At 48.0% G+C, this 68,483-nt stretch overlaps 5 protein-coding genes across 11 annotated transcripts; 2 read left to right on the forward strand and 3 right to left on the reverse strand.

The window, feature by feature from the left end:
• The first annotated feature begins 5,698 nt into the window (after nt 1-5,698).
• On the forward strand, nt 5,699-12,951 carry CCDC120 (coiled-coil domain containing 120). Its single transcript, XM_055563600.1, has 10 exons — nt 5,699-5,731; nt 5,897-5,987; nt 6,126-6,259; nt 6,937-7,077; nt 7,661-7,958; nt 8,439-8,501; nt 8,794-8,968; nt 9,105-9,203; nt 10,365-11,279; nt 11,771-12,951. Exons 2-10 carry the CDS (start codon nt 5,939-5,941, stop codon nt 11,883-11,885), a joined length of 1,989 nt encoding a protein of 662 aa, XP_055419575.1. The 5' UTR covers nt 5,699-5,731; nt 5,897-5,938; the 3' UTR covers nt 11,886-12,951.
• On the reverse strand, nt 12,927-16,463 carry PRAF2 (PRA1 domain family member 2). Its single transcript, XM_055563599.1, has 3 exons — nt 15,962-16,463; nt 14,762-14,979; nt 12,927-14,294 (listed from the first exon to the last, which is right to left on the reverse strand). Exons 1-3 carry the CDS (start codon nt 16,138-16,140, stop codon nt 14,155-14,157), a joined length of 537 nt encoding a protein of 178 aa, XP_055419574.1. The 5' UTR covers nt 16,141-16,463; the 3' UTR covers nt 12,927-14,154.
• A 143-nt stretch (nt 16,464-16,606) lies between these two features.
• WDR45 (WD repeat domain 45) lies at nt 16,607-22,190 on the reverse strand. 3 transcript variants are annotated; one of them, XM_055563595.1, is made up of 11 exons: nt 21,781-22,175; nt 20,312-20,383; nt 20,108-20,182; nt 19,914-20,018; nt 18,957-19,062; nt 18,740-18,834; nt 18,193-18,272; nt 17,872-18,080; nt 17,689-17,790; nt 17,457-17,602; nt 16,607-17,067 (listed from the first exon to the last, which is right to left on the reverse strand). In XM_055563595.1, exons 2-11 carry the CDS (start codon nt 20,364-20,366, stop codon nt 16,958-16,960), a joined length of 1,083 nt encoding a protein of 360 aa, XP_055419570.1. In that variant the 5' UTR covers nt 20,367-20,383; nt 21,781-22,175; the 3' UTR covers nt 16,607-16,957. The 3 variants fall into 3 exon arrangements, with proteins under 3 accessions (XP_055419570.1, XP_055419572.1, XP_055419573.1); XM_055563597.1 differs by lacking the exon at nt 19,914-20,018 and having other exon boundaries at nt 21,781-22,190; XM_055563598.1 differs by lacking the exon at nt 17,457-17,602 and having other exon boundaries at nt 21,781-22,185.
• On the forward strand, nt 21,076-37,318 carry LOC129640118 (60S ribosomal protein L36-like). Its single transcript, XM_055565353.1, has 3 exons — nt 21,076-21,106; nt 21,731-21,872; nt 36,991-37,318. The coding sequence occupies exons 1-3, from the start codon at nt 21,076-21,078 to the stop codon at nt 37,316-37,318; spliced, it is 501 nt and encodes a 166-aa protein (XP_055421328.1).
• Nucleotides 37,319-38,217: 899 nt separating this feature from the next.
• On the reverse strand, nt 38,218-48,544 carry GPKOW (G-patch domain and KOW motifs). Of its 5 annotated transcripts, none has more exons than XR_008708200.1 (12): nt 48,249-48,544; nt 47,185-47,339; nt 46,961-47,085; nt 44,960-45,069; nt 43,938-44,151; nt 43,412-43,541; nt 42,720-42,846; nt 42,394-42,517; nt 42,223-42,292; nt 41,601-41,686; nt 40,465-41,514; nt 38,218-38,738 (listed from the first exon to the last, which is right to left on the reverse strand). XR_008708200.1 is itself a non-coding variant. In XM_055564047.1 (12 exons), exons 3-12 carry the CDS (start codon nt 47,225-47,227, stop codon nt 41,380-41,382), a joined length of 1,164 nt encoding a protein of 387 aa, XP_055420022.1. In that variant the 5' UTR covers nt 47,228-47,339; nt 47,656-47,745; nt 48,249-48,303; the 3' UTR covers nt 38,218-41,379. The 5 variants fall into 5 exon arrangements, 3 of the variants coding, with proteins under 3 accessions (XP_055420022.1, XP_055420021.1, XP_055420020.1); XM_055564047.1 differs by adding an exon at nt 47,656-47,745 and having other exon boundaries at nt 38,218-41,514; nt 48,249-48,303; XM_055564046.1 differs by having other exon boundaries at nt 38,218-41,514; nt 41,634-41,686.
• Between the last annotated feature and the right edge of the window lie 19,939 nt (nt 48,545-68,483).

Consider the following 68,483-nt stretch of genomic DNA (forward strand, 5'->3'; position numbering starts at 1 on the left):
CCATACATGACTACTGGAAAAACCAAACCTTTGACTAGACGGACCTTTGTTGGCAAAGTAAGGTCTCTGCTTTTTAATATGCTGTCTAGGTTGGTCATAACTTTTCTTCCAAGAAGCAAGCGTCTTTTAATTTCATGGCTGCAGTCACCATCTGCAGTGATTTTGGAGCCCCCTAAAATAAAGTCTGTCATTGTTTCCATTGTTTCCCCATCTATTTGCCATGAAGTGATGGGACCAGATGCCATGATCTTAGTTTTCTGAATGTTGAGTTTTAAGCCAACTTTTTCACTCTTCTCTTTCACTTTCATCAAGAGGCTCTTTAGTTCTTCCTCGCTTTTGCCATAATTGTGGTGTCATCTGCATATCAGAGGTTATTGATATTTCTCCCGGCAATCTCAATTCCAGCTTGTACTTCATCCAGTCCAGCATTTTTCATGATGTACTCTGCATATAAGTTAAATAAGCAGGGTGACAATGTACAGCCTTGACAGATTTCTTTCCTGATTTGGAACCAGTCTGTTGTTCCATGTCCAATTCTAACTGTTGCTTCTTGACCTGCATACAGGTTTCTCAGGAGGCAGGTCAGGTGGTCTGGTATTCCCATCTCTTTCAGAATTTTCCACAGTTTGTTGTGATCCACACAGCCAAAGGCTCTGGCATAGTCAATAAAGCAGAAGTAGATGTTTTTCTGGAACTCTCTTGCTTTTTCTTGATCTAACGGATGTTGGCAATTTGATCTCTGGTTCCTCTGCCTTTTCTAAATCCAGCTTGAACACCTGGAAGTTCACGGTTCACGTACTGTTGAAGCCCAGCTTGGAGAATTTTGAGCATTACTTTGCTAGCATGTGAGATAGGTAGTGTGGTAGTTTGTGTGGTAGTTTGAGCATTCTTTGGCATTGCCTTTCTTTGGGATTGGAATGAAAACTGACCTTTTCTAGTCCTGTGACCACAGCTGAATCTTGCAAATTTGCTGGCATGTTGAGTGCAGCACTTTTCACAGCATCATCTTGTAGGATTTGGAATAGCTCCACTGGAATTCCATCACCTCCACTAGCTTTTTTCATAGTGTTGCTTCCTAAGGCCCACTTGACTTGACAGTCCAGGATGTCTGGCTCTAGGTGAGTGATCACACCATGGTGGTTATCTGGGTCATGAGGATCTTTTTTGTATAGTTCTTCTGTGTATTCTTGCCACCTCTTCTTAATATCTTCTGCTTCTGTTAGGTTCATGCCATTTCTGTCCTTTATTATGCCTATCTTTGTCTTGTGGGGGCTGTTAAAAGTCGTGGACAAGGCCAATGATGTGTGTGGGTGACTCCGCCCTGCCTCTCCCAAGAGCCCCAGTTACCTGCTCTTCCCTCCTTACTCTTGCTCCAACCCACCTCTGCCTGAGTTTATTACGCAGTTATTAGCAATTGTGAATGACATGGTGTGAGTTTCCTTGCATTTTGAAATGTCTTCCAAAGCTACTTTGGCCCCCGTTGGTTGGCTGTGTTTGTGCCATTTACCTGTTTTCCAGATGTGGAAACCTTGAGACTCAGTCTGCATCGCCAGCCAGATACCCTGTCACTCTCAGCCCTGATTTTATAAACATCCCCCTTCTGAGCATCCTTGGTGTGCCACAGGACAGGGGGTTGGGGGCCATGGCTGAGAGGACACTCCCCACCAACACCCAGCTGTCCAGCTTGTGGCTTCTGCCTCCATCAGCCCCAGGCAGTGAAGGGAGGGAGAAAGGGGGTGATGAACTCCCACGAAGGTGGCCTTTGTGTCCCATGCCGGAAATCTCACAGCCAGGAAGAAAGGTGGGCAGGGTAGCAGGAGGCCTGTAGCATGCACATGGGGCGTTGCTGATACAGAGTAAGTTCCTTTCCAGCCTTGGCCCACCTGTCAAGTGGGGAGGGAGCTTTCCTCACTCTGCTCTTTCACATCATGGCATGGGCTGCTTTCGAGCCTGGGCTGGGCTTGGGCCCTGAGGGCACAGAGCGGATAGTCCCTAATGGAGCTCAGGATGTGTGTGGGGTGTGCCGTGGCAGGCCCAAAGCCCAGGTGGTGGTGTAGGGGAAACAGTTGGTCCATCGGTCTGGTCCATCGCAGAGACGGATAGCCTCCCATTTCCTTGACTCCTGGCCAGAAATGCCCCAGGGGGTGGGGGAGACCCAGCCTGGATATGAAGCGTGAACCGCCCCCACTCCTCCTCCCCTGCAGGAGTTGCCTCTGTCAACCTGCAGTCCAGCACCCCGCCCCCGCAGTTCTGATTGTAGCTGCTCTCGCACCTCTGTGATCAGAGTTGGGCCTCTTCACCTGCGCGGGGGGGCCCCCGCTTTCATCTCTCCAAGCTGGCTCTGTGGAGCTGGGTCTGTGCCATCCTCTCAGGTGTGTAGGGGTCAGTGAGGGGGGGGTGGTTAAACCACTGGTGTGTTTCTGCCCTTTGCTGGGATGATTTCTTGTGACGCTGCAGAAGGTTGTAGGGTCCTGAGACATGGTCTCTCTTAGAAAAGTGGACCTCATTTGTCCCACTTTGGCAAACTGTTACCTCAACGAGGGTGGGAATTGCCTTCCGACCTTTTCCCACATCTGCCTCCCCTTGGGAGGAAAGGGTAAAGGATCTCCAGAAAGTGATGGGTGCTGCCACAAGAGACACACACCCAGTGCACACCCGAGTCCTTCCGTGTGCTTAGCCTCTCCCCAGACCTCCAGCCTTTGGCTCCTAGGGTGGGCAGGATTGAATCTGGGCACTTGGGCAGCACCAGAGGCAGCTACCACTCCCACGACCATTAGCCCTTCCTCCTCGGTCCTCTGCTAGGTATTTGGGGTAAAGGGGGAGGTCCAGGCTCTCTTCTTGGCCATGCTGGACTCCCGGGGGAGACATGACTCCAAGACAGCTCCTAAGGGTGACCCAAGCCCTGGTGTCAGTCAGGCAAGGGTTAAAAGGTATGGGCTGGCCCAGTCCCTGGCCAGGTAGGCTGGGCCATTACCTAGTGGGAGGTGGCCTCGGCATCCGCCACTGGGCTCACCACTTATTGCCACTACCAGCGGGAGCAGGGCCTGGTCGAAGCAACTTTTTTTTTTTTTTGAGGTACCTGAGGCCACCCCACAGCACCTCTCTGACGGGTGAGCACCCGGGAGCAGTGGGGCCAGGGGCGAGGGGTGAGGGGAAAAGGGCATGGGTATGCTGAAGTTCCCTGCCAGAGAGAGCGAGGTTTGTGTGAGAGGCACAACCAGGAAGCAAGGCCTGGCTAAAGGGGCAAAGCCTAAAATGTCCAATTTCCTTTCCTGGCATGAAGCCGGTTCTTTGCTGGAAGTGGATGAGGGGAAGGGACGAGGGAGAAGAGAAGCTGGCACCCTATTAGCAGAAGAGTGCCCCTTCTCCACTCCCTCCTATTTCCTGTCCCCTTTCCTCCACTGCTGAGGTAGCCCTTGCTCCCCTTCAAGGGCTCATCCCCCTAGGAAAGCGTAGATTGGGGTATTGAGAAACTGCCTCCCACACCTGTCTGCCCACCACCCCTATCTGTCCCCCTAGAGGGGGCCCTGGGGGAACCTCTCGGGCAGTGTGGGGAACAGTGCAGTACATCAGGAGTTGTTATTTGCTCCAGAGATGGCAGGATGTAGAAATGGGGGTCCCACTGAGGTGTTGGGGTGCCACCTAGGTGAGGTGTCTTGGTTGTAAACAGTCATTACAGCCAGGAATTTCTTTCTCGGCTGTGGTGTCAGAAGGGCAGACCTGAAAAACCTGCTGGGCCCGGCCGCCTCTGGGTGTGTGTGGGGGCCCTTTGCAGCTCTCTCACTGCAGCCCATCCTCAGATAGGACAGGGACACAGGGTTACCAGTGGGGAGCCCCCGGGGCTGGTTGGGAGTGTGTTGGGGAGGGAACTGCTGGGATCCCCTCTTTCTCACCATCCTTGGGTGGGAACCAGGCTGCCCCAGGCCCCCAGGCCAGCATGGAGAGGGTAGGCGAGTGGAGGCAGAGGCTTGGGAGCGGGTGTGAGAGTGTGGGGGTGTGGGGCGTTGACCTGTGTCTAACCTGCCTGATGACCCCATGACTCAGGCCCTAGCTATGTCCCTGAAGTCAGGCTGACAGGGTGTGGAGTCGGGGTTCCTGTCTGGACCCCGTGTGGACTTCCAGGATGCCACAAGCTCTACAAGCTCCCAGGGAAGGAAGGCTGAGGGAGATGGAAGGAAGATGAAGCAGCCCAGTGTGGGATGGAGGAGTGATCCTGGTGAATGGGCCCATTGGGGAGGAGTTGAGGCTCCTGTTGGGGTTAAGGAAGGTTTAGGGGAGCCCTCCTCAAACCCAAATGGGAGCTGGGGAAGAAGGAACCCCTGGAGCCAAGGAGCAGAGGAATCTAAGCTGGGACCTCAAGGAAAGCCTACCATGCCAGGCAATGTCAGACCTTGGAAGGTAGCTGCTGCCTGGAGGTGCAAAATAGCTTTAGGGACTGACCCCACCCTGATTTTGAGGATTAGGAACCCCTGCTTTGTTGGAGGGGCATAGACCCCAAGAGGTGGGTGAGAGGCCTGCTGAGAAACTGCTGGCACCCTATTAGTACCTTGGCCATGTACTCCAAGATACACATAGGGAAGGGGCTTGAACCCACCCCACCAAGGCTGCCTGGGTCCTCACACCTGGCCACCACGTAACGACAAGCTGGGGATTGCGGAGGCAGGTAGAGATGGAACCTCGGTAGCTTCAGGAGGTCCCCCCAGTCGCCTGCTGCCGAGGTCAGACCAGGTGGTGGGAGGTGATGTCACCTAGCTGCCCAGCTGGGGACTGAGCAGGCTGTGGGAGGGAGGGAGCAAACTCCAAAGGAAGGGATGAGGACAGGGCTGGCAACCAGCCAAGGCTAGCTCCATGGTCAGCCAGGGTGTCTGGGGCAGAGAAGGAGGCAGTCGCTTGTTATCTGCAGCTGTGGACTTTGCCACTCCCAGTCCTGGCAGGGTGACTTCCCTATGCCTGTGTGGGACAGGCTGGCATGCTGGGTGGGGCTGGATGGGTCCTGAGGCCAAGTGCACGCTTTTGCTGCTGCACCAGGGCCACAGGATGGAGTTGGGACAAGGAGCAACTCACACACCTTGCAGTCATTCTTTTATTCACCCAGCAGACACTCCCTGAGCACTTGCTGTGTGCCCAGAAGTATTCTGAATGCCAGAGATACTGATAACATTTTCTGTTCTCATAAAGGTACAAGGGAGGCATAGTCTTGACATAGTGTGGGGGCCCACCTCTGGAAGTCACACTGAAGCCTCAGAATATAAGAGAGAACCAGGGGCTGGAGTGGCCGGAGGGGAAAGTGCACTCCAGACAGCAGCCGCAGCCTGCGCAAAGGCTTGGACCCCTGATGGGCTGAGAGGTTATGAGGGATTCCTGAGGTTCAGCACCTCTGGGGAGGGAGAGTGTTGGACCAGAGGGTGGGCCTGGCTACATCCTTAGCCGTAGGCAGATTATTTCATCTCTTTGTGTCTTACTCTTATCTCTAAAATGGAGGTAACGATGGTCACAGAAATTGCCATCGCAGGGTGGTTGTGAGGATTAAATGTGACATATAAGGTGACTGTTCCAGGCACCCAGGTGGTTAATAAAGGCCCACTGTTGTTCTAGTTGGTTGTATCTGTACTGTTAATTCTCCTTTCCCAGGCAAGACTCCTGACGGTGGCCCATGGGCCTCTGACGAGGTGTTGTAAGTCCGCCCAGCTCCCCACTTGCTGTGCTCCCACTCAATGGGAAGGGAACTAAGGTACCCGGGCCTTGACATTGGCACAGATTCTGAGAGGGCAGGCCAAGCAGGTGGGTGGGGTCAGGGTCCTCCTTATTCGCAGCTGGGGCACGGGAACCCGGGTAGGGGTGGAGGGTGGGGGCGCATGCCGGATGATCCCCAGTGGCTCCCCTGCATCACTGCTAGGCCTTGTGCAGCCATCAGTCACGGCATCCTGACAGCTTCAGGATGGAAGTCAAAGGTCAGCTGATCAGCTCTCCCACCTTCAACGCCTCAGGTCAGTGTCTGGTTCCCCCTCCTGCTGCCTCCTCCCCTGCTGAGTTACCACTCGCCTGTGTGGGAAAGAGTGGGCCCTGGCCCCACAGCTGCTCCAGAATGCCCCTCACCCCCTGATCTTCACTCCCTCTGTGTCCAGCTGCCCTGTTTGGAGAGGCTGCACCCCAGATGAAGTCAGAGCGTCTACGGAGTCTGCTCGACCGGCAGCGGGCCCTGCAGGAGGCCCTGAGCCTGAAACTTCAGGAGCTTCGGAAAGTGTGTCTCCAGGAGGCGGTGAGGGCCTGAACCTAAGGGCGTCTGTGGTGGGGGGAGGTGGGGAGGGGGTGGGGGGAGAGGGGTGAGGAGTAGGGACGAGGTAGGCAGACTGAGCCACTTGTCTGAGCTGGAGATTCTCCAAAGCTCAGCTTGGATGTCTTCAAATACAGTAATATTTTACCACAATCCCCTATCAACAATTTGAAATCCAAAGAAGAAGAAGAAAAGCCTCAAAGACAAAAGAAGTTATTTCCCAAATGTGGCAGTAAAACCTGACCAGAAGTGACATGGGCTGATTTATAGTTTCGATTTACCTCTCTTGCTGCGAATGTCCACACAGTTTGCCAGAAACGGTAATGCGGTTCAGAGCATGCAGCCCAGGCCCTGAAGGGAGTGTCATATAATATGTAGTATACAGATGGTGTCACCTTTATAAAAACTGTGAGATTCTGGATTCCAAAGCAGGCTTCCCTGCCTCCCATGCCCACCGGCCCTGGGCTTTGGGCCATGGAGGGGCTGAGAGTGTGCCACACACCCACCTGGTGGAGAATTAGGAAGAGGAAGAGAAATAACAGGTGTGGGTGCTGAGCAGGGCTGGGCTCCTAGTCAGACTTTTGTACCTTCGTGTGTCATGACTGCTTTGCCCCATCCCCCCAACTAACCCTTGGTAGTTTCCAACCCCTGACCCCACCCAGGAGCTGACTGGCCAGTTGCCTCCCGAGTGCCCACTGGAGCCTGGTGAACGACCCCAGTTGGTCCGCCGGCGCCCCCCTGCAGCCCGCGCCTACCCTCCACCTCACCCTAACCCAGCACACCACTCCCTGTGCCCCACCGAGGTGAGCTGATGGGCATGCCGAGCAAGGTGGGGGTGGGACAGGATCCTGGAGGAAGCTGAGAGGGGCTTATGGCCAGGGAAAGGAGAGACTAAGGTGGGGAGGCTTCCCTGGTGGCTCAGAATCCACCTGCAATGTGGGAGACCTGGTTTCCATCCCTGGGTGGGGAAGATCTCCTGGAGAAGGGACGGCTACCCACTCCAGTATTCTTGCCTGGAGAATCTCATGGACAGAGTAGCCTGGTGGACTACAGTCCATAGGGTCACAAAGAGTGGGACACAACTGAGCACCTTTCACTTTCACTTTCAAGGTGGGGAGGGAAGGAGCTTAAGGGAGGTGGCTTCCAGGTCTGAGAGAAGATGCTGGTCCCTAACTGTCAGGATAAGCATTTCCCCCTGCCCCAGGAAGATGAGCAGGTGCAGCTCTAATGCACACAAACCCTGCCCCCAGAGGAACAGTAGGCGCCCCCAGAAGGGGCAGGCCCTGCCCCCAGCCTATCCAGGCTCTGACACCGCCTGGTCCTGGTGCCTGGCATTTCCATTTCCGACATCTGGTCCTGTTGCACCGTCTCGGGTGGGCCCCACAGGAGCTGGCGCTTGAGGCCCTGGAGCGAGAGGTGTCTGTGCAACAGCAGATCGCCGCAGCTGCCCGCCGCCTGGCCTTGGCCCCCGAGCTCAGTGCCGAGCAGCGCCGGCGCCGGCGCCAAGTCCAGGCAGATGCCCTTCGGAGGTTGCACGAGCTGGAGGAGCAGCTTGGGGAGGTCCGGGCCCGCCTTGGCCTCTCGGGGCTCCCGCCATCCCAGCCCCTGCCCCTGTCCACCGGAGGAGCCGTTATCACCGCCCAGGGAGTCTGCCTGGGCACGCGTCTCGCTCAGCTCAGCCATGGTGAGCCAGGCCCTGTTATCCCACCGACGAGAGCGGGAAGGTGGGCACTGGCTAAGGGGCTGGCAGGGGTGGAGTGGATGAGCAGCCAGTGAAGATTGGGGGAGGTAGGCAGGACTTAGGGGACCCTAGCTGTGAGAGGAATTGTAGACTGCTCCCAGGCAAGGGTGGGGACATTGGGAACAGGCCTCAGGAAAGTGAGGGACAGGGGCTTCCCTGGCTGTCCAGTGGTTAAAGCTCTGCACTTCCACTGCGGGGGGCACAGGTTTGATCTCTGGTACTAGAACTAAGATCCCTCGTGCTACTCAGTGCAGCCCCCCACTGCCAAAAAAAGTGAGGGAATAAGCCCCTGGTGGTCTTGGATTTAGGTAAAGGTGGATTCTTGGAAAGGGTGCCAGGTGGGGAGGAGACGGTCCAGTGGTGTAAGGGGGTGGCACCCAGGCCTTGCATTGATAAACCTGGGTCTCCGCTTCTCACCTGTAGAGGATGTAGTTCTGCACTCGGAGAGCAGCTCCCTCTCAGAGTCTGGGGCCAGCCATGATAATGGTGAGAACCCTTGTCCCCTAAATTCTCCTGTTCTTTGATGCATTGCCCCTGCCCTCCCTCTTCAACTCCTCTTTAGCCACACCCCATCCTCTGGTGGAGCCCCCATCTTCTTCACTTCACCGCCCTCCCCCCTGTCCCTCCCATCAGCCCCAGTTCCTGCCCTCCTCCCTTGGTTCCTCCTCTACCTGTCCTACCCTGCTTAGCCCTCTGCACCTCCCTAGCCCCTGCCCTTGGCTTTGTCTACAACCCTCCCATTGAATCCCCCCTCCACCATTTTCTCCCTTCTGCTCAGAGGAGCCCCGTGGCTGCTTCCCTCTGGCTGAGCGCCCCTCACCGCCCAAGGCCTGGGACCAGCTGCGGGCAGTCTCTGGGGGCAGCCCTGAGCGGCGAACCCCATGGAAACCACCCCCATCGGATCTTTATGGGGATCTGAAGGGCCGGCGAAACTCTGTGGCCAGCCCCACCAGGTGAGGGTGAGCCCCTCCACTCCTTCCGCACAGCCAGGAGTGGGGGCTGAGCCTGGGTGGGCAGGAGGACCTGCTGGGAGGTAGGGTTTCTAACCTGGCCCCCACCCCCACCCTGGGCCCACATGTCTCTGTCTAGCCCTACACGCTCACTGCCCAGGAGTGCCTCCAGTTTTGAGGGGCGAAGTGTGCCTGCTACTCCCGTCCTCACCCGGGGCGCTGGCCCCCAGCTCTGCAAGTAAGTGGACTCTAAGGGTGAGTTTGAGGACCAGAGGAGGGAACTGGTAGTTCTAACAGGGGGTACTGGGGAGAGTATTTGGATTCCAAGAGTGTAGGACATGAAAGACTGGGCTTTGAATCCATCAGTTTTATTCTGATTTTCTGTGTAGGTTGTATGAAAAAGCAAGAATTTTATTTATGCTTCAGAACTTTTGTCCATAATGCATCCTATTACATGATAAAGAAATATAGGTAAAATATCTTTTGGAATATGGCATACATAATGTATGTGTAACATCACATTATAAATAAATTTTTTAATTGACCAAAAAAAGAAAAGAAAAGCTGAGCTTTGAAAGGTGAATAGGAGTTGTCTTGGTGGAGAAAGAGGGTGGGGATTTGGGGCAGAAGCATTGAAGTTTTGAGTATGGGGTTTTTTGTGCATTTTGGGCAAGTCATTTCCCTTCTCTGAATCTTGGTCTCCTCATTTGTAAAACAGGCATATCAATATGTGTCTCTGGAAGAGGCTGTAGGCATAAATGAGTTCTGGTTAACATGTGCTGCATACCTGCCATCTGCTAGGAGTCAGTCCTTTACTTGGTATCAAACTCATTTAGTTATCACAACATCCCTATGAGGTAGATGCCATTATTCTCATTTTAGAGATAAGAAACCCGAGACACAGAGAGGTTAACTAACTTGTTGGTAAACCAAAGACTTGGTATTTGAACCCAGACAAATTTGACTCAAGAGTCTGTGCTTTTAACCATGGTAGTCTCCTAGTCCTTAAACAAATACGTACTTACCAAGGGCCTACTTTTTCCAGGCTGTGAACAAAAGTCCCCATTCTTGTGATGCTTGCATTCTATGAATAGTGTCCTCCCCTGCTAGCATTTCCTCTGGAGTCCCTTGCTTCCATCTCCCTCGGAGCTAACAGCCCCAGGCACCCCATACATTTTCAACCCCTCTGCTCCCCAGTCCTGGCTAGGACCTCTGCTGCTCTTAATGTGCCACTCCCTAACGCCTTTATACCCCATTTCTAGTCCGGGGCCCATTGTGGAGTATGAAAATGAAGGCCCAGAGAGAGCCGTGTGTTGGGGGAGGGGTTGCGGAGCGTACTCATCCCATCTGCCTGATATTTCTGACCCTTCTCCCATCACCCCCACCTCTGTGCCCCTAGACCCGAAGGCCTCCATTCTCGCCAGTGGTCCAGCAGCCAGGACTCCCAGATGGGCTTCCCACGGGTGGACCCTGTCTCCGACCGCACCTCCCTCTTCGCAGCTCGCACCCGCCGCAGCAATAGCTCCGAGGCCCTGCTGGTGGACAGGGCAGCGGGTGGGGGAGCTGGGTCCCCGCCCGCACCTATGGTTACCCCTGCCACTGGTCCTCCAGTCTGCAAGAGCAGTGAGGTGCTATATGAGCGCCCCCAGCCAACCCCCGCCTTCTCCTCCCGCACGGCTGGCCTCCCAGACCCTCCCCGGGCTGCCCGGCCCAGCTCAGCCGCGCCGGCCTCCCGCGGGGCCCCCCGGCTCCCACCCGTGTGTGGGGACTTCCTCTTGGACTATTCCCTGGACCGGGGCCTGCCCCGTGGGGGTGGCGGGACAGGCTGGGGGGAGCTGCTGCCCGCAGCTGAGGTTCCAGGACCCCTCTCCCGCCGGGATGGGCTCGTCGCCATGCTCCCAGGCCCACCGCCTGTGTATGCAGCTGACGGCAGCAGCCCCCTCCTCCGCAGCAAGGACCCCCATAGCCGTGCCCCCCGCACCAAGCCCTGTGGTCTGCCCCTGGAGGCCGCCGAGGGCCTGGAGGCACATCCCAACCCTGTGCTGTGGATGCCCCCACCCGCCCGTATCCCCCCGGCCGGTGAGCGCAGCGGCCACAAGAACCTTGCCCTGGAGGGGCTGCGGGACTGGTACATCCGGAACTCGGGACTGGCCTCGGGGCCCCAGCGTCGGCCTGGGCTCCCCCACATGGGCCCGCAGCACCCGCCCTTCCTCCATGCCCGCTGCTATGAGGTGGGCCAGGCACTGTACGGGGCCCCCAGCCAGGCGCCGCTCCCGCACTCGAGGAGTTTCACGGCGCCCCCTGTCTCCGGCAGGTATGGGGGGTGTTTTTACTGATGGGAAGGGGTCTCTTGAGGCAGATGGCAAAGGTGTCCAGGCCAGGGAGCAGCTAGTCATGGTAGCTAATGACACGGACCACGAAAGAAGTAGCTGCAGCCTTGGCCTATGGTCCCTGGGCCTGCCTGACCCGCATTAATCCGTGGGGACTCGGCGGAGGGGTATCTTGGGCCCCGGTAGCAGCAGTTCTTCACCGAACTATTCGAGAGTTGTAATAGTTGAACAGCCAGTGCATGTCAGCTAAAAATGAGCCTTGAAACTAGGGTGCTGGGAGGAAGGGCTGTCCTGTGCCCCTTGCCTTTCTCTTCCTCTTTTCACCGCGCCCCGCACCTGCGAGCCTAAAGGTACTCTCCTGTGCCTGTTTCCACCTCTTTAACAAGCCTCTTTTCCTCTTTCTGTGTCTTGTCCGTGTTTTCCTCTGTCCGGTCTTCCCACCCTGTCTTCTGGATTCCTGCTACCCCTTCTAAAGATACTACGCGGACTTCCTGTACCCCCCGGAGCTGAGCGCTCGTTTAAGTGACCTGACGCTAGAGGGGGAGCAGTCTTCCGGTTCTGACCCCCAGACCCCGGGAACACTGGTCTGACCCCTTCTGACATGCCCCTTATTGGCCTGGACAAGACTCCAGTTTGGGGAGCGCACAGCTGACCTCGCTGAGCCCTGGGATAGGGTTGCTGTCACTCCTGGTGGTGGGCACCAACCTGATCATCCAAGGCCCCTAGCTCCCTGTGGGCCCATAAAGGTGTCTGACACCCTGCATCTCCTTTCATGCTGTGCTGGAGACTGGGGGCCCTCCGCCAGCTTAAAAGAGAGGAGGTGATGTAATGGAGACTCCAAGCCCCTTCCTCCATTTCTGTTTACAGTTGTGATTTAGGTATTCACTGTCCTCCCCCAACACTAGACATTTTATAAAAAGGGAAACTGTGATCTCATCCTGGTTGGGTTCATTCCTGTCCCTGTGCCCAGCCTGCTCCATTCAGGAACCCCCTCCACAAAATGGACCAGATAGGGTCTTGGGGCCCAATTTAGGGCGGTCAGGAGACTGATGTGAACAGAACTCCCTGCCACCCATCCGCTGGGACAATTTTTTCTTGGCAGAGGTGCCCACATTTGGAAAGAATGAAGTCTCTGCCCACATGTGGAAGGACTGAAGTCTGGGTGGGAGGCTTGGGTTCATTTTCCCTTACCCAGGGGTGCCTGAAGGTGCCCCAGATCCTGTCTGTCTGTGCCCGCTGCCTCTGCCCACAGAATCAGATGGCTCAGCCTTTGGTGGCAGCCTCTGCCCTCTTCCCAATCAGGAAGCCCCACAGGAGGACCAAAGGGCAGAGCCATTGGGTGTTTTGTGTCCTGGAATGCTGCGGTGGTGGAACCTAGCATCTGGTAGATGCCAGTGAAATCCTCAAGTGACGTCTTGCCACTGGCTCCATCACATCTTCCTTGGCTTTCCTTCCATCCACCACTTTTAAAAAAAAATCCACACAAGCTGTGTTTTCTATGATACCTTTCTGTGACTTTCTGAAGCTGGGGGTTCCTCTACCCCCTTTACCTGGTGTGAAAACTTTTCTTTTTGTACCAACGGTTCTGGACCCAAAACACTACCCACATTGGAAGGGGATTTCTATAATAAATGTGTAAACTGAACCCATGTATTGCTTCCCTATCTGCCTTGCCTTGGGGGCCCACATCTTTACCTAAGATGACATTTTAACAAGAAAAAAATATAGCACTGTGGAAACAGCCTTTGATAACGTAATCTGCTTTGGTTTTACTTGCTTTGTGATGTGGGGCAACTTCACCTGTCCATGCCCAGATTCCTAGGCAAGAGCCCTTAGAGATACAAATGATGGCAGCAAACACTCCTTGCCCTTCACTCCCTTGTGTGTTAATGCCACTCGAGGGATTCCCTGGTGGAACAGTGGTTAGGACCCTGCACTTTCACTGTTGGAGGGCCAAGTTCAACCCCTGGTCAGGGAATTAACATCCAACAAGCTGCTCAGCACTGAAAAAAAAACAAAAAAAACCCCGCCACTCCAGAGGTAATAGATTTGAGAAAGGAACTGAAAGCTCGTCTTTTCAGCTCACATATGTGACAGACTCAGTCAGAAAAGTCTCCAGCAGAATTGAAAAGCAGGTTACTTCTGGCCATTGAAACACACAGACTACCCAAGAGGCCCAAATTGACTTGAGCAATGCAACAGCCTTTATTGTTGCAGCAATACTGCTATATATGCCCCATTCCTGGTCAGGGCTACCCCCACACCCCACCCCACGGTCCTTGTCACTGTGGAATTTTTCGGAGAAGTGGCAGAACTCCTAAGCAGAGCTGGAGGGAGGCAAGTGGGACTGGTGAGTGTTGGGGTCACCTGGGACCAAGGGTTCAATGGGGTCAGGATACCTGAATCCTCTACCCTGATGGGGGCTGAGAACACTTGGATCCTGGGTTCCAAGCTGGGGTGGCGTCTGGAAAAGCCTTGGTTCAGGGTTCAGGATTTGAGAATGCCTCGGTCCCAGACCCCAGCTTTGGGACTGAGCATGGAGGATAGATGGGTCCCAGATTGGGGTTGGGGGTGTGGACCTAGAGTTTGAGGTTGGCTATGGTGCTCTGGTCTCCAACGCTCAGTTTTGGGCTGGATGTGTCTCTGGGTCCAAGTTCAGGGCTGGGAAGACTCTGGTTTCCTAAAATGGGGGTGGGGGTGGGTATGAGGGAATATCCCAGTTTGGGACCTGGGGAAAGGGTTGCAGTTGTCTTTTGAACTGGGTGGGAGGCTCCTATTTTAAAGGTTGGGCAAGGGCTCTGGGTTCGGGCCGGGGTGGGGATGGCATTCTCCATGCCTTTGGGTACAGATCCCAGGCCCCTAGGATCCAGCCTCCTGTTCTTGTCCCAGCGCCTCCAGTAGCAGCCCCATTGGTGTCCGCTTGAGACCAATGCTCTCGATCTTGTTCTCAATCTTGTTCTTGAGGTTGCGCAGGCGCAGTGACGCATGCACCAGGATCACTGTGGGCAATACCGAGAGGAGTGGGGTCAGTGGGATGCGACATCTGCCTTTAGCTAATGGGGGGCTGGAGAAAGGAACTGGAACACTGGCAGACCAACGGAATGGTCGGTAGCCAGGTCGCCTCCGAACCCTGCTAATATGGCGGAATAATATGTTTCACAACAGGGGCGTGGCCAGAAGGGTGCGCAGCAATGTGGACGTGGCCGGCGGAAGGCACTTCATACCAGCAGTGACGCCCAGAAAGGCGGGTAGTAAGAGGGGCGTTCCCAGAGAGGGGCGTTCCCAGAGAGGGGCGTTCCCAGAGAGGGGCTCAAAGCCAGGGAAGGCGCTTTGTAAGGGAGGGGTGTGGCCTTGCCCGCCGAGTATCCCAGCCCCCTCTCAGCCCAGGAACCGGGGTAGGGCGGGCCTGGCGCCGTTCACGAGCGCTGGCTGTCTTCCCGGTTATCTCAGGGTAGTGAAGACTCACGAAGCACTGGCCCGGCGATGCTGAGCAGGAAGGTGCCAGCGCCGCCCGCGGCCCAGAGAACGAGGAAGCCGACGGCAAGCACTGCGGCCAGGCAGGCGGCTGGGTGGCTGCGACGGCAGCGGCGCACGGCGGCTCGATTCTCAGCCGCGCACACCAGCATGCCAAGGGCCACCGCCACTACCAGCGCGCTTAGGAGGGTGTGCAGCGGGCGCACGTACCTGTGGGGACAATGGAACTAAGCTAGCCCCCGGGCAGGCGGGGAGAGGGCCTCCCAGACCACCGTCCACCAAAGCCTGGATGGGCCCCAAGAGCTCTGGTTTGTTCCCACCTCTACCCCTGCTCTGGATCCTCCCGCTCGGTAAATACTCCCACCAGCCCTGTTCCCAAGAGGTCCACCCTCCAGGTCTTCTAACTTCTGGGAGCCCTGGGCTCCCCGCAGAACCCACTCCAGCTGCACCTCCCCATTCCAAGCCTGACCCCAAACCCGCTCTTTGCAAAGGCCCAGCCCTTGCAAATTCCTCTTCCAGTCCTATTTCCCATACATTTCCCACTCTCCAAGCCCAGAGTCCTTTCCAGACTTCCTTTCCTTGAAATTCCCCCTCCAGGCTCCCATTTCCTACAGATTCCTCCCTCCATCATTGCTAGAACCCCTTCCAGGCTTTCAGTACCACTCTTAACTTCCAATTCTGACCAAGACCTTCCTCCAGGTTCTCCAACTGTCCCTCGTCTCAGGCCTTCCATCTTGGGTCCTTCCTCATAACTCAAGTTTCCCAACTAGTACCTGCTCCTGGAGCATTCCAATTATAGCCAGGTTCCAAGTCCAGATCCTCCACAAGTCCACTCTTCAACTTGACCAAGTCCAGCCCCTGTCTCTGCAGTGAATTGTTCAAGGCCACCTAAAGCTGGTCCCATCACCCCTCAGGCAGTCATGTCCCAATTTCAGGCCCTCCTTATCTTCAGATCCACACTTAACCCTACCCCCGCAGGACCTATTCCAGCCGCCCCTCCCATCCCAACCTGTCCCTAAACCTTTGCAAAGGCCCAGCCCTCTTCGAGGGCTTCTGTCACCCAGTTTCCCCCTCAGTTCCTCATACTACTGAATTCGCCCTTCAAGGTCTTCATCCCTCTAAAAATCCCGCGGGCCCACCCTCCATGCCAGTGGGCATCCCCGGCCAACCGGCGCCTCCCTCCCTCCCTCACCCGGCCAAAGCGAGACCAAGGCCGAAGCAGATAAGGTAGTTGGTTTGGTAGTAGAGGAGGTTGTTGATGACGCGGTGGCACCATCGCTGTGGGTCGCAAGGATCCGGGGCCACCAGACGCGCGGACCCCAAAACGAAGTCGTCCAGGGCGCGTAGCGGTGGCAGCCGCACCTCCGACATCCTGCCTGTCGATGTAGCTGGACCAGAGAAGCGGTCGGACTACAACACCCGTACCACCCCGCGCCAACACGGGGCACACCGGGAAATGAAGTCTGGACCCTTCAGCCGCTACCCGGACGACCCAGTGGCTGCGCATGTGCACCGATGCACGTGACCGGAAGTGAAGGCAACAAACCGGAACTGTAGACTGGCAGGGGCTGCCGGGAAATTAAGTCTGCGCCATGGGGCGAGACATTCCCATCCACCCCCACGCGGGGGCGCCACAGGGCCGGTTGAGGGACATGCTGGCTGTTCTGGCACCCAGTAGCCAGACCTTAAAGAACACGCAGAGACTGTCAGAAGGACCTGAGCAAGATGCCACTTCCTTCCCGTCAAGGTCCAGGAGGGTCACACCTTTCAGGAAACTCCTGCAGGGCCTTTTCAGCCTCATCTTCTCTAGGCCCCACTCCCAAGGTCCAGTCATAAATACTATTAAGGGCCTTTTATTATTTATATTCATCACATCAGAGTCTTTTTCTGGGAAGTTTTTTAAAAATCCCCACAGGTTGGATTAGGGCACCCACTCTGGGTCCTTAGCAGTTTTCTTCAGGCTGGGAGCTCCAGGGGGTCCACTGTCTGGGTCCCTGAGTCCCTGGCCTGGCCCTGCAGGCACACAGTCATCATGAAGTGCTTGGGGCAAAGTGGGCACCCGCTTAAGAATGCAAAGTGGGTGCCCGCTCCATTAATGCTTCCTGGGTGGCAGCTTCCACAGCACTCCCACCCCCACACGGGCTTTGCAATCTGCCACTGAAGGTCCCTAGCACAACCCACAGGGTGCTTAAAAGTCATCATCATCACAGATGTCAAGGTACACATCAAAAGCCTCTCGGTTGCAGTTTCCATCAGGAGTGAAGACATATTTGTGGAAGGTCCCATCTACACAGATGGCTGGAAGAGAGGGGAGGATTGGAAAAGGTTAGAGGCTGCCAAAGCCACACTCTAATCCTCTCAGGTGTCCCATAGCCTAGGGTCTACCTCCAGGCCTTTGCCCATATCTCTTCTGGGTTGGGAAGATCCCTTGGAGAAGGAAATGGCAACCCACTCCAGTATTCTTGCCTGGAAAATCCATGGACAGAGGAGCCTGGCAGGCTACAGTCCATGGCGTCGCAAAGAGTCGGACACGACTGAGCGACTTCACTTCACTTCACTTCACTGATGATGGAAGTGACCCATCCATTTTTGCTCCCTCAGGCCTCCCATGACCTAAAATTCTTTCAGGTCCAATTTTCAGGCCTCCACCCATGCAGTATCCCCAGTCAAGGGCTATTCCTACTCACCAATGACAGAGTTGACATTCTTGGAAGTATTTCGACCAAAAGCACAGATGCAGGCTGACTCAGCAGGCACGGTGAAGCTTGCCAGGCTCCACTGAGAGTCCACATACTGCCCAATCATAGGTCCCACCTTGCCCACGCGAGCCAGCCTACAGGCAATACTGGCTAAGCTCAGGTGTGGTATATGTGCAGGGGGATGATGGGGGTAAGGCAGGGTAGGGCAGGAGGTACTCACGCAGAACGGCGGTTGAGGCGGGTATCCTTGAGAGCAAAGATATGGACTGTGCCCTTATCACTGGATGCACACAGGAAGGAGGAATCATGGCTAAAGTTGATGCTGAAAGACAGACCAGCAGTGATGCCCACATGTCATGCTGGGCATGGGGTCAAGAGCCCACCACCCATGCCCTGTGCTTACCAGTAGAGGGTGGCAGGGTCGGTGCCTCGACGCAGTTCCACCAGTTTCTCCTTGGACTGTGTGTCAAAAAGGCGAATAAGTGTGCCCTTCTGAGAGGCCGAGGCCACTACTGTGCCTGGCTGGTTCAGAGACACACAGGCCACGTCGCTCTGATGTGCATTGATGGTAAACGGAGCAGAGGAAGTGCCAGGCTTTGTGCTTGCCAGGTCCTATGGTAGAAGGAGCAGTTCAGGCTTAGAGCAGGTAGTAAGGAGGTCAGTGGCCAAGAGTCCACAGGGAGAGCCAGTCCACCTACCCATCCCTGCCCACTGGACAGCTCACCACAAGTTGGAGGCTCCCGCACTTGTGTCCTGGGAACACTAGCAGCTGTTTCTCCAGGCTGGGGCAGAGGTCACAGAGCCCTAAGGTGTGAGGGGGGTGGGCTGGTAAAGAGGACGATGGGGCCAGGCAGGGTCTCAGATGGACAGAGCTGGATAAAGGCTGGACTTCAACCTTCTACGATACATGTTACCCACAGAACCCACAGGGGGCTTGTCCTCAACTGTGCTCCCCACCATCAAGGCAGATTCTCCACCTCCCAATGCATTTGTGGCAGTTCCAGGAGGCCCAGGAGGCCCTGGCATACCTGCAAATGTCCTTACTGAACCTTTTTGCTCTGTGATCTCAGATAGCCAGGGGTGGGACAGGGCCAAGAGTGGAGAGAGAGAACTGGCTAAGGGATGGGAAAATGGATACACTGGGAGTCTCAGCCCATCAGAGCATCTCTATGCAGACTCCCTCCCTGCCTCTTTCCCAGTTCCTTTCTGCATGTCCCTCTTCCCCATCCTCTACCTCCTGCCATTACATCTGCATCTCAGGGTCCTCTCACCCTTGGGGTTGTCCCGGGTGTCAAATTCAAACAGCTTTCGGGGATTGTCAGGGAAGGAGTACACATAGATGCGGTTCTTCAGCACGATCACGATTCTGTGGGCATCACACAACACAGGATGGTCATGAGAGAGGGCAGGGTACCCATGCAGGATGAACCCTCTCTCCTGCTGGGGGGACTTCCTACCTCCCCCACCCCCAGTCCACCTCAGGCTCACTTGTCATGGCGCATGCGCACAGCCAGCACTGGCTTGGTGAAGGTGAACTCCAGCACCAGCTTGTCCTTGGAGTCCTTGCCCTCCCGGGCATCGTCCCAGATCAGCACTGCTTGGCAGGTGGGTGTGTTGTTGGGGCCAAAGTGTAGGGTGAGGGGCAGCCCTGGTGACACAAGACCTACCCCTACTCCCCATGGGACCTCAACCACTTGCTTAACCTTTTGCTAGCACCCCATGTGATCCTCACACAGCATGACCACTTGTGATTCCTCAGGAGACAGGTTCTAGAACTGTTATACTCATTTACAGATGAAGAAGCTGAGGCTCGAAGGGGCTGGCTATCTGGCCAAGGACCTCACAACCCATCAGCAACCAAGCAGGGACTCATATCCAGGCCTGGAACTTCCCATCAGTAACCATATCTGCCTCCAGGGTCCCAGTCTATACACCCCCAGAAGATTTCTGTGAGGAATCCTAGGGCTTCTCTTGCCATGCCCCAGTAGGATAAACAAAAACCCTTAAAACAAGATGGTGCTTGAGACTCAAAGCAAGAGGGCAATGGGGAGACTGCCCCAAGATTTTAAAACCTATTGATTGTGTGACCTTGGATAAATCACTTAACCTCTTTGGGCCTCAGTTTCTTCATCTGTAAAAACAGGAATAATGATACTTCCTACCACACATAATTATTATGAGTATTAAATGAGTTAATACATGTAAAGTGGTTAGGACAGCACCAGGATCACAGCAAGCGCTCTATAGGTAAGGACATGTCATACAGGAGGCATTCAACAAGTGTTTGTTAAATGAAGACAAAACACCAAGCTTCTCAAGCAATGAGATCCAGGACTTGTAAGCCTCACTGTGTGACTCTGAGTTACTCTTCATTTGCCAGTGCCTCTGGGAGGCCAGGATTCTAGGGAGTCTGGGCCAAGGGTGGGATGGGATGAGGACACTTACCTGAGATCTCTGAGAACTTGGGGCTGCTACCACCACCCACCAGGGCCAGCAGGTTGGAGCGGTGCAGCATTTCCACCAGGCCCATGCTGCCCACCTGCTCATGGTCTGGACAAGGACCAGGGTGTCAGTACGGGTGGGTGCCAATGCCCAACCCATCCCTTCTGCCCATTGTACCTCCCCCACCGACAGCTCACCCAGATGCCCCTTCTCCATCAATGGCTCCACGTTGTAGATGCGCACACCTGTCTCCATAGCACAGCAAAAGCAGCCTGGGGATGGGAGGAATCCGGGCTGCCTCAAAGGATGCCCAAGTGGGAAGCTAGGGGCTTAACATCCACCTGTGGCCATTCTCTCCCTCCCCCCGCTCCCAAAAGGGCATAGGCACAAGCCTCTCTCACTCTGGTCTTGGTTGAAACGCAGACTGGTCACACCTCGAAGTGGCTGCTGAGTCATGGTCCAGGATTACTTCCCTGGACACAAATGGGGGTAGGGTTGGGAAGAGTCCTTTGGTCTGTTCTCTGAGTCCTAGAACTCCCATCCTCAACTGATTACTTCCTCCTCCTTCCATTCTGCTACCTAACCCCAGCAGTATTGCAGAGAAGACAAAATCAGGGGAAGAATCCTAGGGTCTCCAGTCTAAGCTCCCAAGACCCCAAGGAGCATGGCCAGGAACATTCCCATCTTCTCACACTTGGTTGACCCCAACTCTGTGTGCCTACCCCGACCTCGACCACCCCTGCCCCGCCTCCTTACTCCCTGGCCCTGACTGTTTCTCAGGAAATAATGAGGTAGGGGGTATTTCAGTGATGTCTCCTCTTTACCCCCAGCCAATCCTGACCCTAGTGCCCAACATGGCCTGGAGCCACCCCATACCCACTTCTCTTCTTACACCTGGACCTAGCACCTAAGTCTGCCTGTCAATAAATGGGAAAGGGAGCTCAAGCACCCACCTCCTCCTGCACCTCCCCGACCTGGCCCTGAGACCTGCTATAGTTGGTCCACCATTCTGAGGAGCTCTCCTTCCATGTCCTTCTACTCCAACCTATTCTATCACTCCCGAGCTCTCACACCTTCTGTCCTCACAGGCTTCCCAAAATACCTCCAGGATCCCATTCCTACCTCCAGACAACCCCTCTCATGACATGCTAACTTCTGCCCGATCATGGACAACCTGGACCTTCCCCCAGATCCCTGTATGCCCTAAAGACACTAGTTCAGAATTCCCTTATCACCCAGATGCCCCACCCCTGGGACATACCCTTGCAAGTGTTCAGCTATCCCTGACTTTGACATGGGTTGGCTGGGACCTACCCTCAGGAATTGCATACCCGCTAAGATCCCTCCTCCAGACTCCCTATCCTCTCCCCAAGACCCTGCCCCAGGGGACCCTACTGCTTCAAGACCCTTGCCCAGGACACAGACTTTCCAAAACTCCTACCTGGGACTACTCAATCCCCCCAGCAAGATACCTGGCCCAGATTCCCCTAATATTCTTGCCCTAGAGTCCCCATACTCCCTTTAAACACCCATCTTCCCCAAATCTTTGCCCAGGCACACCCTCTTCCCACCCTTCAAATGTCCCCCTCACCTCTCCACACCACCTCCACTGGACTGCCTCCCCCACAACAAAGACCCATTCGTTGGAGATTCCCCCATCCAAGAACCCTGCCCAGGGATTCCTCACACATAGCTCTCCCACCCCTTACGTCCCCGACCACCCTCATACTCTTCCCAATGCCAGCACCTACTTAAGATGCTTGTCCTAGATACCTTCCATCAACCAAAACTCCTGCTCAAAAGACCCCTTTGTCTCCTAGACCGCAACCAATTTTGGGACCATGCCCCAGATCCCTGCTCCTGCACTGACCTGACCTCTGTGCGTCCCCGATCCCAGCTCCAGTTCTCGGTGCCGCCCGCGGCCCGGCTTTCTGACCTCCCGGGCCTTGACGCCCTGCTCCGGTGTTTACATCAGGCCTCACTTCCGGGGGAGGGAGCCTGTGACCGGAAATGATTCACCCTGCCCAGAAAACGCGGCCGGTCCTGCTAGCCCAGCTTCTGGGTCATTGGAGCAATGAGAGAGAGCGTGGCATCCTCCCAGGAGAGCGCAGGAAGCAGAGGATGCTCAGCCAAGGCATGATTGTCTGAGGGAACCGCGGACGGATGGGCGAGAGAGAGTCTTTCCCTCGCTGAACGGAAAAGGGCGAAAATTCTTCAATTCGGTCCAGCTCCGACAGCTAGAGGCGTTATCTTCTGGGCTAATAAGACGTGGACCACCGAGGTGGGGAGAGGGACCGCCCCCGTTAGCAATTTGTAGTTCCCGCACACTCCTAGGGAGGGGCGACCCAGGACCCTTGAGGCGGGGGTGGTCCTGGAAGCCTTCAAAGCTGCCTATCCCAATAGCCAGGGGAAACCAGATTGAGATTCCCCATCCCACCCTCGCTTCGTTTTATTCACAAAGTGAAAAAAAATTGTTTTGATGGCAAGATAAATGTTCTCTGTGGGGGGAAGAAACCCCAATTATGTACGTAGTGGAAATATTTTTTTATTCAACTTTTAAATTTTGAGATGTGGACTCACGTGTAGTTTTGAGAAATAATACAGAGAAATCCTATGTACTTAAACACTTCCCCCTAAAGGTAACATGTTATCAAACTATAGTAAAATATTACACTCAGAATATTGATATATTTAATATTGATACACTCCACCCATCATTTACTTTTTTTCAAGTATTGGTTTTGGTTTTTTTTTAGTTCTCCTTTTTATTTTTACTTATTTTATTTTTTAACTTTACAATATTGTATTGGTTTTGCCATATATCAACATGAATCCGCCACAGGTATACGCGTGTTCCCCATCCTGAACCCTCCTCCCTCCCCATATCAAGTATTGTTTTTATACTTTCAAAAGTTACTAATATATAATGGACAGTGGTTTAATGTAGCCTTTTTAATTGATTCATGGTATTCCGTGGAATAAATGTCTAATTGTTCAGCTGTTACCCTACTGATTGGAGAAGGCAATGGCAACCCACTGCAGTACTCTTGCCTGGAAAATCCCATGGAAGGAGGAGCCTGGTAGGCTACAGTCCATGGGGTCGTGAAGAGTTGGACATGACTGAGCAACTTCAGTTTTTTTTCCCCTACTGATAGCCATCTAGGTTGTTTGATGGACTGTGTTGACAACATCCACAGGCATGTTTACTTGTGAATTTTAACCCCATATACTACTCTATAGCTTCCCTGGGATCCCTGGTTTTGGGAAGATCCTCTGGAGGAGGAAATGGCATCCCACTCCAGTACTCTTGCCTGGAAAATCCCATGGACGGAGGGCCCTGGTAGGCTACAGTCCATGGGGTTGCAAAGAGTTGGACACGACTGAGTGACTTCCTTTTCTTTCTTTCTACTACTCTAGGCATTACTCCATTGTTATGCTCCTCCACAAAGCCAATCTTCTGGCTCTCTTCAGTCTCTACTTTCTCACAACCCAGAGCATATTTAACTTTTTTTTAAATCTGCTGTGCCATCGGCATATTGCAGGATCTTAGTTCCCTGACCAAGGATTGAACCTAGGCACCAGCAGTGAAAGCTTCAAGTCCTAGCCAGTGGGCCATCAGGGACTTCCTAAGGCATATTTGACTTAATTCACTTTGGCTTCTATCTGTCTCCTAGACTCCCTGTCTCTGAGACTTCTCTTAACCAGATTACTGATGATTAACAATCTTCCCAAACCAGCAGTTACTTCTCTACCCCTTCCTGTGACCACTCAGCATATTCCACAGTTTCTTGCCCTCACTCTCTTGGTTTTCTCCTGTAACTCTACTGCTCCCCTTTCATCATTTCCAAACATTGGTGTATGCTTGGCCATGATCCTGGCCCCCTTACTTTTATAGCCAGTATTTTGTGACTTCATCTTGTCTCCTAGCTTTAATTATTGCAAATATTTGTAAGATTCACTAATTTAGGCCTCTGGCCTAGATGTCACCAGACTCATATATGCTATGGCTTGTTGCACATTTTCACATGGATGTCTCATAAGCCATCTCAGATTTAACCCATCCAAACAGATTTCTTGAATCATTCTAACTCAAACACCCTCCTGTCACCCACATCTCAACCAATGGCACCATTACACCAAGTTTGTCATGCAAGCCAAAGAGCAGATATATCATGCTTGATTCTCCTTTGTCACTGGCAAATTGTGCTGATACCACTGTCAAAATGGTATCACAGATACAACCCCTGGGATTTCCCTGGTTTGTCCAGTGGGTAAGAATCCACCTGCCAATGCAGGGGACATGGGTTCTGTTTCTGGCCTGGGAAGATTCCACATGCTGCGGAGCAGCTAAGCCCGTGCACCACAACTCCCAAGTGCTGCAACTACTGAAGCCCGTGCACCTGGAACGAGAAGCCTCCACAATGAGAAGCCCGTGCTCTCTGCAACTAGAGAAAGCCCACACAGCAATGAAGACCCAGCACAGCCAAAAATAAGTAAATAATAAATAAATATAGCAGTGTGTACACGTCAAAAAAACCAAAAAGGCCTGGCACATAGGTCGATTGGAAAAACTCATAATTCACAGGGCATGGAATACACAGGAAGGTTGTGGGGAATAAGTAGACCTGGACTTAGTACCACTCCATACCCAATTAATCATTAAAGGAAGACACTGAAAAATCAAATTGTTTCCAAGTAACTGTATTTCAGTACAAAGATAAAGAAGATTCATAGGAATAATAATAATAAAACCCTAAAAATAAATAAACCTAATAAGGTAAAATTCACAATGTCTGTTACCCCCCCCCAAAAAAATGACTAGGCATAAAAAGAAGGCAGAGGTACATACTACAACATGGAAGAAACTTGAAAAACATATGCTAAGTGAAAAGAGCCAGTCACAAAGGACCACATGTTGTATGATCTCATTTGTAGATAATGTCCATAATAGGCAAGTGAAATACAAAGTAGATTAGTGGTTGCCTAGGGCTGGTGGGGTGGGGGATATGACTGGGAGAAAAAAAGGCAATGACTGCTAAGGAGTGTTTGGGGTGCTGAAAATGTTCTAAAACTGATTGTAGTGATGGTTGCACAAGCCTGTAAGTATCATTTAAAAAGAACATTTAACTGCACACTTTAAATCGTGTATTCTGCGGTGTGTCAATTATATCTCAATAAGAATGTTATTTTTTTTAAGCAGAAAAACAGGACCCATAATAATCAGTCAATGGAAATTGACCCAGAATGGACATACATGTTAGAATTAGGAGAGAATAATGCTAAAAAAAAGTTATTAAAAGCTGCACTCCATATGTTAAAAAAAGTTGATCAGAGACATGGAACGTTTACCCAAAGTAAAAAATACACCCGATGGGATTAATGACTAGACATTGCAGAAGAAAAACATTAATGACTTAAAGTCCTAGCAATAGAAACTAAGAAAATGAGAAAGGGAAAAGGAATCTCCAAAAATAAAAAGAGCATATATGAGCTGTAGAACAATTTTGTGTGACCTAATATGCAGGAAATCGAAACCCCAAAGAAGAGCAGAGGGGACAGAAAAAGTATGTAAAGAATAAAGTCCTCATTTTAAAATTTAGGGTTTTTGGCTTTTTACTGAGATATCTTTGTATATTCTGGGAAAGTTGTTGCAAATATTTTCTCCCACTCTATGACTTATCTTGTTTTTTTTTTTTTTTCTTGATTGGTTTTTATTTATTTATTTTTTTTTAAACTTTACATAACTGTATTAGTTTTGCCAAATATCAAAATGAATCCGCCACAGGTATACATGTGTTCCCCATCCTGAACCCTCCTCCCTCCTCCCTCCCCATTCCATCCCTCTGGGTCGTCCCAGTGCACCAGCCCCAAGCATCCAGTATCGTGCATCGAACCTAGACTGGCAACTTGTTTCATACATGATATTTTACATGTTTCAATGCCATTCTCCCAAATCTTCCCACCCTCTCCCTCTCTCACAGAGTCCATAAGACTGTTCTATACATCAGTGTCTCTTTTGCTGTCTCGTACACAGGGTTATTGTTACCATCTTTCTAAATTCCATATATATGCGTTAGTATACCGTATTGGTGTTTTTCTTTCTGGCTTACTTCACTCTGTATAATAGGCTCCAGTTTCATCCACCTCATTAGAACTGATTCAAATGTATTCTTTTTCATGGCTGAGTAATACTCCATTGTGTATATGTACCACAGCTTGAGCAAAAGATTTGAACGGACACTTCACCAAGGAGGACAAATGGCAAATAAACAAGTTGAAAGAAGCTTAGCATCACTGATCATTAGAGAAATGCAAATTAAAACCATGAAGAGATATAAGGACACACTTCAATGGCTCAAATTAAGAAGACTGACCTTACCAAGTGTTGGAGTGTTGGGTAGCTGGAGTGGAAATCTAAAATGGCATAACCACTTTGAAACAGTTTGGCTGGGTTTGTTTTTTTTTTAAGTTAAACATACACCTATCATATAAACCGGTGATTCCACTCCTAGGTATTTATTTACCCAAGAGAAATGAAAGCATATGTTCACAGCAGCTTTGGTTGTATAAGTCTTAAACTGGAAAGAACTCAAATATCTATCAACAGGTGAATGGATAAACATTGTGGTATAACTATACAATATAATCATTCCCAGTAGTAAAGAGGAATGAACCATTGATACCAGCATGACATGGGTGAATCTAAAATATCTGGAGTGATGGAAGCCGGACCAAAAAAATGCACTGTATTATTCCATTTACAGAAAATTTTATAAAATACAAACTAATACATTGTGAGCTCAGTGGTTGCCTCTGGTTGGAGTGGAGAAGCAAAATGAGAAATCACAAGGTGGCAGGAAGAAACTTTGGGGGATGATGAATGTGTTCATTATCTTAACTTTTATGGTTTCACATGGCATGTAGATATATGTCAAAATTTATCAAATTACAAACTTTAAATACTTCATGTCAACTATACCTTAATAAAAGTGCTTACAATTCGTAAGTAAAAAAATAAATAAATAAATAAATAAAGTTGAATATAAAAAAAAAAGAATAAAGTCCTAAAATTTTCCAAAATTAATTAAAAATATAACCTCATAGATCCAAGAAATTCAATGAACACCAGCAAAAGATGCATGAAAAATACTACACAGAGGCACACTGTAATAAAACTGCCCCAAACCAATGAAGAGAAAATCTTTTTCTTCAGGTTTAATTGAGATATAACTGACTTACAGCACTATATGTGGAAAATTCTGAAAGAGATGGGAATACCAGACCACCTGACCTGACTCTTGAGAAACCTGTATGCAGGTCAGGAAGCAACAGTTAGAACTGGACATGGAACAGACTGGTTCCAAATAGGAAAAGGAGTACGTCAAGGCTGTATATCGTCACCCCACTTATTTAACTTACATGCAGAGTACATCATGAGAAACACTGGGCTGGAGGAAGCACAAGCTGGAATCAAGATTTCTGGGAGAAATATCAATAACCTCAGATATGCAAATGACACCACAATTATGGCAGAAAGTGAAGAACTAAAGAGCCTCTTGATGAAAGTGAAAGAGGAGTGTGAAAAAGTTGGCTTAAAGCTCAACATTCAGAAAACTAAGATCATAGCATCCGGTCCCATCACTTCATGGCAAATAGATGGGGCAACAGTAGAAACAGTGGCAGACTTTATTTTTCCGAGTTCCAAAATCACTGCAGATGGTGACTGCAGCCATGAAATTAAAAGATGCTTACTCCTTGGAAGGAAAGTTACGACCAACCTAGATAGCATATTGAAAAGCAGAGACATTACTTTGCCAACAAAGGTCTGTCTAGTCAAGGCTATGGTTTTTCCAGTGGTCATATATGGATGTGAGAGTTGGACTGTGAAGAAAGCTGAGCACTGAAGAATTGATGCTTTTGAACTGTGGTGTTAGAGAAGACTCTTGAGAGTCCCTTGGACTGCGAGGAGATCCAACCAGTCCATCCTAAAGGAGATCAGTCCTGGGTGTTCACTGGAAGGACTGATGTTGAAGATGAAACTCCAATTCTTTGGCCACCTGATGCGAAGAGCTGACTCATTGGAAAAGACCCTGATGCTGGGAAAGATTGAGGGCAGGAGGAGAAGGGAACAACAGAGGATGAGATGGTTGGATGGCATCACCGACTCAATGGACATGGGTTTGGGTGGACTCCAGGAGTTGGTGATGGACAGGGAGGCCTGGCATGCTGCAGTTCATGGGGTCACAAAGAGTCGGACACGACTGAGCTACTGAACTGACAGCACTATATTAAGTTTGAAGTGTACAGATAATGACTTGATTTACATACACCATGAAATGATTATCACAAGTTTAGTGAACATCCATCATTCCATATAAATATAAAATTAAGGAAATAGAAAAAAATTTTCCCTGTGATCCACTTATAATTTACTTTTATATATAACATACAGCAGTGTTCATTATATTTATCATGTTGTACATTACATCCCTAGTACTTATTTATCATATACCTGGAAGTTTGTACCTTTTAAACCATCTTCATCTTATTCCCCCTTTCCCACCCCCACCTCTGAAAAACACAAATCGGATCTCTTTCTTTGAGTTTGTTTGTTTGTTTTTGAAGGTGGGGATTGGGGAAGGGGCAGCAAGAAAGACAGTTAGGAGGCTATTTCAGTAAATCAGTGGTTTTTGGTGCCTTATGGCAGAAAGCAAAGAAGAACTAAAGAGCCTCTTGATGAAAGTGAAAGAGGAGAGTAGAAAAGTTGGCTTAAAATTCAACATTCAGAAAACTAAGATCATGGCATCTGGTCCCATCACTTCAAGGCAAATAGATGGGGAAACAATGGAAACAGTGAGAGACTTGATGTTGTTGGGCTCCAAAATCACTGCATATGGTGACTGCAGCCATGAAATTAAAAGATGCCTGCTCCTTGGAAGAAAACCTGTGACCCACCTAGACAGCATATTAAAAAGCAGAGACATTACTTTGCCAACAAAGGTCTGTCTAGTCAAGGCTATGGTTTTTCCAGTAGTCATGTATGGATGTGAGAGTTGGACTATAAAGAAAGCTGAGCGCCAAAGAATTGATGCTTTTACAAGGACATCAAACCAGTCCATCCTAAAGGAAATTAGTCCTGAATATTCATTGGAGGACTGATGCTGAAGCTGAAACTCCAATACTTTGGCCACCTGATGGGAAGAACTGACTCATTGGAAAAGACCCTGATGCTGGGAAAGATTGAAGGTGGGAAGAAAAGGGGATGACAGAGGATGAAATGGTTGGATGACATCACCAACTTGATGGACATGAGTTTGAGTAAGCTCTGGGATTTGGTGATGGACAGGGAAGCCTGGTGTGCTGCAGTCCATGGGGTCACAAAGAGTTGGACATGACTGAGCAACTGAACTGTCCTTCAACACAAGGTTGACTTTCAACAACCTGCCTGGTGCTGTTAAAACTTCTGATAGTAGGAGTACCACTGTGCCCCTTCACCTCCTCACCTTTTTGGAGCAAATAGGACTTAGCATCTTATTTGAATTAAGATGTATTCCTAAGTCTTTTTCCTTTTTAGTTTGCTTTTCAAACCAGCAGTCTGATTATTTACTTACTGCTGTATATTAACAGGACAGTCACCAGAGAATGAAGAATGATGCACATGCCTGTCATGCCAAGTTGTCACAAGGAAGGGCGTCAGGATCAAAAAGGACCCACCTGTCATGATTGAGTAATGTCTGGAAAAAATCCAAACTAGGATGAATGTTTAGGCATTCCAGATTTGTGGGAATGAGTTTCAAGTATCTATATCTCAGTCAAAATCTTTCTTAAAACAGAAATCTTGAAATTAAACATGGCTCTGCTCAAACTCAGTTGGGTCAACTTTAATATTAGAATTTCTCCTTGGAACATTTCACCTTCTTTTGTGGATATGACTCAATGAATTAATTTTCTCTTAACGCATCCTGGAAAATGGATTGTTTGGCAATTGAGAAATTAGGTTTTGCTCTGATGTTCTGGAAAGTAACATACTAATCCCCTTCATTAACAGCTAATTATTGAACATTTATCCGTTCATTTATCCAATGTATATTGAGTGCTTACAACACACCAGGTACCTGTACTAAGAGTTGGAGAATGGAATAATAAACAGAACAATGTCCTTGGAAGAGAAAGGCGGTGAATAAATGTATGAGTAAACATATATTTATATATAAATCAGAGATAAAATGGATTAGGAGATAGGAAGGGTTGCTACCTTATTTGGGATGATCACAGAAACTTCTGTGATAAGGTGACACTGGAGCAGAAACCTGAGGGATTGAAGTCTGTGGAAGTTTGGGGAAAGAGCATTCTGGGAGAAGAAACAGCAAAGATATCAGTGCAGCCTGAGCAAGTGAGCCACAGAAGTATGTTGTGGGGGCAGAATATGCAGGGCCTCATCACCATTTTAAATGCTTTGGCTCCTATTCTGAGTGGGATAGGGAGCCATATGGAGGGTTTGGGGCAGAGAAGAGAGACATAACCAGACTGGCTTCTGTGTGTGGACCACACAGAAGGCAGGGAGTAGGGGAAGGGGCAGCAAGAAAGACAGTTAGGAGGCTACTTCAGTAAATCACGCAGTGGTTTTTGGTGCCTTTTGGACACTGGGCATTGGAGGAGATGTTTTCTGGAATTATTTTGAAGGTAGAGCTGAAGGACTATGTTGATGGATTAGATACAGGGTGTGTGGATGATAAGAGTTAAGAATGACTCGGAAGGTTTTAGTTAAGCTGAGAGTCAGGTGGAGAAGCAGATTAGGGGTTTTGTATTGTTCTTGTGAACTCTGAAATGCTTCTGAAATATCATTTAGAGATGTTAAGTAGGTGAATGGATATGACTAAAGGTCAGGAGTGAGGTACAGGCTGGAGAAAACACATTTAGGAGGCATCAGAATATCAAACTCATTTACAGCCAGAGGAAATTACCTAGGAAGTGAAAGTAGGTGAGGTTAGAAGCCTAAGCCCTGGGGCATTTCCAAGGTATAAAAGTCAGTGTAATGAGGAGAAACTGGCAAAAGACTGAGTAGGAGCAGCCAGTGTGGCAGGAACAGAACCAAGGAAGGATTTCTGGAAGTCAAGAGAAAAAGCATTTCAAGAAGGGAGTCAAATGTTGCTGAGAGGGAATGATAAGGAGCACTCATGATATGCAGGCACTGGGTGTACAAAGATGAACCAGAATGCCAGGCACATAGTAGGTGTCCATGTACTTTTAATTGTAACAAAATATACATAACAAGGTGCTTCCCTGGGGGCTCAGAAGGTAAAGAATCTGCCTGCAAAGCAGGAAACCCGAGTTCGATCCCTGGTTGGGGAAGATTCCGTGGAGAAGGGAATAGCTGGCTACCCAATCCAGGATTCTTGGCTGGAAAATCCCATGGACAGAGGAGCCTGGTGGGCTACAGTCCATGGGATCAACTGAGCGACTAACACTTTCACTTTTTAATACATAACATAAAATTTACCACCTTAACCATTTTTAAGTATACAGTGCATTAATGTTAAGAATATTTACATTGTTGTGAAACAAATCTTCAGAACTTTTTTATCTTGCAAAACTGAAACTCTAGATTCATTAAACAACATCTCTCCACTCAGCCTCCTGCCCCTCCCCAGTCCCTGGCAACTACCTTTCTACTTTACGTTTCTATGAATTTGACTTCTTTAGATACCTCATATAAGTGGAAACATACAGTATTTGTTTTATTATGACTGGCTTATTTCACAAAACATAATGTTCTCAAGGTTCATTCGTGTTGCAGCATGTGTCAGAATTTTCTTCCTTTTAGAGGCTGAGTAATATTCTATTGTATGATTATCCCACTTTTTGCTTATCCATTCATTTATTGATGGACACTTGGATTGCTTCCACCTTTTGGCTTTTGTGACTAATGCCGCAATGAACATGGGCATGCAAAGTCTATTTCATACTATGCTTTCAATTATTCTGGATATTTTTCCAGAAGTGGAATTGTTGGATCATATGGTAATTGTTTTTTTTTTTAATTTTTGGGGAACTGCCATATATTTTTTTCCATAGCAGCTGCACCATTTTATATTCCTACCAAGAGTGCACAACGGTTCTAATTTTCTCATCTGAACCAACACTTCTTCTTTTTTTTTTATAGTAACCATCCTAATGAGTGTGAGGCCCAGAGAATTGTCATTCTTGATCTGTATGGCAGTTCCCTGGAAACCTTCATTTACAGGGCTTGTCTTTATTTGACCCGATATAGAGCTCTCTCTGAATCACATCTGCTGAGATGGTGATAACAGCTGGAATCAACAAGAAGTTGACCAAAAAATCATGAAACACTGGGAATGAGATGTCCAGAGGGACCTTTGAAAAACTCTGACATATTTCTGGGAATCCAGAAGGGCACATGCATGTGCAACTGCAGGACTGCAAGCATGCCCAGGAAAGAGCTGAGGAGACCGTATGCTTTCACCTCTGGGTGATTTTTTTTTTTATTGGCGTATAGCTGATTTAGTGTCAGGTGTACAGCAAAGTGAGTCAGTTATCTATCTATCTATCTATCTATCTATATATATATATATATATATATATATATATCTCCACTCATTTTCAAATTGTTTTCCCATACTGGTTATTAGAGAACATTGAGTAGAATTCCGTGTGCTGTACAGTAGGTCCTTATTAGTTATCTATTTTACCAGCAAATTTGGAAAACTCAGCAGTGGCCACAGGACTGGAAAAGGTCAGTTTTCATTCCAATCCCTAAGAAAGGCAATGCCAAAGAATGCTCAAACTACCACACAATTGCACTCATCTCACACGCTAGTAAAGTAATGCTCAAAATTCTCCAAGCCAGGCTTCAGCAGTACGTGAACCGTGAACTTCCAGATGTGCCAGCTGGTTTTAGAAAAGGCAGAAGAACCAGAGATCAAATTGCCAACATCCGCTGGATCATGGAAGAAGGAAGAGAGTTCCAGAAAAACATCTATTTCTGCTTTATTGACTATGCCAAAGCCTTTGACTGTGTGCATCACAATAAACTGTGGAAAATTCTTAAAGAGATGGGAATACCAGACCACCAGATCTGCCTCTTGAGAAATCTGTATGCAGGTCAGGAAGCAACAGTTAGAACTGGACACAGAACAACAGACTGGTTCCAAATAGGAAAAGGAGTATGTCAAGGCTGTATATTGTCACCCTGCTTATTTAACTTATATGAAGAGTACATCATGAGAAACACTGGGCTGGAAGAAGCACAAGCTGGAATCAAGATCGCCGGGAGAAATATCAATAACCTCAGATATGCAGATGACACCACCTTTATGGCAGAAAGTGAAGAGGAACTAAAAAGCCTCTTGATGAAATTGAAAGAGGAGAGTGAAAAAGTTGGCTTAAAGCTCAACATTCAGAAAATGAAGATCATGGCATCTGGTCCCATCACTTCATGGGAAATAGATGGGGAAACAGTGGAAACAGTGTCAGACTTTATTTTTTAGGGCTCCAAAATCACTGCATATGGTGATTGCAGCCATGAAATTAAAAGACGCTTACTCCTTGGAAGGAACGTTATGACCAACCTAGATAGCATATTCAAAAGCAGAGACATTACTGCCAAAAAAGGTCCATCTAGTCAAGGCTATGGTTTGTCCAGTGGTCATATAGGGATGTGAGAGTTGGACTGTGAAGAAAGCTGAGCACTGAAGAATTGATGCTTTTGAACTGTGGTGTTGGAGAAGACTCTTGAGAGTCCCTTGGACTGCAAGGAGATCCAACCAGTCGATCCTAAAGGAGATCAGTCCTGGGTGTTCTTTGGAAGGACTGATGCTAAAGCTGAAACTCCAGAACTTTGGCCACCTCATGCGAAGAGTTGACTCATTGGAAAAGGCTCTGATGCTGGGAGGGATTGCGGGCAGGAGAAGGGGATGACAGAGGATGAGATGGCTGGATGGCATCACTGACTCGATGGACATGAGTCTGAGTGAACTCCGGTAGTTGGTGATGGACAGGGAGGCCTGGCGTGCTGTGATTCATGGGGTCGCAAAGAGTCGGACATGACTGAGCGACTGAACTGAACTGAACTGAACTGATGTGGGATCTTAGTTCCCATAGGTTAAATTGAACCTGCGTCTGCCTGCAGTGGAAGGCAGATTTTGAACCACTAGGCCATCAGGGAAGTCCCTGTATCATATTTTAGATTTCCATGTAAGAGTCACATGTAAGTGATAGCGGGTTTCCCACGTGGCACAGTGGTAAAGAATCTGCCTGCCAATCTAGGAGACGCAAGAGAATGCAGGTTTGATCTCTGGGTCAGGAAGACCCCCTGGAGTAGAAAATAGTAACCTGCTCCAGTATTCTTGCCTGGAAAATTCCATGGGCAGAGGAACCTGGCGGGCTACAGTCCATGGGGTCACAAAAGAGTTGGACACGACTCAACGACTAACACTTTCACTGCCATATGCAACAATATTAATGGACTTCAAGGACATTTTGCTAAGTGAAATAAGCCAGACACAGAAAGCCAAGTACTACCTGATTCCACCTATAGGAGGTATGTAAAATAGATTTGGGACTTCCCTGGTGGTTCAGTGGTTAAGAATCCACCTTGCAATGCAGAGGACACGGGTTTTTTCCCTGGTCAGGGAACTAAGATCCCACATGCCACAGGGCCACTAAGCCTATGAGCTCTAGGGCCTGTGAGACACAAGACAGCCTGCGTGCTGCAACTAGTGAAGCCCAAGTGCCACAACTAGGGAGTCTGGGTGCTGCAACGAAAGATCCGGCATGACGCAATGAAGATCTCATGCCACAACTAAGACCCAACACAGCCAAATAAATACATATTAAAAATAAAATAATCAAATTCATAAAATTAAAGACCAGAATGGTGGTTAACAGGGGCTGGGTAGAGGGGGAAATGGGAAGTTATTAATCAACAGGCATAAAGTTTCAGTTAGGTAAGATTAATAAGCTCTGGAGATTTGCTGTACATTGTACCTGTAATCAACAATAATGTATTATATACTTAAAATTTGTTAAAAGCAGAGATCTTATGTTGAGTGTTTCCATCACAATAAGGTCTAAAAAATAAAGCTCTTTGGAAGAAAAAAAAATATGGATTGGTTAATCTATTTTGGAAGCCTTCTCCATTTTGCATTAATGAGTGTCTAGTTGTGACTATGGCCTTTGTCCTAGAGACATTGCCCAAGGTTTGACACTGAAATGGGCCTGCCATTTTCTTTTAAATGCTTTTCAAAATTAATTATTTTTATTTTTGGTTGCACTGGGTCTTCATTGTTGCTAGTGGGCTTTCTCTAGTTGCAGAGAGTAGGGGGCTACTCTCTAGTTCTGGTACATGGGCTTCTCATTGAGATGGCTTCGCTTGTTGCAGAGCACAGAGTCTGGGCACATGGGCTCAGCAGTTGTGGTCCATGGGCCCTAGAGCATTCAGGCTTCAGTAGTTGAGGCGAGTGGGTTCAGTAGTTTCGACTCACAGGTTCGAGCATGGGCTCAGTAGCTGTGGCACACAGGCTTGGTGGGCCCACGGCATGTGGGATCTTCCTGGACCAGGGAACCCATGTCCCCTGCGTTTGCAGGGTGGATTCTCACCCACTGTGCCGCAAGGCAAGTCCTGCAGTTTTCTTTTGAAGAGTAGTTTACAACTGGTGCTTGTACCATAAGCCCCTGGGGGGTTCATTATAACAGAGCGCTGGTTCCCAACTCCAGAATGTCAAATTCATTAGGTCAAGAAAGGACCTGAGAATTTGTATTTCTGCCCTGTTTACAGGTGATGCTGCTGCTGCTGGTGGTCTGGGGTCCACACTTTGAGAATCACTGCTTGCCTGATACCACAAAGTAATAAAACTCTGCCCCTGGAGAACTGTCCTAACCTCCTCATGGGAACCCTTGATTCAAGATATGGCCAGAGTCCCTAGAAGGATAGGAAGCTGGGACTTTGTTGAGTTTACAAACAGGTTTAGGATTAGCAGGAATTGAACCTGCTTGGTACTAAATGTTTGTTTAATAAATGACAAGTATGTTGGAGAGAGGGAAAAAAAGTCCTACAGCTAATGGTGTACTTAATGGCATAAGACTGACTACTTTCCCCTCAAAACCCAGAATGAGACACATATCTACTCTCACTACTGCTCTTTTACATTGTACTGAAGATTCTAGTCAATGCATAAAAGCACGAAGAAATAAAAGGCATCAGATTGGGAAGAAATAAACCTGTCTTTATTTGCAGAAACATGATTATCTAGTAGAAAACCCAATGGAATCTATAAAAAAGGTAATAAAATTGTTATTTTAGCATGGTTGGAGGATACACGATCAATGTATGAAAATCAACTGTACTTTGGGATTTCTCTGGCACTTCAGTGGTTAAGACTTGGTGCTCCCATTGCAGGGGAACTAAGATCCCACATGCTGCATAGCACAGCCAAAAAAAGAATGTGGAGAACCGTTTTTCAAAAATTATTTATTTGGCTGCATTGGGCCTTAGTTGTGGCATGTGGATCAAACCCAGACCCCCTGCACTGGACCACCAGTGAAGTCCTGGATAACCAATTTCTTTTAAAAGGCACAAAGCCATGCAGTGGAGGAAGGATGGTCTTTTCAACAAATGGTTGATATTCATACCCAAAGGAAGGAGCCTGGATTCATACCTCCTACTATACACAATGTGTTAGTTGCTCAGTTGTGTCTGACTCCTTGTGACCCCATGGAGTGTAGATCACCAGGCTCCTCTGTCCATGGGGATTCTCCAGGCAAGAATATTGGAGTGGGTGGCCATTCCCTTCTCCAGGGGATCTTCCCGACCCAGGGATCAAACCTGGGTCTCTTGTACTGCAAAAAGTAATTCAAAATGGATTAAAGATCTAAATATATTATCTGAAACTATAAAACTTCTAGAAAACCTTTGTGATCTTGGATTAGGCGAAGATTTCTTAGATAAGACATCAAAAGGACAATCCAAAAAGAACAAATTGATAAACGTGACTACATCAACACTGAACATTTCTGCTTTTCAAAAGCCATTGCTAACTTTCTGCCTCGCCAGCCACTGCAGAGCAGTGGCTGTGGCTCTGCTCTTCCCCATGGCCATTGGCCTCAACAAGGGCCACAAGATGACCAAGAACGTGAACAAACTGAGGCACAGCCACCTCCTCGGGCGCCTCACCAAGCACACCAAGTTCATGCGGGACATGATCCGGGAGGTGTGCAGCTTCACCCCTTATGAGCGGCGGGCCATGGAGCTGCTCAAGGTCTCCAAGGACAAGCGGGCCCTCAAGTTCATCAAGAAAAGGATGTGGACATACATCCGTGCCAAGAGGAAGAGAGAGGAGCTGAGCAATGTCCTGGCCACCATGAGGAAAGTGGCAGCCAAGAAGGACTGAGCCCTTCCCCTCTGTGCACAATAAACCTTTTCAGGAAAAAAAAACAAAAGACATTGTTAAGAGAACGAACAGACAAGCCATAGACTGCCAAGAAAAATACTTGCAAAGCATATATCTGATAAAGTGTCTGTATCCAGAAGATATAAGAACTGCTTTTTGAAAGGTCTATTAATAGGATATGGCAAAAGGGGTGGTGTATCTCTAATCTTCATAAAGATTCTTAAAGCTAGAAAAAATGGAACAGATGAATAATTTGCAAAGAAGAAATAGACACACAGATATAGAGAACAAATGTTTGGATAACAAGGGGGAAAGAGGGTAGGACAAACTGGAAGCTTGGGATTGACGTATTTACACTACTGTGAGTAAAACAGATAATAGATATTTACAATACTATGTGTAAGATAGATAACTAATGCAAACTACTGTACAGCATAGGGAACTCTACTCAATACTCTATGGTGACCAAAATGGAAGGAAATCAAAAAAAAAAGGGGTGGGATATATGTATACGTGCAACTGATTCACTTTGCTGTACATCAGACTAAATCAACATTGTAAACCAACTATATGCCAATAAAAAAAAATTAAAGCAACCTGGGTCTCCTGCATTGGCAGGTGGATTCTTTTACCACTAGCACCACTTCATATCTTTGCTCAAATGCCACCTTTGTAATAAAACCTTCCCTGATTATCCTATGAATACTGCCCACTCTGGATCCCCTTTACCCTGCTGTACTTTCTCCCTGCATCCTCTTCCATGGTTGTTCACACCTTTTAACATACTGGATAATTCTCATGCTTATTGCCTCTCAGCCCCACTGGAATGTCAGCTCCACAAGGGCAAGGATCTGTCTTGTTTTGCTCATGATCTTCAGTAACTAGAATCAAGCCTGGCATAGAATAGGGACTTGATGTTTATTGAATGAATGATGTACCCTTTGTTTCCCTAGCATGCAGAACAGTACCTGGCATACAGTAGGGGTTCAATCAGTTCAGTTCAGTCACTCAGTCGTGTCTGACTCTGTGACCCCATGAACCACAGCACGCCAGGCCTCCCTGTACATCACCAACTCCCAGAGTCCACCCAAACCCATGTCCATCAAGTCAGTGATGCCATCCAACCATCTCATCATCCTCTGTTTTCTCCTTCTCCTCCTGCCCTCAATCCTTCCCAGCATCAATGTCTTTTCAAATGAGTCAGCTCTTTGCATCAGATGGCCAAAGTATTGGAGTTTCAGCTTCAACATCAGTCCTTCCAGTGAACACCCAGGACTGATCTCCTTTAGGATGGACTGGTCGGATCTCCTAGCAGTTCAAGTGACTCTCAAGAGTCTTCTCCAACACCACAGTTCAAAAGCATCAATTCTTCAGCGCTCATTTTTCTTCACAGTCCAACTCTCACATCCATACATGACCACTGGAAAAACCATAGCCTTGACTAGATGGACCTTTGTTGGCAAAGTAATGTCTCTGCTTTTTAATATGCTGTCTAGGTTGGTCATAACTTATAGATGCCCACTGAATGAATTGGAGCAATAGCAACAGCAATTGGAGCAATAGGAAGTAGCAATACCAACTACTTCCTTGGTAAGGAAGTAGTGTTTTCAAGATGTTACTTACTCTCTCTGCTGGATGCTACAAACACGGAAGTTAAAAGGCTCCATTGTGGGAGTGGAGGGGAGCACCTCAGGGCTGAGGAAGCCATGTCAGAAAAGAGGAGCCTACCTGTATATATCTACCCTCAAGCTCAGCCCCAGGCAGCAGTCCCAGTCACCCAAATAACTGACTTCTCTCAGAAAGGCAGAGAAGCTGCTTCCAGAGTCTGTCACAAAGGGTGGCTCAGTGTCTGGACAGCTCCCTAACAGGGTAGCACCCTACAAGGAAAACTTCTGGAGATTTGGCAAAAGTGGCAGATGCTTTTTCACCCACATCTTGCTCAGACCCTGTGATGGGGAAACAGCCAGTCTGGACAAATTGTACAGGTCGTGATCCCCTGCTTGTGAGTGGTCTGTGGAGTATTCATGGGCTCATGGAAGCTGTTGCTGCAGTAACTGCTGCCAAGGAGGCAACACTGGCAGCACGTGCAGCAGCTGAGAACACCATGCAGACTCAGAAGGTGTTTGTACACAGTGAACGAGGGGCAGGTTGGGAGGGCTTCCTTGTTCTTCTGTGCTTCCTGGAATGTAATGAGGCCTGTCCTCATACTGAGGGATCAGGAGGGATCCTCTTGGAGAAGCACAAAAAGCCCCAGTGATCTGCCCAGGAGTACCAGGCCATCTGCCAGGGGCTAGGCCTTCTGAACACAGGGTTGTATTCAAGAACTTCAGGCCCCATTTCCAAAGGCGGGCTCAGGAGAAACATTAACTCCAGGAAATTGGATCTGATAAAAGATGTATTTTAAGGGCCAAGTCGCACAGAGGAGATGGAGGAATTGTCTGAAACTGCCAGGTCATGTATCATTACAGGGCAGACACAGCACCAGGGCCATTCCCTGGGGAGTTTTATGTCCTCCAGGGCATTACCAAGACAGATCTACTATGATTTGGAGAAAAGAGGAGGCCTTCTTGACTGGGTGAAGCATTTAACAACATAGGAAACTGATTTCTGGATGTGGGCTTCCCTAGTGGCTCAGATGGCAGAATTCGCCTGTAATCCCTGAGTTGGGAGGATCCCCTGGAGGACATGGCAACCCACTTCAGTATTCTTGCCTGGAGAATCCCCATGGACAGAAGAGCCTGGTGGGCTAGTCCATGGGGTGGCAGAGTTGGAGCAACTAAACACAGAACTCCCAACCCTTTCCAAGATTAAAAATACAAGTCAGCCTGTAATTCCAAGGCAGTATGTACAATCACAGTGATGATGTAAGAACTGGAGGGACTGAGGGTGGGGTTGTTCTCTGGTATCTGCCTTAATAACCCTGTTTGGCTAATCTTGAAAACAGATGAGTTCTGGAATTAATTAGGGATGATTAAAAAAAAATTAAGCCAGTCTATGCAAGTGTCCCTCATACTGGGGTGACTATACTAGAAGGTTTTCTAATCCCTTAGCTTACTGGGCCCATGGCCAACTCATTGTCTTTCTATACCTGCTCATTTTGGCTCAGAACAATAATCTGCTTCTGCTTGGTGTAGACAGCCGCTTACCTTTATTATTCTTCTTGAGGGGAAAGTATTCAAATTCTCCACACCGGTGCCCTGTTCTGAAGCATCAGGAGTTTATACCAGAAGCCTAGATCTAATGCAAACACCACTAATTATATCAATGATTTAATGACTGAGGATGATTTACAAACAGTTGTGCCTAAACTCTGACTTCCCTTGTCGATTTTTTTTCTTCCCTGTTGATTTTCTATCTTAGGACATTAAACAGGGAAAAGGATTCTCTGGAATCCTTTAGTAGAAAAAAAGATAACCTTTTGAGAATCTAGTTACTCGGAGAAACCAGAGAAATTCTACCCAAGATAGACAAAACATTTTTACCTTCAAAGTTTTGGGACTAAAACGGGGGCCCCGAGATTAACTGGCTCCTCTGGAAAGTCACATGTCCCATTGGTGGGGAGAAGCCTCCCTTCAGCCTGAATCCTGTCACAGGCTCAAGATACCCTGTGGGCATCTTCTGTGGACCACAAGTAAAAGCAGAGCCTGCAAGATTCTTCCTTAGGATGTTCTCCAGAGATGCAGCATTCCCGAATCCCTAGTCTCTGCTCAGGGACAGGGTTTATAGCTTCGGGATTCTGACAGTGGGCTCAGGAGCAAATGGATTCTTCCACTTGGCTGGCAGCCCAAACTTGGCAGTGGGGCTGAAAACAGGAATGGTTCCCATCTCCACTCACAGCTCAGCACACCATTTATGATCTGTTTCATGAACTATTTGAACTTTTTATTATATACTAACTTCGGGTAAACTGGGTTTGTTTCTAGCCTCCCTTCTGACCCATCCTGTCCCAGGGCTGCACTGCCAAGTGGAGAGCAAACCATGACCCCCCACCTTCACAAAGGCGGGCTTTTCACATTGTACAGGACTCGAAACAGCCTGGGGGATAGGAGTGTGTCCACAGGTCAGTCTTCCTCCACGTCCCAGAGGCCCACAAACTGGCAGATGGCATCATAGTGAAGCTCCACCACTCTGTCTTCTCTCTGCAGCTGTACCAGAGCCCGGCTCCGTGCTCTGTCCCGGTCCAGCAGACGGCCCACCTACAGTAGGGTAGAGTCAGGAAGGCCAAGCCAGACCAGAGACGTTCCCGTGTGCCCCTGCCCCCGTTCCTAGGTCTGCAACTCACCCTTCCAGCCCATTGCCCCAGCACCACCATCACCTGGTCGCCTGGGACCTTGGGGACCAGGGTCTCCAGCATGTCTTCCCTCAGGCCTGTGGACAAGGAGAGGGGAGTGAGACCTGCAGCAAAGGCCAGCCCAGCCAGGGTCCTGTCAGAAGGGCTTTTCCTGTATTCCCTGGAGCCACTCTATACCTGTTGACAGATGGTAGTCCCCCATATTCATTTCCCAGAGGAGGAAACCTAAGGAGCCATTCCTGGCAATAGTTGTAATAAAGGGAGCATTTATGTACAACAATGATGAGTGGGGGTTGATAACAGACACCATTTATTGTGGGCACATCGTATGCTCTGCCCTGCATGGGGAGCTTACACACATCCCTGCAAGGCACCAATCACAAGAGGGAGAAATAGGTTATCTTCATGATAATTTTTCAGAAGAGGCAAGTGGGGCTCAGATATTCACCATCACAGAAGTGTCTAGTGATCTGTCAGAGGGTGTTGGGCCTTACAAAAAAACCCAATTCTGCCCAAACTCCCAGCCTCTGCCTGGGTCAGGGTCTTGACACTAGATAGTCTTCTCATCTGCCTCTGGGATGATGAAGACCCAGCAACCATCCCTCAGACTCACCTTCCAAGACCTGGCCTTCATCTGTCCGACACACACAGGTATCTGGGCTCAGGACATCTTCAATTGTCATCTGGGGAAAGGGTCAGCAGATATGATCAGCAGATATGAGAATGTTAGCTAAGGGGACCCATTCCCCGGGGGAAGAAGCAGACCCAGGTGTGGGGTTCTGACCTTGGTGTTGTAATACTGGCCGCCCTTGTGCAGCTTGTCCACAAACCGCACTCGCAGATCCCTGTGCAGCCAGTGCTGACTCCGGGGGGCTGCTTTCTCACTCTTGGCCGCAGGCCCATCTTGTCTGTGGAGAGGGGTCAACACCAGGCATAGCTCTTTATGGGGGGCATGTTCCAGTCACCCCACCTTTGCTGATGTTTTGAAACCCACCCATAATGCCATTCCTAGTTCCTTCTAGGCACCTGCCTTGCCCTGGAAGCCTTCTCTGCTGGAGCCTCCCCACAGTTCTGCCCCTACCCCCACAGCTGAGATGCTCAGTGTCCCACCGGTCTGGATGGTGTTTCCGCTTCCTCTCTGCATCCTCCCAGCATATGTGGCTGTCCTGATCCTGGAGGGTCTTCTGTGATGAGGTTGTTCTGTGGTGTTCCCCAGGGGAAGTTCTGCTCACCTGACCTGTTCAATAGGGTGTGAAGGGAACTCAGAAACAGCCTTGGTGTCTCACTCGCTTCCCTTCCAGGCCACACCTCAGCCTCAGGCCACCTCTCATCTGCCAGAATACCCCAGCTCACCATCCAGCCTTTGCCTTGGCTATTAGAACGCTGCCTGCTTCCTCTCAGCTGTCTCGGCTTCCTTCAGGAGGCCTTGCTCGACCCACCTCCCATGTGCCAAACTGGCCCATCCATGCCTAGAATGCCTTCCTCCCTGGCATGCCCTAGTCCTAGCTGTTCTCCATCCCTAGCAATAGAGCAGTCCACTACCCGAGAGACAAAAATTTTCCAAGGGTAGAAACTGGTTTCCATTCCTGTTGCTTCCTCCCTAGAAAGAGGCTAAAGACCCAGAGTTACTAGAGAAACTTCTCTTCAGTCAAACTGCATAAACCACTATGTTCACTCTCACCTCTTAATTCTGACTAGAGGTCACCCTTATTATGCAGACCACTCCCAGCCCTCTACAGATCTAACTCCCACCCCCAGGAACACTGCTCCAACTCCCCAAGCTGAGTAATAGGCTCACTTACTCAGATTCAAGTTCTTGTCAAACTCCTTCTGGGAGACAGGCCGCAGGCAATACTCACTAACAGTCACCATGCGGCTCCCCACAGCCAGACGGACCATGGCTCGAACATTGTCAGGATCAAGGCCTTCCACCTAAAGTGTGTGTGGGCGGGGGGAAGAAATGAGGCAGGGGTTGAGTGGACTTGACCCATGTTCCTAGGACCAAGTTGTCCACCCTTATCTCTAATAAGCGTCTTATCTCTAATATGCGTCTCTCCCAGCAGACTGTGAAGCATGGACACATTTTAAGTATCTAATACCTCAGGGACTTGTGGCATATGGCATTCTCTCCCTTTTAGTTGAAAACTGAGGCTCAGAAAGACCTGGCAAGTAGTCCTTAGTTACAGAACGAGATAGTGGGCCTGGCAGCCCCAAAAGACAAGGACTTCCAGCCTTTATACTCCACACCCAATTCTGCCTCCTTCTGACCCTCACATCAATCTTCCCTGCTGCCTGTTTTTTGGCTCTAGGCACATCAAGGTTCCTTACCTTCCCATAGAGGCCTCGGTGGGGGCCAGAAAGAACCACCACAGCTCCTCCAGGCACCAGTCCTTTAGGCTGGTCTTCCTTATCCTTCTCTTGCTCCTCATCTGGCCTCGGCAGGCGGTAGGGGCTGGCAGGGGCCTGGGCCTGGACCTCAGTCAGGTTGGCGCCCAGTCCTAACCCCTTGGGCCTCAGTGAATTGACACGGGGCTTCACTACTCTGCAGGGAGCACAGAATATGGACTTGTCGGGGGGATGCATCAATCTTCAATGTCTTGTTCCCCACCCCTATCCCCAACCACTACTTAACTCCCATCCTATCAACATGTTCAAGAATATCCTTCCCAATCTCATATTAGGACTATTTCTGACCTACAGAAATGGCAATTTCATTTGGTTCAACCGAATAACATGCTGAGTATACCATCTATGACATGGTATCTAGAGTGGATTCTGAGACAGATCCCAATAGCCAAATATACCAATATTTCTACATGGGAAACTATTCACACCAAACAAGATAAATAGACTGTAAAATGCTCAATGTCAATTCAGGTCATATTTGGCTGCCAAATATTTCATGGAAAAAAAAAAAAAAAAAACGTCTGGTTTTCAGAATTCTTTAGAATTTGGAACGGTAGTCTGTATGATCATGACAATATCAAGGGTTTAGCCTATGCTTATCTGCGGCCAAGGGCTACTATAAAGGCTTTATGTGTATCATTTCACTTAACTTTGAGAACAGTGAGGTCAGTACTGTTATTATCCCTATTTTTCAGATGAGGAAGCTGATGCCCAGGGAGGCAATGTTTACATAAATAGGATCTCTTAATGGAGTTTCAAAGGGCAAACAGGAGTTTATAATAGCAGTGGAAGGGACTATTGAAATACTTAGGGTGGTAATGTGCCCTCTCCCTGCCTGGATGGTTCTGGGTGGGCGGTAACCATGGGGGGGGGGGTCTGTTCCCTGGCCCATCAGTTGTCCCCTAGTCTATCTGCTGTCCCCTGTCCCTACCCGAGAAACTCACTGACTGAAGGTCCGGCCAATGCCCTCGCCAGGTTTCCAGCCCATGCCCCGCAGCATGGCCAGCCCATAGGCCTCTACAGGCACTGCCTCGTAATCAGCCTCCTCCGGCACCTATGGGTTTAGGCAGAGGAAGGATGGTCAGGCTTGGCTTACCATGGGCCCACTGAAGTGTACTTGCTATCACCCACTGAGTGACACTTGAGGCTTCTTTTCCAGTCAGCTCAAGGGTGAGTTTTTCTTTCCTCTCATCATCCCTCACTTTATTCCTCCATGTTCAGTCCTTGGACAAATATTTATAAAACATCTATTCTGTGCCAGCTACTGTTCCAGGTGCTGAGGATAAAGCAGTGAACAAAACAGACAAAAACTCCTGCCCTTGTGTGGCTTACATTCTAGTTGTGGAAACAGAATAAATGAAATGCCTAAAACATGGTATGTCAGGTAGTGATAAGTCAGATGAAGGAAAATAAAGCAGGTTAAGGGGAGGCAGAGGGATGGAGAAGGGAGTGTCACCAAGTTGATATTTGAGTAGAGACCGAAGGAGATGACAGAGGAAACCCTGAAGATATAGGAAGAGTGCTCCAGAGAGGACAGTAAAAGCAAAGGCCCCAAGGCGGGACAAGATCTGTTGTGTGTGAAGAGCATCACGAAAGCCAGTGCGATTGAAACAGATGTGGAGGCAAAGAGGGGTGGTAAGAGATTAATCAGGAGAGCTGGCCAGAAGCCGTGATAGGGTGGCAGCTGCAACGGGACCAGTGAAAAAGTTACTGCAAGAGTCCAAATGAGAAATGCTGGTGGCTCAGGCCAGAGGAGTGGTAGTGATAATGGAGAGAAGTGGTCAGATTCTGGATATATGTGGAAAAGAGAGATGACAGGATTTTGCTGACAGACAGTATATAGGGTATGAAATAAATAAGGGATTCAAGGATGACTCTAAGGTTTTTAGGCTGAGTGAGAGGAAGGATGGATGGAACTGTGATGGACTGAAATGTGGAAGGCTCTGAGAAGAGGGAAAATCAGAGAAAGGAGGCCAAAACTGGAACGGGATGGAGAGTGAAGTGAAGGTCTTTTTTAAGATGAAAGAAACCCAGAGGTTATCTGAAAACTGAGGAGAACGGTTCAGTTGAGTCTCTCTGCTTTGGGGCTGTAGGAGAACTAGAACCCAAATAAGCACTGCCAAAAAATTGTGAATGAAGAGGTGGAAAGTAGGGTCCACGAGTATGAAAGGCAGACTTGGTTATTTCTGTGAACACACCCCTCACCTCTCCTGTTATCAGAATCATCACTTCCTTAATTCTTTATATTCACTCTAGACACATCAAGGTGTCACTGATAGACACATACCATGCTGATTTCCTGTCACTATGCCATTGTCTAGGTGGTTGCTGCCATTAGGAGCACTCACCCTCCTCTTCCCTCTCTCACTAAACCCTACCTATCCTCCTGGCCTCACTCCTACCACTCTGGTCTGGGTCACCATCACCTCTAGCATGGACTGCTGCTCTCCTTGCCTCCACCTTTGCTTATTAGTCTGTTCTGCTCACAGCAGCCAGAGAGAGCCTGGCAAGTCATAAGTATTGTCCCTTCTCTGCTCAGAGTCCTCTCATTGCTCTCCTCCCACTCAGAGTAAAAGCCAAAGTCCTCACCATGGCCCACTTATGACCTCATCTGCTACCCTTCCCTCTCACTCATTCCACTCCAGCTACATTGGTCTCCCTGGTGTTCCTCAAATGCTCCAAGCAGAGTCTACCCTTAGGATCTTTACATTTCCTGCTCCCTTTGCTCCTCATCTCCTTCAGATAATCCCAGAGTCCAAAGGTACCTTTTCACACCTCAGTATTTGGATTCATTTGTCAATGCTTCCAAAAAGAACAGAAGGAGGAAGGGAGAGGCGACAGACCTCTAGTATACACACAGACTTTTCCTGCTGGTGCAGGGAGACAAGCCCAGCAGACAGGGCAATGAGAGACTGGGGAAGCGGGGAGGTGAGGGGCCAGCTCACTGTCTCAGCCTGGGGTTCGCTGTCTGTCCCTTCTCCATTGGGGGTGCCTCCTTTCTGGATCATGGGGATAGCAAGTGTGGGGTCGACACCTGCATTCTCTCTCTCCTCCAGAGACTTCTTGGATTCTGAAGAAGAATGGGAGGGAGCAATGAGGTCCCACCCTCTCCTTCCATTTTCCTCCCATTCTTCCTTCACTAGGGCAAGGCAAAGGAGGGATTACTCACCCTCAATGAGCTCCTTCACAGCCTGGGACAGCATCCCATCCATCAAGACCTCAGTATGTGTGGATGGCCCAGGGGCCTGGGTCGGTGGCTGCCTTCGATGGCCATTCTGGATCAAAGGGATGACAAGTTCCTTGGGGGCTTCTGAGGGCTTCACACTGATGTGGACACAGAGGAGCGAAATTGGGAGAGTAGCACAAGCAGTGAGTCCTGAGCCACAACCCTTCACTCAGAAGAAACACAAGAGCCACACTCACCCCCAGCCCCATAGATCACGCCCTCCGTTCTCGTGTTATACCCTAGTGGTGCTTTCTTTGGATTCTCTCCCCCACACAAACTCTTTTTTTTTTTTTTTTGGCTGCACCTGGTGACTTGTGAGATAGTAGTTCCCCAACCAATGGTCAAACCCGGCCCCCCTGCAGTGAAAACACGGAGTCCTAACCACTGGACCACCAGAGAACCCTCTCTCCCCACCTCTTAAATGTCAGTGCCTTCGTGGAATCAGTCCTCAGTTCTGGACCTTCTGTTCATCCCAAGACCCACTTCTGTGGCTTCCACAAGGACCTAGAAATCACCATCTTCAGCCCAGACTCTCTCCCCCCAGTTCCAGGCTCCATACCAGCCTCCTGGACGGTTAATTCTCTTCTGGAAGCCCCTCCCTCAAACTGTCCATTTCGAATTAAGCTGATGATGGCCTCCCCCCAACCTGAATCTGGCGCTCAATTCCGGTCCCCATATCGAAGAAGCCTCACCGCTCCACCTGGGCCACTAGGAGTCCTGTCATTCTCATTCCTTTTCTTTTTTCAGAACACAAACACACGCTCCGCAGGGCCCCTCGACTCCTAAAGACACTCTCTCAGGAATACATCCTCTCCTCTCAATCCCTTCGGCCAACAGATCCAATTTCCCCACCTCTCTTCCTGACTCCCGACTTTTCTCCTTCACAGATTTTCTCCGGCTCTCCTTCAGACTTCCCAGGCCACTGTCACCAAGACATGAACTGATTCCACCCTCACGCAGGCACCCACCGCACCGGCTTCCAAGGGATGAAAGACCCAGTACTTCACCTCTGCAGCTCCCGGCCTTCCACGGTCTTCAAGAAATCCTTCTCCTCCGGAGCCACGTCTCCCGCTAGCCATCTCCGGGCGGACGTGCGATTGAAGCTGAAGGAAATTGGGGCAGTGGAGGATCCCGCCGGCCGCAAAACACCATCTTCGGCGTCCGCCATCTTGCCCCTCTTCCCAGGCCGTCGCGCTGCTCGCTGGGAAGCTTAGTTTACGCTCACTGTGCCGGGCCCTTGAGCACGACCGGTAGAACTACCCTTCCCATGAAGCATTGCGGCACTGGCCGGCGAAGGCGGATAGGGACTGTAGGAAGTAACTGCCGCTCTTTTTACGTCACAGGAGCGCGTGACGCCAAGCATAGAGGGAAATGTAGTTCTTAGGGAGGCTGTATGCGTGCTAAGTCGCTTCAATCGTGTCCGACTCTGCGACCCTATGGACCATAGCCCATAGGCCAGACTCCTCTGTCCGTGGGATTCTCCAGGCAAGAATACTGGCATGGGTTGCCATGCCCTCCTCCAAGGGATCTTCCTGACCCAGGGATGGAACCCACGTCTCTTACGTCTCCTGCGTTGGCAGGTGGGTTCTTGGGGAAGGTAGGCGTGATAGAAGATGGGTTCGTTCTTGCCAAGTATTCATTCCTATGTGTGGGCATTATTAATCGCCTGCTTTGCCCTACTGGTGTGGGAAATTAGGTAAAATAAATGATTAAGAAAAAAAATCTGTGAGTGCCAGTTGTGTACAATAATAAATAATAGACATGTAAGTGGTGCCTTCAAGATGATAGATTTAATAGTGCACAAACTCTAGATTCAAATACACATGACCTTTGGATTACATGGGTTTGAACTGTGAGGGTCCATTTATACATGGATATCTTGCACTAAATAACCTACTACATTACTACATGATGTGAGGTTGGTTGGATGCAAGGTTGGTTGAATCCGAGGATGCAGAATCTGGAGGGCTGACTCTAATGTTATAGGAGGATTTTATTTTATTTTATGTATTTATTTTTTTGACAGTTGAAAATAAAATTCTAATTTATTAATCACAGCAGAGTCTGCATTCATTTTTAAAGGAGTGGTATACAGATGTTGCTGCTGCTGCTAAGTCGCTTCAGTCGTGTCCGACTCGGTGCGACCCCATAGACGGCAGCCCACCAGCCTCCCCTGTCCCTGGGATTCTCCAGGCAAGAGCACTGGAGTGGGTTGCCATTTCCTTCTCCAATGCATGCAAGTGAAAAGTGAAAGTGAAGTCGCTCAGTTGTGTCCAACTCTTCGCGATCCCATGGACTGCAGCCTACCAGGCTCCTCCGTCCATGGGATTTTCCAGGCTAGAGTACTGGAGTGGGGTGCCATTTATTTAGTCTACAAACAACAGTGACTCATATGAAACAAAAGTGTTCATATGAGTTTGTCGTCGTTGCAATAATTTCACAGCAGACACACCCACCCCAACTTGGGTCCTCTGTTTAAAGGCTAAGAACCCGTAACTACAACACAAACGCTCCAAATCCTTTCTGACACTGACTCTCCACAGTTTTGCTTTCTTTAGATGGTTGTTAGGATTGTTTACACATGAGTGACAATTCTTTGGAAATACACTTTTAATTCTGCCTCCTCAACCAGCCAGCCAACCAATCAACCAACCAATCAAATACACCAAATACACAAGTTAGTTAAGTCGCTCAGTTGTGTCTGACTCTTTGCGACCCCATGAACTGTAGCCCATCAGGCTCCTCCATCCATGGGATTCTCCAGGCAAGAATACTGGAGTGGGTTGCCATTACCTTCTCCATATAGGAGGATTTTAGACTGCCCTGCATTGTTGCCCCTAATCCCTACATCGTTCAAAGGCCAGCAGTATTAATAAAATAGTCTGGCTTCCTCTCTTGAGACTCTGAGTCTAGTGGAAAACAATGACTCTCAAAATGATAAAAAAATGTTCCTACCAACTTTAAATGTTGTGAGAACCACCTCCTAAGGCCTCAGAAGATTAATGAGACACTCCTCTGAGTAGGACCTTAGAGTTTGTAAAGTAGAAGACCGATACTTAAACAGTCATAAGAAAGAAAACTAAAAATCTAAAAATTTATCCCAAGGAAACCATCCAAGATGTTAAAAAGTATATCAGAGTATTATTTATTGTAGCAAAAGCTTGAAGACCACTAAAATGAACAACAAAAAGGGATGGGCTAAGTGAATTAGAGCACATGGTTTGGATGGAACCAATACAGAGCTTTTAAATGTGAAGCTATAATTAAATGAAATGAGGACATAGTCACAGTGTTTGGAAAGTAAATAATAATTTAGTGGGTTATAGGAAGCTCTTGAAAACAGGTAGCCCAATATTCAATCAATTTTGTGGCTATGCTTTCAGGCTTATAAGCCCTAGGCATCCTGCGATGGGCCCTGAAATCTCAAGAGAGAAGCCATTGTGGTTTTCAAAATATACAACAACAACATCTTTTTTTAAGTTGTGGTATATGGGATCCAGTCCCCTGATCAGGGATGGAACCCAGGCCCTCTGCATTGGGAGCAGGAGTCTTAGCCATTGGACCCCCAGGGAAGTCCAAACAACATTCTATCTTATTACTAATGATGTGAACATTGCCTGGGAGGCTAACTGTCCCTGGCTGAAGTGATACCCACTTCCTGAAGCAGCCACCTGAGATAGTGTGCACAATACAGGCTTACACAGGCTAGGGCCAGAGGTCCCTGAGAATCTTACCTTCTCAGTTGGTTCACACCTGATTTGTGACTAACTCTTGACAAGTACCACAGAGATCATGCCAAGCTACCCTAGTCCTGATGCAAAACTTCATGGTGAAAATATAGTGGGAGAAAAGACACTTTTTTTCTGTTTTTCCTTTATTCTCAAAACAAAATCAGGAATTTTTTTTTCTATTTGCAAGCATTAAGAAAAGCATTTGCTTACCATGCAGTGTAAGAAGACTATAGGAAAGTTTTGCACATTCAACCATTTATTCTTTTGTTCATTGAATAAACATGAATTGAGCACCTACCTTATTACATACTCTTCCCTCCAGGTACTCATATGGGATAATGGGACAATCCATGGTTCCAAGCATGGTTATGACTGCAGACATACAGGACTGTGGGAAGGGGCAGCTGAGAAGACAGAGGGGATTAGTTTACATGATACCACTTCTAAGATGGGATGAAGATTCAGAAAGCATTCTGAAAGATGGCAAGAAATGAAGCTGGAGTGATGGGCTGAAGTTTGGCCACCTCACTACAACTGACTCAAATCCTCAAATTAAAGACTTTCTGCTGCATGTGATAAGGGCGCCATGTGAAAGTTATGTGACATGACAAAATTTGTATTTTAGAAAAGTAATGTATATAAAGGTATAGAGACAACGTGCTCAATACACAAAGCGCTCCTGTAGTTCAATAACTATAAAAGGAAAGCAATTCCCAACTAAAAAATGGGAGCAGACAGAATTAGATGGTTCACGAAATGAGAAATATAAATAGTCATGAAGCACATGTAAAGATTCTCAACCTCACTAATACTCAAAGCAGAGACTTCCCTGGTGGTCCAGTGGCTAAGACTCTGGGGTCCCAATACAAGGGACCCAGGTTCAATCCCTGGTCTTGTAGCTAAAGATCCCACATGCTGCAACTAAGATCCGGCACAGCCAAATAAATAAATAAACACTCAAAGCAATGCAAATAAATAAATAATAAAGTGCTGTTCTTCTCTTAACTCACTGGTAAAATTAAAAAGACAAACACTTCTACTGTGGGTTCTCTATTCCAATTGCCCATCTAAGCACTCACTTAGTCCCCCAAGGATTCTGTGAGGTAGGAACTATTTTAAAATCCATTTTACAGGTAAGAGAACTGCAGCCCAGAGAGGCTGAGTTGGCCAAGATCACAAAATAGTAAGTACTATTGATGAATCCTAGAGCTACTAAAGATAGAAGAAAACAGGCACATTCATACACCGCTAATAGGGGCACAAATTGATTCGACATTTATCCAGGGCAGTATAATAATATATATGCCTGCCCTGACTCAGTGATTCCATTTCTAAGAATAGATCTGAAGGAAAGAATGGAAAATTGGAGCAGGATATTCTGTATGCTAATGAGTGAATCTACATTATACCCTGACTAAAAAGGTTTAAAAATTCTTCGTGGTTTGACAAGGAACAATAGCTACAGTATTGTGTTAAATGGAAAAAGCAATTTGAGGAGTATGTAGGAATTTCTGGAAAATTAATAATGTTATCTTATTTAACCTAGTGAGAGTTACACAGGTATTGATTTTACAGTTTGTCAAACTGTTAGTGTATGTTGTATGTATGTTCTCTATTAGGTATATTTCACCATTTTTTAAAAATAGAGAATTCCAGAATAGTAGTACTAGGAGCTTGGTGGGCCTTATCCTCAACAAAGCAACCAACACTAGTGAACTTTTTTACTTCTTTTTATTCTTTATTAGAAGATAAATGCTTTACAATGTTGTGGTGGTCTCTGCCATACATCAACGCAAATCAGTCATAATTATATATATCTCCCCTCCCTTTTGAGCCTCAGTTACCGCCCCACATTCCACCCCTCTAGGTGGTCACACAGCATCAGGCTGGGCTCCCTGTTATATAGCAGCTTCCCACAAGCCCTCTAATTTACACATGATAGTGTATATAAATCAATGCTACTTTCTCAATTCGCACCACCCTCTCTTCCCTTGCTGTGTCCACAAGTCTGTTCTCTCTGTCTGTGTCTCCATGACTTCTTGGTAAATAGGTTCATCAGTACTGTTTTTCTAGATTCCATATAAATGCATTAGTATATGATGCTTGTTTTTGTTTCTGACTTACTTCACTCTGTATGACAGACTCTAGGTTTATCCACCTCACTACAAGTGACTCAAATTCATTTCTTTTTATGGCTGAGTAGTATTCCATTGTATGTATGTGCTATATCTTTATCCATTCATCTGTCAATGGACATCTAGGTTGCTTCCATGTTCTGGCTATTGTAAATATGTAAATAGTGGTGCTATGAACATTGGGGTACATGTATCTTTTTGAATTATGGTTTTCTCAGGGTATATGCCCAGTAGTGGGATTGGGCTTCCCTGGTAGTTCAACTGGTAAAGAATCCACCTGCAATGCAGGAGACCCCAGTTTGATTCCCAGGTCAGGAAGATCCCCTGGAGAAGGGTATGGCAACCCACTCCAGTATTCTTGCCTGGAGAATCCCCATGGACAGAGGAGCCTGGCGGGCTACAGTCCATGGGGTCACAAAGAGTCGGACACGACTGAGTGACTAAGCACACACCTGGTAGTTTTATTCCTAGTTCGTTAAGGAATCTCCATACTGTTCTCCATAGTGGCTATATCAATTTACATTCCCACAAACCATGCAGTGAGTTTTCCTTTTCTCCACATCCTGTCCAAGATTTATTGTTTGTTGTTTTTCTTTTTTATGATGACCATTCTGATTGGTGTGAGGTAATACCTCATTGTAGTTTTGATTTGCATTTCTCTAATAATGAGCTATGTGGAGTTTAACCAACCCCTTAAAGTCTTTGGGAATTGCATAAGGGCATATAGGAAATGGAGAAACATTTGTTCAAGAAAATCCAGTAAATCACTATGAGAACACCAAGAGTCTGGCACTTTAATTATGACTTGCTCCCTCCCTACATGCCAGCTCAGTGTGATAGAAGCTCTGCTCCAAGAGTGTGGACAAGAACATGGGGCTCTCCCCCTGCCAGCTCCTGGTCTAGGATAGTGATTTCTCCTCAGGAGGGGCAGGCAGGTAACCAACATGTCTCATCTGCTCAGCCCCATATTACAGAAACTCTATTCTGGGAAGGCATGACTAAGAGGTCTGGGGCTCTCTTCCACCACCCAGACCCTGTTCATAAGGATGAAACTGTACCCCAGTATGGCAGACCAAGAATATTGGGCCCCAATTGCCCACTCCATAGCTTACTATTAGAGTGGAGGTTCCACACTGGGAAAGACAAGCAGATAATACCAAAGGATATAACCTCCCCAGCTCCCTGTTCATAGAAGAGGAGTGTTGGTCATTCCAAGAGGGGTGGGCTTCTGATAGACCCGCAACTCTTGAGGGAGAATATAAAGAACAGAGAGTTTAACAGCTTTCCCTTAGAGGACTGACTTTATTTGAAACAGAAAGTCAAGAAGTTGAAGAACAAGAGCTTTAGAAGCCATTAAGATAGCAACAGGCAAAACAGGGAGAAACAGCTGACAAGAGTCCTTCTAGGGGCAGAGCAAGCTACAAAGACTGCTCTCAAGAAAAAAAAAAGCTGTTCTCAAAGACTACACCATGCTTACACCTTAAACATTGTAAACCAACTATACTTCATTTAAAAAAAAAAGATTAAAAAGACTACCCCATATTTTAGTTGAATAAGGGGCCTGACTAAAGAATAAAATTTTAATTGGTTAATTAGAACAAGTTATGCCCCAGAGTATTGTAAAACTTCAGTGGCAGTTAAGTTAGGTATAGTATTGATAGCTTATGGTGAATGATGTCAGATTCGTGATCTCTAAAGAAAAAGATTTAGATTTGGGACCAGAGACCAGGCTTGACCACTCAGGGCTCTTGTGTGGCAGAAGTTTTGTTACAATTAAAACGGACAGAGAAAGCTTCTAACAGACATCAGAAAGGGCTGGAGAGTACCCCACTTGCTAGTCTTAGCTAGGGAGCTACATACTTTTTATATTGGTTATTATTGCTAAGTCACTTCAGTCGTGTCCGACTCTGTGCAACCCCATAGACAGCAGCCCACCAGACTCCGCCATTTCTGGGATCCTCCAGGCAAGAATACTGGAGTGGGTTGTCATTTCCTTCTCCAATGCATGAAAGTGAAAAGTCAAAGTGAAGTCGCTCAGTCGTGTCCGACTCCTAGCGACCCCATGGACTGCAGCCTACCAGGCTCCTCCGTCCATGGGATTTTCCAGGCAAGAGTACTGGAGTGGGGTGCCATCGAAATCAAAATAATATCTCAAGGTTATAAAAATCTTCCTAGACCCACTCCCACAATTTACATTTTAAGATGACAGGATTAGAACTAACAATAGAAAGATCTTACCAGACCCACTATCATAATATACATTTTAAGATAACAGGGTTAGTCAGAAGGTTTTCAAGAAGGAGAAACTATCCTCAAGCAGGATACATTGTTATCTAATCCTTGAAAGTGAAAAGTGAAAGTGAAATCACTCAGTCTTGTCAGACTCTTTGTGACCCCTGGATTGTACAGTCCATGGAATTCTCCAGGCCAGAATACTGGAGTGGGTAGCCTTTCCCTTCTCCAGGGGATCTTCCCAACCCAGGGATCGAACCCAGGTCTCCTGCATTGCAGGTAGATTCTTTACCACATGTTGTTGTGGTAAAGAATGAGCCACAAGGGAAGCCGATATAATCCTTAGTACCTTAGTACGAAGTTTAAGCTGAGTTGTTTTGTTGTGTAATCATCAGCTCTGGGCTTAAAGAAGAAAAACCATTTTATGTGACTAAGACTCAGGAATGTAGCCTGGCGGTCTACACCCCATGGGGTGACAAAGAGTCGGACACAACTGGAGCAACTAACACTTGGACCTAACATTCCAGGTTCTTATGCAATATTGATCTTTATAGTATCAACTTTTACCTTCACCACCAGACACATCCACAGCTGAGCATCATTCCCACTTTGGTCCAGCCACTTCATTCTTACTAGACCTATTAGTAATTGCTCTTCACTCTTCTCCAGTAGCATATTGGACACTTTCTGACCTGGGGGGATTATCTTCTGGTGTCATATCTTTTTCCCTTTTCATACTGTCCATGGGGTTCTCCAGGCAAGAACACTGGAGTGGGTTGCCATTTCCTTCTCCAGTGGCCCAGATTTTGTCAGAACTCCTCCCTATGACCCCTGTGTCTTGGGTGGCCCTGCATGGCTCCTAGCTTCACTGAGTTACACAAGCCCCTTCACCATGACAAAGCTGTGATCCATGAAAGGGACTATGTTCATGCCCAAAGCTGAACCCTTTGAAGAAGTTTATAAGGTGGAAACAGATTTAATTAAATTAGTCTGGTCAAGCCACTAAACAGTAAACAAGGAAATTATAACAAAAATGGACAGCTCTAAATATAGAGTTGCTATGATATATTATACAAAATGTGTAGTTTTCAACAGAAAATTATGAAACATGCAAAGAAACAAGAAAAGTGGCAGGAACAGCAGGAAACAGAAACTATTAGAAGACTCAAATGTTAGACCTAGCAGATAAACTTCAAAGTGAAACAGGAGGAAAGAGGGCAGGGCACGACCTTTAAAAGAATTACATACCAGTTGAGGATATGACATAAAATGACTAGAACCAACTAGGTCCAAGATGGCAGAAGATTTGACTTCCAGTAGACTTTGAGCCTCATTATATGCTCATTTTAATATATTAGCATGCTAAATGGCACACTTACAGGCACCATAACAGTTCTCAGACAAACCATAAAAAAGCAAAAAGTGGGGGTGGCCCAAATCCTGGAAATCCTTGCCCCTTCTCCAAAATAGTTGGAATAATCCTCCCAGTCATTTGTCTATGAAATACTCAGCCCATGAAAACTAACCACACCTTATTTCAGGGCCTCTCACCTTCTGAGATGGTCCACACTCTGTCTATGGAGTGTGTTTCTCCCAAGGCCACTCTTGCCTTTTGAGATAGACTCCATTCTGTCTATGGAATGTATATCTCTAAATACCCCCATTTTTTACCTATCACTTTGTCTCTCACTGAATTCTTTCTGTGATGAGACATAAAGAACCTGAACTCCATTAAGTCCTGAGACCAGGTGTGTGATTTCAATGAGAAGGCTATAGGTTTAAGGCCCAGTCTGGGTCTCAGCTGGGTTTGAGTCCCAATCTGAGATGTGCAGTTTCAAAATCAGCTATTAAATTTGCTCAAAGAAGTAAGAAATCATGTATACAGATGTAAGGGAAAGTATGAAAACAATATCTCATCAAATAGAGGATATAGTTACAAGGCTTCCCAGCTGGCTCGGTGGTAAAGATTCCACCTACCAATGCAGGGGACACAGATTTGATCCCTGGTCTGGGAAGATTCCAGATGCCATGGGATAACTAAGCCCATAAGCCACAACTACTGAGCCCTCATGCTACAACTACTGAAGCCTGTGCACCCTAGAGCCTATGCTCCACAAGAGAAGCCACAGCAATGAGAAGCCCATCTATGGAGTGTGTATCTCCTTAAATAAACCTACTTTCCCACTTAGTTCCTGGGGCAGTGCTCCTTGCCTGCACGCTTGTCTCCCTCATAAGAGTCCTACCTTAATATGCCTACTTCTTGCCCATTGCTTTGTCTCTTTCTGAATTCCTTCTGTGCTGAGACATAAAGAACCCGAGCTTCCGTAAGTCCTGATGCCAGGTGAGTGATTTTGTTAGGGAAGCACTAACTGAAACTTCCTGCCCTGGCCAGGCACACAGTAACAACTTGCATGAACTATCTTAACAACAGGAGGTCCTGGTAAAGAACATAGAACTAACAAGCTACCAACAACCGAAATAATTCAGGAAAGGTGTAAAGGACAGAGGGGGATGCCAGTACATATATCCTACCAACCTCCCAGAAAACGTCTTGCTGGAATTTATCTTGGCTGAGCAATGTGCATGCCATGGAGGAGGGACCCTGAGTCAGAGTCATGGGCCAGTGATAACCCAGAAACTAACCGCATTACCATAAAACCCAAGACTGTGAGCCACGTATCAGAGTAGTTCTCCTGGGTTCCCTTACTCTCCTGCTCTCCACCCAGATGCCCTTTCCCAATACAGTCTCTTGCTTTGTCAGCACAGGGGTCTCCTCAGACAATTCCTTTCTGAGTGAACTATCTAACAAAGTGTTAGACAAGATCCCACTCTGAGGCCCTGGAAGGGGTCCCCCTTCCTGCAAAAATTTTAATTAAAAGACAGCGGGTTCGAGCATGAACAAGACAACTCCTTAAAAGACAATATTCTTTCTTGATCTTGTATCATTACCTACCATGATGATGCTTAGATCTGGATTATGTAAATCATCATACATCACTTGATGTATAGCCCTCTGTCTCAAAAAACATATAACTGTATCTTGACTTCTAAGGGCCAGAACATTTCTCAGAGCTTTCTGAGATGCTCTTCCCAGGTTATAATCCTCAAATTTGACTTGAATAAAATTTTTCATTTCTTTTTTGGATCAACCAATTAGTTTTTCATCTACAGGACAATAACCAAAATGAAAAAAAATAAGCAGAGGGACTAAAAGTAGCTCTTTGGGGCTAGCAGAAGAAAGGAGCAGTGAACTAGAAGAGAGTTCAATGCAAATTATGAAATTTGAAGAACAGATTGTAAAAGGAATGAAGAAAAAAATGAATAGAGCATCAGACAAATATGGGACACAACTAGGTGCACCAGCATGTGTGTAATGGGGAAGCAGAAGTGGAGACAGCGAGAAGAGCCAAAAAAAGTCAAAGAAGTAATAGCTAAAATCTACATGTCCAAGAAGCTTAACCAACTCCAAGCAGGATAAATGCCAAGAGATAGATACCTAGGCACATCATATTCAAAAATGTTAAAATCCAAAGAGAAAACCTTGAAAGAACAAAGAGAAAAATGACTAATCTACAAGATAACCCCAATAATATTACAAGCAGTCTTCTTTTTTTGGTTCCACTGGGTCTTCATTGCTGCTCACTGACTTTTTCTAGTTGCAGTGAGCAGGGGCTATTCTTCCTTGCAGTGCACGTATTTCTTACTGAGATAGCTTCTTTCACTGCAGTGCACAGGATCTAGACACAGGGGCTTCAGTAGTTGCAGCACTCGGGCTCAGTAGTTGTGGCTCAAGGGCTTTAGTTGCTCCTTGGCATGTGTGTCAGGAAGCACGGCGGTGCGGAGACATCCCTCGTCCAAGGTAAGGAGCAATGGCTGTGCTTTGCTGGAGATATCCCATGCCCAACGTAAGAGAAACCCAAGTAAGATGGTAAGTGTTGCAAGAGGGCATCAGAGGGCAAACACACTGAAACCATACTCACAGAAAACTAGTCAATCTAATCATACTAGGACCACAGCCTTGTCTAACTCAATGAAACTAAGCCATGCCCGTGGGGCAACCCAAGATGGGTGGGTCATGGTGGAGAGATCTGACAAAATGTGGTCCACTGGAGAAGAGAATGGCAAACCACTTCAGTATTCTTGCCTTGAGAACCCCATGAACAGTATGAAAAGGCAAAATGATAGGATACTGAAAGAGGAACTCCCCAGGTCAGTAGGTGCCCAATATGCTACTGGAGATCAGTGGAGAAATAACTCCAGAAAGAATGAAGGGATGGAGCCAAAGCAAAAAGAATACCCAGCTGTGGATGTGACTGGTGATAGAAGCAAGGTCCGATGCTGTAAAGAGCAATATTGCATAGGAACCTGGAATGTTCAGGTCCATGAATCAAGGCAAATTAGAAGTGGTCAAACAAGAGATGGCAAGAGTGAATGTCGACATTCTAGGAATCAGCGAACTGAAATGGACTGGAATGGGTGAATTTAACACAGATGACCATTATATCTACTACTGCGGGCAGGAATCCCTCAGAAGAAATGGAGTAGCCATCATGGTCAACAAAAGAGTCCGAAATGCAGCACTTGGATGCAATCTCAAAAACAACAGAATGATCTCTGTTCATTTCCAAGGCAAACTTCAATATCACAGTAATCCAAGTCTATGCCCCAACCAGTAACGCTGAAGAAGCTGAAGTTGAACGGTTCTATGAAGACCTACAAGAACTTTTAGAACTAACACCAAAAAAAGATGTCCTTTTCATTATAGGGGACTGGAATGCAAAAGTAGGAAGTCAAGAAACACCTGGAGTAACAGGCAAATTTGGCCTTGGATATGGAATGAAGCAGGGCAAAGACTAATAGAGTTTTGCCAAGAAAATGCACTGGTCATAACAAACACCCTCTTCCAACAACACAAGAGAAGACTCTATACATGGACATCACCAGATGGTCAACACCGAAATCAGATTGATCATATTCTTTGCAGCCAAAGATGGAGAAGCTCTATACAGTCAGCAAAAACAAGACCAGGAGCTGACTGTGGCTCAGACCATGAACTCCTTATTGCCAAATTCAGACTTAAATTGAAGAAAGTAGGGAAAAACCACTAGACCATTCAGGTATGACCTAAATCAAATCCCCTATGATTATACAGTGGAAGTGAGAAATATATTTAAGGGCCTACATCTGATAGACAGAGTGCCTGATGAACTATGGAATGAGGTTCATGACATTATACAGGAGACAGGGATCAAGACCATCCATGGAAAAGAAATGCAAAAAAGCAAAATGGCTGTCTGGGGAGGCCTTACAAATAGCTGTGAAAAGAAGAGAAGCGAAAAGCAAAGGAGAAAAGGAAAGATATAAGCATCTGAATGCAGAGTTCGAAAGAATAGCAAGAAGAGATAAGAAAGCCTTCTTCAGCGATCAATACAAAGAAATAGAAGAAAACAACAGAATGGGAAAGACTAGAGATCTCTTCAGGAAAATCAGAGATACCAAAGGAACATTTCATGCAAAGATGGACTCGATAAAGGACAGAAATGGTATGGACCTAACAGAAGCAGAAGATATTAAGAAGAGATGGCAAGAATACACAGAAGAACTGTACAAAAAAGATCTTCATGACCCAGCTAATCACGATGGTGTGATCACTGACCTAGAGCCAGACATCCTGGAATGTGAAGTCAAGTGGGCCTTGGAAAGCATCACTACGAACAAAGCTAGTGGAGGTGATGGAATTCCAGTTGAGCTATTCCAAATCCTGAAAGATGATGCTGTGAAAGTGCTGCACTCAATATGCCAGCAAATTTGGAAAACTCAGCAGTGGCCACAGGACTGGAAAAGGTCAGTTTTCATTCCAATCCCAAAGAAAGGCAATGCCAAAGAATGCTCAAACTACCGCACAATTGCACTAATCTCACATGCTAGTAAAGTAATGCTCAAAATTCTCCAAGCCAGGCTTCAGCAATATGTGAACCGTGAACTTCCTGATGTTCACGCTAGTTTTAGAAAAGGCAGAGGAACCAGAGATCAAATTGCCAACATCCACTGGATCATGGAAAAAGCAAGAGAGTTCCAGAAAAACATCTATTTCTGCTTTATTGACTATGCCAAAGCCTTTGACTGTGTGCATCACAATAAACTGTGGACAATTCTGAAAGAGATGGGAATACCAGACCACCTGATCTGCCTCTTGAGAAATTTGTATGCAGATCAGGAAGCAACAGTTAGAACTAGACATGGAACAACAGACTGGTTCCAAATAGGAAAAGGAGTACGTCACGGCTGTATATTGTCACCCTGTTTACTTAACTTATATGAAGAGTACATCATGAGAAACGCTGGACTGGAAAAAACACAAGCTGGAATCAAGATTGCCGGGAGAAATATCAATAACCTCAGATATGCAGATGACACCACCCTTATGGCAGAAAGTGAAGAGGAACTAAAAAGCCTCTTGATGAAAGTGAAAATGGAGAGTGAAAAAGTTGGCTTAAAGTGCAACATTCAGAAAATGAAGATCATGACATCCAGTCCCATCACTTCATGGGAAATAGATGGGGAAACAGTGGAAACAGTGTCAGACTATATTTCTGGGCTCCGAAATCACTGCAGATGGTGACTGCAGCCATGAAATTAAAAGACACTTACTCCTTGGAAGGAAACTTATGACCAACCTAGATAGCATATTCAAAAGCAGAGACATTACTTTGCCAACAAAGGTTCGTCTAGTCAAGGCTATGGTTTTTCCTGTAGTCAGGTATGGATGTGAGAGTTGGACTGTGAAGAAGTCTTAGCACCGAAGAATTGATGCTTTTGAATTGTGGTGTTGGAGAAGACTCTTGAGAGTCCCTTGGACTGCAAGGAGATCCAACCAGTCCATTCTGAAGGAGATCGGCCCTGGGATTTCTTTGGAAGGAATGATGCGAAAGCTGAAACTCCAGTCCTTTGGCCACCTCATGCGAAGAGTTGACTCATTGGAAAAGACTCTGATGCTGGGAGGGATTGGGGGCAAGAGGAGAAGGGGACGACAGGATGAGATGGCTGGATGGCATCACTGACTCGAAGGACGTGAGTCTGAGTGAACTCCGGGAGTTGGTGATGGACAGGCAGGCCTGGCATGCTGCGATTCATGGGGTCGCAAAGAGTCGGACATGACTGAGCAACTGATCTGATCTGATCTTCCTGTGTGCTGTTCTGGATCTGTCAGGAATCCTCTGTTCCTTATTAATTCCTAAATATTCAGGAATTAAGAGGAGCAGCAAGGCTCTCCCGGGGCTGAGGGGTCCAGGCATTTCCTTCGTTAGTTTTTCAATATGGTGATAAATACCCTCTTCCTTCTTATGAACCATATGGTAAAAGTGATTGTTTACAACTCTCTCTTTAATATGGATCGCCTATGTTTTGTAAGTCTGGAATTTTAATCTTTATCTTTGCTGAGAATAACTACAGTATATATGCCCAAACCATGTTGACTAAAACACCTTTGCTCAATCAGAGCTTTGGTCCCTGTGTCTTTCTTTCTTTCTCTTTCTCTCTCTCTCTCTCTCTCTCTCTCTATTTCTGGCTGATTTCCTGGAACGCAAAAGCCGTCTGCGTAACCCAGGAAATATTAGCCTCTCTCCTTCTTTCACTTTCTCATCATCGACTCCGGACCACCAGGTTCCGGTCCATTAAAGGACATCAACACATGTGGAATCTTCCCGGACCAGGGATCAAACCCTTGTCCTCTGCACTGGCAGGTGGATTCTTATGCACTAGGCCACCAGGAAAGTCCCAAGCAGGCTTCTTATCATAAACAGTGGGTCCAGAAAACAGCTAAAATTTTACTCAGTCATGAAAGTCTATATACTTTGTACCCATGATCTGGAATAAAACAATGTCTGCTCTTGCTACTTCTATTCAATATTGTACCTAAAATTCTAGTTGGGAAAAGTAGGCAAGAAAAAGAAATAAAAGGCATCCATATTGGAAAATGTTGATAAAAGAAAGGACAAGTAAGTGGTTCAGCAGCAAAGAATTCACTTGCAATGCAGGAGAGTGTCTGCAATGCAGGAGACACATATTCAATCCCTGGGTCAGGAAGATTCCCTGGAGAAGGAAATAGCAACCCACTCCAGCATTCTTGCCTGGGAAATACCATGGACAGAGGAGACTGTTGGCTACAGTCCATGGGATCCCAACAGTCAGACAGGACTTAGTGACTAAACCACAATTTAAACAGTGAATTATTTCTGGGAAGATCACCTTCCCTTCGGGGAAGGCAAGGGAAGATGTCTTAGGCAGATTACCTCACTAGTGCTGACCAGGAAAAAAAAAACCTCACAGACTAATTGGCTTAAAATTCAATTCCTAGGATAGCCTGCAAGTACAATTAGGTTAGATATTAAATATCAGTGGAGCTTAGCACAAGTCACTCCATTTTGTATTGATTGTTTCCTTTTTAACAAAAGAAATAAAACCATCTCTATTTGCAAATGTCATTATATAGAAAATCCTAAGGAACCAACTGAAAAACAATTAGAACTAGTAACAAATTTCACGAGGTTACAGGATAGAAAATCAAACTACAAAAATCAATTGTATTTCTATAGACAAGAATGAAATTAAAAAAAAAAAACAACTGCATTCACAACAGCCTGAAAATAATAAAAATACTTTCGAACAAAATTAACAAAAGAAGCATAAAAATTGTACTCTAGGAAATGCAAAGCATTGTTGAAAGAAATTAAAGAAGACCTAAATAAATGGAGAGACATCCAATATTGATTCAAGGCTTGTGCTGGATTCTCAGCGTGGCCCTGTTCAATGCTCTCCTGCAGCTCCCATCCTTCTCTTCCACCCTCTCTCCCAATCCAAGAACCCAAGATTCATGAAGGAAATCTTGGCAAGATGGATGGTTCAAGCTTCCCAAAATTACACGATTTTTTTTAAAATACTTATTTATTTGGCTGTGCAAGGTCTTAGTTACTTAGGATCCAATTCCCCAAGGTAACTGAACCTGGCCCCCTACATTGGGAGCCTTGAACATTAGCCACTGCACGACCAGGGAAGTACAACGCAAGGCTTTTAAAACCGACTGTACTTGACATGCCAGGAACTCTTCCTAGGAGGCAAGGGCATCTTGGGACAAATCCATGATGTCATTGTCCTTTTGGTATTCTAAGGGCTAAAGAATAAAAGAGACTAGTGTTAGTCGTGCACTCTTGTCTGACTCTTTGCGACCCCATGGACTGTAGCTGGCCAGGCTTCTCTGTCCATGGGATTTTCCAGGCAAGAATACAGCAGTGGATAGCCATTCCCTTCTCCAGGGGATCTTCCTGGAATCAAACCCAGGTCTCCCACATTGCTAAAGAAAGTCTTTAATGATGGTCCTGTGAAACTGGATAGGGCTCTCGCCCTGTATAAACATTCTAGCAGCTTCTCTTTGAATTCACATCTGGGTTTCACCACTCTTAGTATGTAAGCCGAGACCCTCAAGTAATCATCCAGGCTCCACCCACCCGAATAACCATCCTGATCCCACCTTAGCTAACAACCCCAGCAACAAATATTCAAGCAATCCTACCTCCCTCAAATAAAACACAGATTTTGCCCCTCATTTTAAACCCTTAGGCCCACCCTACACCGTGCTTCTCCAGAATTCCAGGTCCTGCTCTCTAATTAGCCGGGTTTTAGTCATTAAGTTTCCGACTCATGTACTATAGCTACCCCATGCACTATAGCCTTGCAGACTTCCTCTGTCCACGAGATTTGGCAAGAATACTAGATGGGTTGCCATTTCCTACTCCAGGAGATCATCCCACCCAGGAATCAAACCCAGGTCTCCTGAATTGCAGGCAGATTCTTTACCCACTGAGCTACGAGAGAAGACCAGCTAGGTTATAAAACCTCAACCTATTACTCCTGACAATTCCAGCCACACTCCCAGTGCGTTTATAGACTCCGCCCCCTTGACTAACATTCCAGGCCTGCCCCTCAGCCAATGCCCGCCCCCAAACCTCTCCAGGCCCGGCCTCCTCAGAAATACCACTTGATATATATAGAACAGTCTTATGGACTCTGTGAGAGAGGGAGAGGGTGGGAAGATTTGGGAGAATGGCATTGAAACATGTAAAATATCATGTATGAAACGAGTTGCCAGTCCAGGTTCGATGCACGATACTGGATGCTTGGGGCTGGTGCACTGGGACGACCCAGAGGGATGGAATGGGGAGGGAGGAGGGAGGACGGTTCAGGATGGGGAACACATGTATTTGGCAAAACTAATACAATTATGTAAAGTTTAAAAATAAAATTAAAAAAAAAAAAGAAATACCACTTGAAACCACGCTGACGTAAGTAAATATCAAGCTCCGCACCCACAGCTAATCTTACAGCGTTCAACTACTCCAATAACCCTCTCTATGTCACCTCCTAGAGGAATATTCTAGTCTAACCCCAGCACGCTCAAATCACAGCCGAGCCCCGGCCTCCCTACTCACACTCATTGGTCCCACCAAGGGGAGTAACTAACAATCCTGGGCCCGCCCCCTCGGAACCAGGCTCCACTCCGACCACGCCCCCGGAAGGCCACGCCCCATCACGCACCCTCCTTGGGGCGCAGGCGCAAGGTGGCGCCAGCCCTGCGTACCAGCGCCGCCACGTCGGCCGCAGCTCGGGCCGCCAGGGGGCGAGCTTTCAGCCGCGCCAGGAACTGTCTGGCGCTGGGATCCTCGGGCTGGGGACCGCCACCGCCTGCGCGAGTGAAAAGAACAGATCAGGGCCCACCCTGAGTCTCAGCGAACCCTCACGGGCCCCTACGATCAAAGATCTAGAATCCCCCTCAAGATCCCCGAGACCACTCCTTTTCATAGTCCCGAAGGTCACCGACTGTGCCTTTCACCTCCCTGGACCCCCGACTATCACGGGAATGCCCGTGGACCCCCGCCTGCTCCCACGATATCGCCGGAGAGCTATTTAACTCCAGCACTCCTGGACACCTCCTAACACCCTGGGAATATCTCGAGGTTTCTGACGGCCCCCCCCGACACAACCCCAGATTCCAAACTCTTCCCCCCAATATCCAGAAGGACCGCGATTCTCCCAGATGTCCCAACAGAACACGGTCTGCTCCCTGTGGCCCAGGCACCCCCGATTCCCCTCTAGATGTCCTAGGTAGCCCTGCTGGTCCATGTAGCCCCAGATGGCCCCTCCACCTATCCCCAGAGGCTCCAGCCTAACCCCCCACAATCCACCAGACCCCCGCCTCCCCCCGCCCAGTGCCCAGGTGTCCCCAGTGACCCTGGGCAGACCCCTCCAGCACATCTCCCCCGAGACTCCTTGGAGTCCCGGGGTCCGGTGCGCCGCCCCGCGGCGCAGGTGTGGGTGTGGGTGTGGGTGCGGCTCCTCGAGCCCAGCTGGGGTCGCTGGGCCGCTGCCCTCCACCGCCGCCGCCCCCGCCGCTCGCCGCCGCCGCCGCCACTCGGGCGCCAGGGCTGCTTTGTTTACCACCTGTCAGAAGGAGAAGGTGAGGAGCAGACAGGAGGTGCGAGGGCTGGCAGGGACGCGCCCACTACCCTCCCACCCCGAGCCCGGTACCTCCTTTGCTTCCCCTAGGGTCCGTGCCGCCCCCCGGGCGCCGCTCCATGACCTGTACTTGGCCTGGTGGACGCACGGCCGCCCGCGACGCGTTGGGAGCGCTCGGGAGCGCTCACCTGGTGGCCAGCCGGGGCCTGGACGTGGCTGAAGCCGGCCGGTCCCGTGCTCAGCGCCCCAACCAGCGCGGTGACCTACCTGGCAGCCGCCAAGGTGTCCTGGCCCTGGGAGCCAGCACGCACTCTTGGCCTCTCCCTGCCTCAGCCGCTGCCTCTCTTTCCACCCAGGGGATGTTGTTATTCCAGTGTCAGAGGGGAAAGTCAAGGCCCAGAGAAGTTAAAGGCCCCACCTGAGCTCTGACAACTAAAAATGGGGTGCAAAACCGGAATCCAAGTTTACCGAGGCGTACTGCAGCCTCCAGCAGAGCTTTCCACATCTTACGTGGAAAGTCTCTCAGTCGTGTCTGACTCTTTGTGATCCCATGGACTGTAGCCCGCCAGGCTCCTCTGTCCATGGGTTCTCCAGGCAAGAAAACTGGAATGGGTTGCCATGGCCTCCTCCAGGGGATCTTCCCCACCCAGGAATCGAACCCGTGTCTCCTGAGACTCCTACATGGGCAGGCGGATTCTTGACCACTGAGCCACCTGGGAAGTCCCTTCCACATCGTAGACACTCAGTCAATCTGCACTGAATGTTTCCCTACTGGGGAACTGGAAGAATATGGTGGCCTGAGCAGTGGGGGCACCCTGGGAGTCTTTGGGAGCCCTGGGAGGTGTCAGGGCCCTGAGCATGATAGGGTTGGGGGACCCCAAAAGTAGGGAAGGGCAGGTCTCCTGGAGAGTGGAGGGGCAGTAGGAGCCTGGACTTGAGGAAGCTTTGAAGGCATAGGGTGTGTGTTGGGGGCGGGGACACTAGCCAATGAGAGGGGAGTAATGAGGCTCCTCCTAGGTTTGAAATGGGGCCAGAGTGTCTGGAGACAAAGCCTCCAAGATGGAAGCCCATGGGCAGAGTGCTACTCTAGTGACAGGAGGAATGGGGAGGGGTGAGAGAAGGCCTGTGGCCACCACTTTGTGGAGGAAGAAACAGGCAAAAGATGTGAACACAAACTTTACCAAAGAACATATACAGATGGCAAATAAGCATGTGAACCCTGCTTAATATGATTAGTCTTTAGGTAATACAAGTTAAAATCATGGCAAAATGCCACTACACACATATTAGCATGGCCAAAGTTAATTAAATGTCTGACCATACCAACTGTATGTGAAGTTGTCCAGGAAATGGAACTCTCATATACTGCTTCCAGGTTCAATACTTGTTCAGGGAACTAAGATGCCCCGTGGGGCAAGAAAAAAAAATGGAGCACCCCTCCTAGCTGTAGCCATTCCTGAAAATAATCCTTTTGCCCCTTTTAGCATCACTTGGTTCATGGATGTAGGTCAGTCCCTCTAACAACCCCACCCAATTCTTATTAATTTAAGCAAATCTTTCTTTTCTTTAGGAGATTGCGGGTTAATTGACATAAAATTTGATAGGTTTTGAACCTGTGACAAACCAGTTTCATTTG

This window comes from Bubalus kerabau, chromosome X, assembly GCF_029407905.1.
Source record: "Bubalus kerabau isolate K-KA32 ecotype Philippines breed swamp buffalo chromosome X, PCC_UOA_SB_1v2, whole genome shotgun sequence".
Taxonomy (NCBI): domain Eukaryota; kingdom Metazoa; phylum Chordata; class Mammalia; order Artiodactyla; family Bovidae; genus Bubalus; species Bubalus kerabau.

What these genes read in the sequence shown, in the direction of transcription:
- GPKOW (XM_055564045.1), bottom strand. Translation starts at nt 48,409, where the DNA reads ATGGCGGACGCCGAAGATGGTGTTTTGCGGCCGGCGGGATCCTCCACT. An exon ending in TGTGAAGGAGCTCATTGAGG is followed by an intron (nt 47,086 to 47,184) that starts GTGAGTAATCCC and finishes ATTCTTCTTCAG; the next exon opens with AATCCAAGAAGTCTCTGGAG. An exon ending in ATTGGCCGGACCTTCAGTCA is followed by an intron (nt 44,152 to 44,959) that starts GTGAGTTTCTCG and finishes TGCTCCCTGCAG; the next exon opens with AGTAGTGAAGCCCCGTGTCA.
- PRAF2 (XM_055563599.1), bottom strand. Translation starts at nt 16,140, where the DNA reads ATGTCGGAGGTGCGGCTGCCACCGCTACGCGCCCTGGACGACTTCGTT. An exon ending in CTTGGTCTCGCTTTGGCCGG is followed by an intron (nt 14,980 to 15,961) that starts GTGAGGGAGGGA and finishes TTGTCCCCACAG; the next exon opens with GTACGTGCGCCCGCTGCACA. An exon ending in CATCGCCGGGCCAGTGCTTC is followed by an intron (nt 14,295 to 14,761) that starts GTGAGTCTTCAC and finishes TATTGCCCACAG; the next exon opens with TGATCCTGGTGCATGCGTCA.
- CCDC120 (XM_055563600.1), top strand. Translation starts at nt 5,939, where the DNA reads ATGGAAGTCAAAGGTCAGCTGATCAGCTCTCCCACCTTCAACGCCTCA. An exon ending in ACTCCCTGTGCCCCACCGAG is followed by an intron (nt 7,078 to 7,660) that starts GTGAGCTGATGG and finishes TGGGCCCCACAG; the next exon opens with GAGCTGGCGCTTGAGGCCCT. An exon ending in TCTGTGGCCAGCCCCACCAG is followed by an intron (nt 8,969 to 9,104) that starts GTGAGGGTGAGC and finishes GTCTCTGTCTAG; the next exon opens with CCCTACACGCTCACTGCCCA.
- WDR45 (XM_055563595.1), bottom strand. Translation starts at nt 20,366, where the DNA reads ATGACTCAGCAGCCACTTCGAGGTGTGACCAGTCTGCGTTTCAACCAA. An exon ending in GATGGAGAAGGGGCATCTGG is followed by an intron (nt 20,019 to 20,107) that starts GTGAGCTGTCGG and finishes GTCCTTGTCCAG; the next exon opens with ACCATGAGCAGGTGGGCAGC. An exon ending in GCGGGAGCCTCCAACTTGTG is followed by an intron (nt 18,081 to 18,192) that starts GTGAGCTGTCCA and finishes CTTCTACCATAG; the next exon opens with GACCTGGCAAGCACAAAGCC.
- LOC129640118 (XM_055565353.1), top strand. Translation starts at nt 21,076, where the DNA reads ATGGACAACCTGGACCTTCCCCCAGATCCCT. An exon ending in GGACCTTCCCCCAGATCCCT is followed by an intron (nt 21,107 to 21,730) that starts GTATGCCCTAAA and finishes TTTGTCTCCTAG; the next exon opens with ACCGCAACCAATTTTGGGAC. An exon ending in GGCCTTGACGCCCTGCTCCG is followed by an intron (nt 21,873 to 36,990) that starts GTGTTTACATCA and finishes CAGCCACTGCAG; the next exon opens with AGCAGTGGCTGTGGCTCTGC.